We start from the raw sequence: 72,089 nt of genomic DNA, 5'->3' as shown, positions 1-72,089 counted from the left end.
AGTAATGACGGAGCCAGCATGCTGATAGACGGTGTAGTAAAACTTGCAGCAGCGGCAGTAAAGTTCAGAAATAGTTGTTGGATCGTGTTCTTGCCATCCACTGAGCATCCGTGCAGTTTTGCTAACGATTGGTTATTTGTCTTTTTGCATGTTGTTTGGTTTGTTTCTTGGTGGTGGTGTCCGAAGTGCTTATTATTTCAGACACAAAAGAGATTATAGGAAGGCAGTCAGATCGCATTTACCATTTGCCTATCCAGGGGCATAATTAAATCTAACTTCGCATCAACTTAACATTAAGAGCTGAGAGACAATCTTACCAGTGTAGTATATCTAAGAACAGTGTACAATTTGTTTAATTTGTTTTCATTCATGATTTGTTCAATATAATCTAATTTCTATCGTGAGATAATTTACAATAAATACAAGTTATTTACAATATCGCTTTTGATTCAGTAATCAGTGGTAGTTAGCCGTCACTGTCACATTAATAAATTTTATTCATGTTTAATAACGGCCACTACCCCAACGGGAAGCCCTACAGGCTCAATGAACTGCATTTGATGCAGCAAAGATCATTGTACTGGTTTCGGAGACCTAGTTAACCAATTACAAAATTTTTGAGTGTTTTTTTATATTATATTTGTTTTTATATTATTTTCTGTATATTTAAACATTTACACAAGGATGTAAAATGACATGTAAACTATGCAATTAATAGTACAATGCTAATAATCGAATTCCACCCCATCCGAGTCCTACCAGAATGTAAAACTTGTTCTATATTATCGCTGTCTGTAATGTTGGTTCTCTGCTAAACTGTCCGTACAAGAAGTTTCTGGATTCCTGAGTGAACTGTGGAAGGTTCAAATGGCTCTAAGCACTATGGAACGTAACATCTGAGGTCATCAGTCCCCTAGACTTAGAATTATTTAAACCTAACTAACCTAAGGACATCACACACATCCATGCCCGAGGCAGGATTAGAACCTGCGACCGCAGCAGCGGCGCGGTTCCGGACTGAAGCGCCTAGAACCGCTCGGCCACAGCGGCCGGCTACTGTGGAAGAGACAAGTCTTTACCATACTATGATGAGTTTACTCCCTGCAGGTCCAGAGCCACAATAAAATGCTTTCACGAAAAATTATGGGGCTGGACCTTTCATAAAAGACAGATTCAACTGGATATCCTAGAATTCTGTCCTCGTATGCAACTCAGCGATGTGGCTTATTGCCTAGAACAATACCAACAACAACCTACAAAAAGTTAATCGCCCCAAGACGACATCACGCTAATTCCGTGTAACGCGCCCTCTAGCATTGCTAATGGTCACAAATAGGATAGGAGATTCCTTGAAGTTTGACGTATCCATTGATTATAGAGCTAGCTGGGATGTTGACTGCTACGTTTTACATACTGTGCCAAACTGTTTTATGTGGGTTAAGATCGGGTGGTTCAGTGGACTGGTCGGGTGCGATAGTGTGTCTCGAGCGTTCGGCAAATCAGGTACAATGGCCTTGCGGATCTGTGAACGCAGCTGTTGTCAGCTTGGAAGAATGAAGATGAAGAAAGGACAACAGTTGTTCACCGATAATGTTGGTATAAACATCTCGGTCCCTGTTGACAACAGCCTGAAAGAGGGGCCCCAACACATGGTTATTAAAGGATTGGCAATAAAAAATGGTGCAAATGGCTCTGAGCACTATGGGACTTAACATCTGTGGTCATCAGTCCCCTAGAACTTAGAACTACTTAAACCTAACTAACCTAAGGATATCACACACATCCATGCCCGAGGCAGAATTCGAACCTGCGACCGCAGCGGTCACGCGGTTCCAGACTGAAGCGCCTAGAACCGCACGGCCACACCGGCCGGCAGGATTGGCAATAAAACCGCAGAATCACTTGCGGCCTGAACTAAATCCTACACGCACTGAGGGTTAAACGTCTCACATCGCGGGAAAAGAAACACATTCACGACTCTTCCGACCATACTACCGTCTCTATCCGCACACTGTCTAGCTCGCGTGTTGTGTGCCCTCTGAAGGCATTCGGTTTAGTGTGCCGCTCTCTGTGACCAATGGTCTTTTGCTATGCACCAGACTCCAAATGTGGGTTGAATGCAGGCAGCTCCCTTCGCAGCGTTAGCTCGGTAGCTGGTTGACACGGATCCGCCTTCACTGGCAGCAACAATTCTTGTAGAGCTTGAATCCGATCGTCAATGGAAAGCCCTGACGTACCTCTCCGATACATGTGCGTTAGGAGGAGGAGGATATTGGTGTTTAACGTCCCGTCGACAACGAAGTCATTAGAGACGGAGCACAAGCTCGGATTAGGAAAGGATGGGGAAGGAAATCGGCCGTGGCCTTTCACAGGAACCATACCGGCATTTAGGCAAATCACGGAAAACCTAAATCAGGATGGCCGGCTCCGGGTTTGAACCGTCGCCCTGCCGGATGCGAGTCCAGTGTGCTAGCCACTGTGCCATCTCGCTCGGTGTGCGTTAGGATGATTTTACTTCTACCGCCATTCCCCCGAGCTCCACAGCAGCGATTGGTATTCCACGGTGCGGTATTCCATTGGTTGTAGACTCCTTTAACCATCCGAATCGATACATCAAACAATGGTGTAAGTTCATTCACAGCGTGATCACAGAGACCTCCGAACAAGTTTTGACTATAAAATATAGATATATCGATATTTTTCCAATGACTATCGATATGCGTAGGCGATATCTTTTCACCAATGTATGTACATTGAAATGTTAATGTGGAGTACCGATATTTTTATTTTGTATTATATTTTTTTCGCAGTTTTCGAGAAATATTTGACGTTGGTCTTTTGAAATTGTAGTAGAACATAATTTTACTTGTAGTGTGTGCTACTGCACTCGCCTGCCCAGAGATTAACCGAGCTTGATCCTACTCTGCGTAGTACCACAACTCCACAACTGGAGGTCTGATTGCACATTCAGTGCATCCAGCGTGCTGAAGATGCACTGAAAATTTCTCTGTGGACTATCCTTTTTTTTATTTTATTTTACAGAAATAATGCGAATATTATGCGCTGCACTTCTGGTGGCCGAGGACTGCTCTGTGTGTGTGTGTGCGCGTGTGGGCAGCTGCGGCTCCACCCACGCGATGCGCAGCTAATTAGATTTATTTGGCGATTGCACCGCGCGGTGGGCTGGGGCCGCGCCAATTCCCCCGCCAGCGATTCGGCTGCGTTTGCGCGGACACCGACACCGACACCGCCATCGACAGCGGCCCCGCAAATAAACGCGCCGGGCCGTCCTGGCCGCGCCACTGAATCGTGCGCGGCGCGGACACGCTGCACTCGAAATTACACGAGCGCGCTGGCGCCAGAGGTCGCGGCAGGTGGGGCGCGGAAAGAGCGCGACATTATCATAGCTGCGGGCTCGGCCTACCCCCAGCCCCACCCCGCACACACGTACAGCTAATAACCGCCGGCGCGACAAATGAGCTGCGGCCGCGGTCGCTGGCATTTGCAGCCGCCGTGTCGCCGGCAAACACGGCGCCGCCGCCGCCGCCGCACTGCACCGGCAAAACAGCGCACGCCGACCTCTCGTCCGGCTTTCGCATGCACCGCTAGTATTACGTGCGTGCAGGCCGCCGCGTTCAATTCCGGTAGAAACTGTGACTCGGCGATGAGTCTCTGCACGTTGCATGGTACCGACCGACGACATCTTTCTCGCTATCAAAATAACTGTTACCGAATCGTACCTGTTTACCACATCCAAAAAATTAGACCCCCCCCCCCCCCGGAAAAATCTACATCTACATAGATCACATTTAAGGGCCTGGCAGAGGGTTCATCGAACCACCTTCACAATCCTCTGTTATTCTAATCTCGTATAGCGAGTTCTATGTACTGACTTGGCAGAAAATCCTAAGAAATTTTGGTCTTACGTCAAAGCGGTAGGTAGATCAAAACAAAATGTCCAGACACTCTGTGACCAAAATGGTACTGAAACAGAAGATGACAGACTATAGGCCGAAATACTAAATGTCTTTTTCCAAAGTTGTTTCACAGAGGAAGATTGCACTGTAGTTCCTTCTCTAGACTGTCGCACAGATGACAAAATGGTAGATATCGAAATAGACGACAGAAGGATAGAGAAACAATTGAAATCGCTCAAAAGAGGAAAGGCCTCTGGACCTGATGGGATACCAGTTCAATTTTACACAGAGTACGCGAAGGAACTTGCCCCCCTTCTTGCAGCGGTGTACCGTAGGTCTCTAGAAGAGCGTAGCGTTCCAAAGGATTGGAAAAGGGCACAGGTCATCCCCGTTTTCAAGAAGGGACGTCGAACAGATGTGCAGAACTATAGACCTATATCTCTAACGTCGATCAGTTGTAGAATTTTGGAACACGTATTGTGTTCGAGTATAATGACTTTTCTGGAGACTAGAAATCTACTCTGTAGGAATCAGCATGGATTTCGAAAAAGACGGTCATGTGAAACCCAGCTCGCGCTATTCGTCCACGAGACTCAGAGGGCCATAGACACGGGTTCACAGGTAGATGCCGTGTTTCTTGACTTCCGCAAGGCGTTCGATACAGTTCCCCACAGTCGTTTATTGAACAAAGTAAGAGCATATGGACTATCAGACCAATTGTGTGATTGGATTGAGGAGTTCCTAGATAACAGGACGCAGCATGTTATTCTCAATGGAGAGAAGTCTTCCGAAGTAAGAGTAATTTCAGGTATGCCGCAGGGGAGTGTCATAGGACCGTTGCTATTCACAATATACATAAATGATCTGGTGGATGACATCGGAAGTTCATTGAGGCTTTTTGCAGATGATGCTGTGGTGTATCGAGAGGTTGTAACAATGGAAAATTGTACTGAAATGCAGGAGGATCGGCAGCGAATTGACGCATGGTGCAGGGAATGGCAACTGAATCTCAATGTAGACAAGTGTAATGTGCTGCGAATACACAGAAAGATAGATCCTTTATCATTTAGGTACAAAATAGCAGGTCAGCAACTGGAAGCAGTTAATACCATAAATTATCTGGGAGTACGCATTAGGAGTGATTTAAAATGGAATGATCATATAATGTTGATTGTCGGTAAAGCAGATGCCAGACTGAGATTCATTGGAAGAATCCTAAGGAAATGCAATCCGAAAACAAAGGAAGTAGGTTACAGTACGCTTGTTCGCCCACTGCTTGAATACTGCTCAGCAGTGTGGGATCCGTACCAGATAGGGTTGATACAAGACATAGAGAAGATCCAACGGAGAGCAGCGCGCTTCGTTACAGGATCATTTGGTAATCGCGAAAGCGTTACGGAGATGATAGATAAACTCCAGTGGAAGACTCTGCAGGAGAGACGCTCAGTAGCCCGGTACGGGCTTTTGTCAAAGTTTCGAGAACATACCTTCACCGAAGAGTCAAGCAGTATATTGCTCCCTCCTACGTATATCTCGCGAAGAGACCATGAGGATAAAATCAGAGAGATTAGAGCCCACACAGAGGCATACCGACAATCTTTCTTTCCACGAACAATACGAGACTGGAATAGAAGGGAGAACCGATAGAGGTACTGAAGGTACCCTCCGCCACACACCGTCAGGTGGCTTGCGGAGTATGGATGTAGATGTAGATGTAGATGTAGCGCGCAGAAAAAATGAACACCTGTATCTTTCCGTACGAGCTCTTATTTCCCTTATTTTATAGTGGTGATCGTTCCTCCCTATGTAGGTCGGTGTCAACAAAATATTTTCGCATTCGGAGGAGAAAGTTGGTGATTGGAATTTCGTGATAAGATTCCGTCGCAACGAAAAACGCCTTTCTTTTAATGATTTCCGCCCAAATTCTGTATCATTTCTGTTACACTCTCTCCCGTATTTCACGATAATACCAAACGTGCTGCCTTTCTCTGAACTTTTTCGATGGACTCCGTCAGTCCAATCTGGTAAGGATCCCACACCGCACTGCAGTATGCTAAAAGAGGACGGACAAGCGTAGTGTAGGCAGTCTCCTTAATAGGTCTGTTACATTTTCTAAGTGTCCTCCCAATAAAACACAGTCTTTGGTTCACTTTCACCACAACATTTTCTTTGTGTTTCTTTCAATTTAGGTTGTTAGCAATTGTAATACCTAGGTATTTAGTTGAATTTAAGGCTTTTAGATTAGACTGATTTGTCGTGTAACCGAAGTTTGAGTTCCTTTTAGCACTCATGTGGATGACCTCACACTTCTCGTTATTCAGGGTCAACTGCCACTTTTCGCACCATTCAGATATCTTTTCTACATTGTTTTGCAGTTTGTTTTGATCTTCTGATGAATTTATTAGTCGATAAACCACAGCGTCAACTGCTAACAACCGAAGACGGCAGCTCAGATTGTCTCCAAAATCGTTTATATAGATAAGGAACAGCAAAGGGCCTATAACACTACCTTGGGGAACGCCAGAAATCACTTCTGTTTTAGTCGATGACTTTCCGTCAGTTACTACGAACTGTGACCTCTCTGACAGGAAATCACAAATCCAGTCACATAACTAGATGATATTCCACAAGCACGCAATTTCACTACGAGCTGTTTGTGTGGTACAGTGTCAAAAGCCTTCCGCAGATCCAGAAATACGGAATTGACCTGAAATCCATGGCCAAAAGCACTCAACACTTCATGCGAATAAAGAGCTAGTTGTGTTTCTCAGGAACGATATTTCTATATCCATGTTGACTGTGTGTCAATAGACCGTTTTCTTCGAGATAATTCATAATGTTCGAACACAATATATGTTCTAAAATCCTGCTGCGTATTAACGTTAACGATATGGGCCTGTAATTTGGTGAATTACTCCTACTAGCTTGCTTGAATATTGGTGTGAACTGTGTAACTTTCCAGTCTTTGGGTACGGGTCTTTCATCGAGTTGTATATGATTGTTAAGTATGGATCTAATGCATCAGTATACTCCGAAAGGAACCTAATCGGTAGACAATCTGGACCAGAAGACTTGCTTTTATTAAGTGATTTAAGTTGCTTCACTACTCCGACGATATGTACTTCTACGTTATTCATGTTGGTAGCTGTTCTCTAAAAAAATGGTTCAAATGGCTCTGAGCACTATGGGACTTAACTTCTGAGGTCATCAGTCCCCTAGAACTTAGAACTACTTAAATCTAACTAACCTAAGGACATCACACACATCCATGCCCGAGGCAGGATTCGAACCTGCGACCGTAGCGGTCGCGCGGTTCCAGACTGTAGCGCCTAGAGCTGTTCTCTATTCGAATTCTGGAATATTTACTTCGTCTTCTTTTGTGAAGGCATTTCGGAAGGCTGTGTGTAGTAACTCTGCTTTGGCAGCACTGATACTGTGTAACACCGCCACTTTCTGAATAATGCAGAGGAATTCAATAAAGACATAGTTTCTATATGGAATCATACATTGAAACGCCAAATAAACTGATACAGGCATGCGTATTCAAATACAGAGATATGTAAACAGGCAGAACATGGCGCCGCGGTCGGCAAAGCGTATATAAGACAACAAGTATCTCGCGCAGTTGTTAGATCGGTAACTGCTGCTACAGTGGCACGTTATCAAAATTTAAGTGGGTTTGAACGTCGTGTTATTGTCGACGTGCGAGCATTGGGACACAGCAACTCCGAGGTGGCGAATAAGTAGGGATTTTCCTGTACGACCATTTCACGAGTGTACCGTGAATATCAGCAATCTATCTTTTAGGAAACACTCGGCCGAATGTGGTTCAAGTTTTATAGTTCTGCGCGAGGTCAAATGTTTTGACCAAGATTTTAGGGAGAGGGTCTTAATTTGTTCACTGTGTGACAAGCTCGCCCATATTTTATGCAAGTGGCCAGCCAATGACAACTTCCTGTGGCATTCTTGCTGGTACGTTTCCCCTTTCCTTAGGTTTTACTCTCTTATGTAGCATTTTCCTTCTTTTCCTGCTTTCTTTGCGTGTGTGCTTCAGTTTTATTAGGTCTGTCCACATTCGTTCCTTTTAATGTGTGTCAGGGCGCTGATGACCTCGACACTGAGTGCCCATAAGCCCCAACACACACACACATCAGGAATCTGGTAAAACATCAAATATCCGACATCGCTGCGGCCAGAGAAAGAGCTTGCAAGAACGGGACCAACGACGAATGAAGAAAATCGTTCACCGGCACAGAAGTGCAACCGTTCCGCAAATTGCTACATATTTCAATGCTGGACCATCAACGAGTGTCTGCGTGTGAACTATTCAAAGAAACATAGTTGATACGGGCTTTCGGAGTCGAAGGTCCACTCGTGTACCCTTGATGATTGCACGACACAAAGCTTTACGCCTCGCCTGGGCCCGTCAACACAAACATTCGACCGTTCAAGATTGGAAAAACGTTGCCTGGTCGGACGAGTCTCGTTTCCAATTGCATCGAGCGGATGGACGTGTACGGATACAGAGACAACCTCATGGACTGCTGTGGCCAGTTGTGGGGTTGTGAACCACTGAGGGCTACGGCGGGACCTCTCCGTAGGTCCCCCGTTCAATACGCAATACACAATACGTTATGATGACGAAAGGGTCGTCGCCAATGTTGACTGCTGGCCAATGCTAAATAGGAACATATAAATCACAGCAGGTTTGTCAGTAACGTCGAAAAGGTGCTGGCTGCATGGTCTGGATCTGCACCGACTGAAATAATGAGAAGTCGTTGGTAAAAAATAATATATATTGTACTTAACTGGTTGTACAGGATTTTTCTTGGCTGCATACATATAATTATAAACAGATAGCTATTGAGGCCTCACTTAGGCCATACGTTACTAAGCGCCTTGTTAGAGGTTGCTTCCTATCGGCTGAAGGCTCTGCTACTTTACTACTTGACGTCTCGAGCAAGAGTGGACGAGAGCTCGCTAGAAACTTGATACAAGCCGCGGAGCGGCGCTGGTCGCGACTCGCGGGTCCAACGATACTAACACGGACCGCGGTCGGTAACTGCAACCCCTAACATGTGTGGTATCGGACGTTGATACCACACAATACACAATGTAAGCGAAGAAAACTGTAGAAAAGTTTGAAGTTCTAGTCAAAGTTTGGTGGACGTCGTAAGTGCTCTCATTATGAAACACTGGATGAATATAGTGTGGGTAATTTGCGCTTCATTTTAAATAAAATAAGTGTTTCATGCATCTGAACTTTTATAATGCCATAATTCCTGTGCTACGAGCGTACAATGGTTTGGGTTTTTAGGTATATATAGTGATATTTGCAGATACTGTCTGTAAAGTGTGTTGCGAATAGAGTTAGTGGTAAAGAAGTAATAAATTAAAATTTCTTGCCTGATGCTTAAGTCTTACCAGGCGTCATTTTAAGCTGAAACTACTCTTTTACGCATCTAAATGTTTATGACGCGAAATACCCTGAACCGTGTGTCGTACAATGGTGTGTATTTGCAGGTAAATCCAAAGGTATATGTGGATACTGTGCGCAAACTGTGTTGCGAACAGAGTCGGGAGTAGAGAAGGTAATAAATTAAAATGCCTATGTGATGTTGAAGTTCTTCTACATGAACAACGAAGATATAGCAAATGACAGATTTGGCCGGCCTCTGTGGCCGAGCGGTTCTATGACGCCTCAGTCTGGAACCGCGTGACTGCTACAGTCGTAGGTTCGAATCCTGCCTTGGACATGGATGTGTGTGATGTCCTTAGGTTAGTTAGGTTTAAGTTGTTCCAACTCTAGGGGACTCATGATCTCAGATGTTAAGTCCCATAGTGCTCAGAGCCATTTTCCTTTCACCATCTTGTGGGGGCATCACCAAGAAAAAGCTACGCAGTAGTTTCAAATTATGTGTAAAGTTTGCTAAAAATCTCTAAGTGCTTTCATACTGTGATAATGGATGAATAAATTCCAGGTATTTGCACACGATCAATTACGCTGCTTAGAGACAAGTAGACGGTTTTGTGTTTAGGGTTTTAACATCTTAATGAGCGGGTCATGACAGTATTTTAAATTTTTGAATTTGGTCTATAATTACAGGAAATATTAAACATCAAATAGTTTTGTCCCTAGAAGCCATGAGATAGGAAACCTGAACAATTTGAGGTAGGGAACCTGGGCTAGCCGGCCCCTTTGGCCGAGCGGTTCTAGGCGCTTCAGTCTGGAACCACGCTGCTGCTACGGTCGCAGGGTCAAATCCTGCATGGATGTGTGTCATGTCCTTAGGTTAGTTGGGTTTAAGTAGTTCTAAGTCTAAGGGACTGATGACCTCAGATGTTAAGTTCCATAGTGCTTAGAGCACTATCTAGGTCTAGGATAAGTCAGCTTAAGGAGATATGGAAGTAAACTTCCCTACCGTTTTCTCTACCGTAACTCTTTTCCAGTTCATGTACATCTAAAATTTGTACAAGTTTACACGTATTGTGTTGTTTATTTGCATATACATTGTTTATTTCCTGCAAGGAAACAAGGAGCACAAGCCTGAGTACTAGGAAGTCATCATGCAGTTTTCTTTACTTTACTTGGCTCTACTGTATTGTCCCATAGAGAACGCGCTATGAATCAACGACAGACCTATTCATTACTCAGTGCTATTCAGAGACGTGCAGTACAATACGATGGAGCAGTACCGGTACAGTCTGGTCGCTGTATTGGAAGGGGAGATCCTATTCCATAGCCTGCAAAGTCACGTGACCTGTATGTATCCCTACGATTATTTCCTATGGGACAATCCGAAGTCGGTACGGAGATGGAATTAGTTGACAGAATTGTAGCTGTCTGTGATGTGATTCGAAACACAGAAGGGATATTTGTCAGGGTGCAGTCAGAAATTTGTTCGGCGACATCCTGTTTGCGTTGAGGTTGATGTCCATCAGTTTCAGCACATTTTGTAAGATACAGTACAAATGGTACATTCATTGCGTCAACGACGGTATTTGCCGTTAACTAACGTAAATAAAAAAGTACACAGTAACATAATTTCATTCCTGTTATCTCCTTAACGTATCTTCTCCTACGCCAGTGGAAGATCATCTAAGTGTTGTTAAATTTTTGCACGCTCGTACGTAAACACCTTTAGGAACAGGAAACAAAAAATAGCAAGAATGAAGTTCCTATAAAAAAACTAAGATAACAGCGTGCCGTGGTAGGGGGTACAGAAGAGGAAAACCGATAATTCGCCATAATTCATTAGAACAAATAAACATTTCTTTAAATACCTGGTATGCAAGATTTAACATTACAGGGTGTCCCAGAAAAGTTGCAAAAAGCTTCGAGGGGCTGTAGTGGGTGTCTTGAGGAACAAATTGAGGGTAGAAACCCGTGTCCAGAAATGTCATCCAACGATACCACAGAGCGTCAAGTTACAGCTGCCGGCGCGTGCCACTAGGCCAACCCTTCGGCAGCAAACACGTGGCTTCCATGCTGATGGACCGTAGGCGGAACGTCTTGATACGTTGCTCGTTATTCAGTGATCGTGACTTGTTGGCGCAACGGCCAGTTCAGAAGATGGAGTTCGCTGTTGTGTAGAAAGGCTTTGTTTCCAGTGAATGCCGGCCGAAGTGGCCGTGCGGTTAAAGGCGCTGCAGTCTGGAACCGCAAGACCGCTACGGTCGCAGGTTCGAATCCTGCCTCGGGCATGGATGTTTGTGATGTCCTTAGGTTAGTTAGGTTTACTTAGTTCTAAGTTCTAGGGGACTAATGACCTCAGCAGTTGAGTCCCATAGTGCTCAGAGCCATTTGAACCATTTTTTTCCAGTGAATGCAATGCCCTCTCGCCCTGCTGGATTACGGTTTTGAGCACGGACTTACGTCTGGAGTCTATTTCTCTCCTATATCCCGGAAAGACATTGCAGTTAGCGGGGATTTTCAGGAGAAAAATAAACTGCGGATGGAAACTCGTGTCCGAAACCGACATCCACAGAGGCAACAGAGGCATTCACGGCAGAAATGACCGTTCTTCGTAGCCGCTGAGTCCACCTATCAGGCTGTTCTCTTTGTTGATGCTAATATTTCAGGACTATACAGGGTGTAACAAAAAGGCACGGCCAAACTTTCACGAAACATTCCTCACACACAAAGAAAGAAAATATATTATTTTGTACATGTGTCCGGAAACGCTTACTTTCCAGTGTGCAGTATACTGCTGCATCCATTTTCAATGAACTACCACAAGAATTCAAAAATCTTAGCAGTAATCCACGCCCTTTCGAATCGAAACTGAAGATTTTCGTCATGAGTCATTCCTGCTATTCTGTCGAGGAGTTCCTTGAAAAATTAAGCTTATTCCTGTTATATTATTGATTGGGTTTACATAAGCTTATGGCTTATCTCTTTTTGGTTTCATAGACATTTTATTTTATCTGTTGTTAATTTTATGCTGTAATTTCATTTAGTGACACGTTCCATGACCTTGGAGATTTCTTCCTCAATTTGGTCCCACAGAACTTGACTTTCAAATAAAAAATAAAAATGCTAACCAGGCATCCTTCAGAAATTTATCATCGGCAAAATATTCACCATGCCGGGCAATGAAATTTTCGGCCGAGAAACATGCGGCACTGGTACAACAATCCTCGTTAATGTATTTAATCATAGATGTCGATAGCCTGTTCCTATCTTCAGTAGCACATGCAATGAATTCCTTTTGCTCTGGTATTTTTTTCTCCAAATATATTGTGATTTGTTCCACAGCGTCATTTTAGAGACGTTCTACATCCACTGTTTCACTCTGTTCCAGAATGTAAGGCACAAACCGCTTTATTGGCTGTATTAACTGTGGTGTCACCGCCAGACACCACACCTGCTAGGTGGTAGCCTTTAAATCGGCCGCGGTCCGTTAGTATACGTCGGATCCGCGTGTCGCCACTAAAAGTGGTTGAGGATCGACCGCCGCCACACGGCAGGTCTAGTCTAGAGAGACTCCCTAGCACTTCCCCCAGTTGGACGGCCGACTTTGCTAGCGATGGTTCACTGTCTACGTACGCTCACATTTGCAGAGAGGACAGTGTAGCATAGCCTTCAGCTACGTCATTTGCTACGACCTAGCAAGGCGCCATATTAAGTTACTATGAATGTATTCTGAACAGATAATATTGTGAATCATGTACCGTCAAGAGCGACGTTCATCATTAATGGATTGAAGTTAAGTATCAAACTAATTACGTCCGCTTTCTGAATTCTAATTCCTTGTCATGTTCCAGACCTCACGTCAGTATAGTCCTTCCCTCCTCACGCCAGCCTGCGTGAGCTAAAACGCGTGCATTTCGGCCTCCACTAGTAATACGGTATTGGCTCTTCTGCCAACACAACATTAACAATGCCCTGTTTCTCAGTCCACGAAGTTAGAAATACTTTGCTACATTTCTCTTGCACCTCTTGTGTCTTTGCCAAACTAGCCAAGTTGAATAATACTCACAAGTTTAAAAATGGTACTATGTGTAACTGGAACACACGCTGTAAGTGCACAAAAACCAAAAGCAAACAGGTGTACACTGCTTAGCCGCAACAATTTGGCAGTACGGTACTTGTGGGCAGAGGTCGGACGTCATCACTGTTGGAGCAGCTGCCAACCTATGCGATCTAATGGTAGATGATGGTGCTTTATTACTTGCATTTGAGTGCATCACGACTCAAAGTGAGTGAACATGAGCGAAGATCTGTGATCTACAGCTTCTATGACGCGTCAACGCCGATAGCTCGTTCACTATGAACTTCGGAACTATGACCTCAAACGCAGATTAACAAATAAATTATTTCGACTATGTAGGCTTATCTAAATTCCTCATTTAATCCCATGTCCAATTTATTTTGGTGGATGCCACTAGTGGTATGCATGCCATAGGTTTGCCATCCCTTGTCAAGTATATCGAAGACATCACATAGTAATTGGTAAGCAAATCACTTACATCACTCTGAGATCGATGAAATTCAACATTCACGAATATCATGTACTCAACGGTAATGTTGCTCTGTTACCACGAAATTTAGTAGTGCATAGTTTCCATACAACAAATGTCACCTTGAAACGTCCCCTTAGAAAAATTTAATGAATTACTGTGCTGATAAACCTCTTACATTAATTGGTTTTCAAACAGCTGAGCAGAACTGAACGTACTCAGACATTTCTCTCTTATTCTGATCATCACTAAACTGACACACAATATTTTTAGCGCAACCAATCTGACTTTCAATAATCCCTACAAAAGAATGGCCCTGACTAACATTAACCTATACCTTTCACAAATCACTTACCTCACAAAAATCTTCGTTACTCGAACTACTGCAATACAGCGAGCGCCACTACTGCCAGTTAAGTGAAAGATTCAAACTACTGAAGGCACTAACTACTGATAGGCATAGTTAGCAAATGAAAGATTTTGATAGAGAACAAACAATGTATTTACCTTAATAGTGTTCAAAAGTCATAATATATATAGCAGTTCATGACATCCAGTCTTACAAATGTACTGTCTCTGATGGACACACGTCCAGATCAACCGCTCTCAAAACTCCGCCATTTCCCTCCCCACATCCACCACTGCTCGCGGCTCACCTCCAACTGCGCAACGCTACGCACTGTTAACAGCCAACAGCCCAACACATAAAAACGTAAACAGCCTACTTACAACCTCTTACTTGAATATCATTTCAGTAGAACAAATGTCGCCTCTTGTTTGAATATCATTTACACTCACATTCAGCAAAGTCATTCTATTAAATCGTAAATCATTTGTTCAGAATGCTATGCATCTAACCATTAACATAAAATATGTTAATTTATGGCTCTATACATCCTTACACTAACACTTTTATAATTACTACAGTAAACACACTTCAACTTTCTAATCTCTACATAATTCCCTGTGTGCGGTTCCCATGACAGTAGTTTATGTATCTCTTAAATATCATAGGGTGTTTATGTTGAAATAAGACTACTTATAGAACTTCTTTACATATTGATAACAATTCAGTCTTTTCCATTTATTCTGAATTCAGGTAGCACAACGGATACTCACCTGTATTTGGTATTCTCATGGTAATATAGGAGCCTGTGTACAAATACTCCCATTTCTTCACTTTTTTATTCAGCAATGATGATCTTAGATGAATATATAATAAGACCTTGTCTCTAGTTTGAAAATGACTTGATTGGGTGACGTGCTCGTCTTAAAACCTTTCCCATTGGCAGCCTAGCCAGTGACGTTAATTAATTCTTGTCTAATTTCTTTCTTGTATGATAGTTCTGTTCTATTTCGCTTTAGTGTGTGTCCTTACCACTCACTGTGTATGGTTTATCCCAACATAACTTTCTTTCAGCTGGTTCATAATTTCTTAAAAAATGTGTATATAATCTAGTCATAGACGCCGATGCATTTACATAAACTGGTTCAGGTCTCTGAAAACACATTAGTAGAATTTGCTTTAGGTTAAAGTTTTGAAATGAGTGTTCGTAAAACATCATTCGATTCCAGGAAAGTGTTCCTTATCTTACTGCTGAATTGTGTCCCATTATCTGACAGAAAAGCGTGAAGTTTGCCTAGACTGGTTAAATAGTCACGCATATGTCTAATAACTTATGTGGTGACAGTTTGTTCAATGCATACGCCTTCCATATTTTGCGAAAACATTGAATGTGGCAAACACATATTCATACCGCCTCTTACTGTAGTTAAGGGTCCACATACGTCAACTCATACAATTTCCAGCCCTTTTATCGGTATAATCGGAGGTCATTCACCTCTTTTATATTTATTGAGTGCTTTACTTTTCTGGTAAATAACACACATTCTCAATGTTTTGCATCTTTCTTCACACATTGCTGAAACAGCTGTCCTCAGCTGACTGCTTTGCACTCTTAACCACACCAAAGTTCCCACAACTATAATGAGTACACCAAGCTAATTCCTTCTCTAATTCATGCAAAATGAGTACCATCCAATGAAAGCTGTTGACATGCCCTAATAGAACAAGATGTCACAGTCGCTGACGTAGCGTTGACACGCTTTGTTGTCACTCCTTTGTCGAAACTTCTCTCATACTTCTTGCCACTGCAGATCCTGTTCTTGCAACTCAGCTGCATTGTGACACATACCCATGTAATGTCACTTATAGCAAATATGCATGAACAGTAAAACCTTGATGTCCAGGTTAGGGTCAGTAATTACAGGCACACAATACATACCTTGAGGTAACAATGATAATGCACCCACAATTACTTTTTTCACTGTTGATGTTAACTATTTCTAGGTTATATTCCTGTAGAAAAGTGTCCATCTAACGAGTCATATGTGAAACAACTTGCAGGAAACGTCAAGCCTTGTGATCCATAAAGAACTTTGTGCAGTGTACATACACATCGTAATGGAAGCAGTGGAGTGCCCACACACTTGAAAGTGCTTCTAATTCAATCGCTGAATAGGCCCATTTACCACTGTTAACATGCTGCTACCAAACCCTATAACAAAAGATGCCAGTTTTCCACTAATTTCTTGAATTAGGATTAGACAACACACCAAGCCAATTCCGGAAGTAGCTATAAAGATCCCGAGTTATATATTCATATCAGGATAGCGTAACACTCCAGCAGCACTCGTATGTATGTATATATATATATATATATATATCTGTAAAAGCTCGTTGGCATTTGTCAGTACATTCCCAAACAGTATGTTTCTTGGTTACTCTTTTAAGTGCTTCACTTTTTAGTAAATGTGTTCAAGTACCATTGATATAAATCGTAGAGTTCGACGAATGATTTCAGTTGCTTCTTGTTGTACAGTCTCGAAAAAAAATTTAGTGGCGCTGACCTTATCTAGATCAGGCACAATTCCTTCCACGGTTAACGCAGCTCATAAATATTTCTCTCTATTCCATCCGAATTTAAATTTGGTGAAGTTTCCTGCTACTCCTCTATAGTGAAATGCTTGGAGTTTTCTGTTAATTAGTTCTACATGTTCTTCCAAACATTGGCACTTAATAGATCACCCATGAAAACCTTAACTTTATCCAATAAGTCGTTTCCTGAAACTCGTGCTAATGCAGCTATGAATATCCCTCCAGACAAATTCAATCAAATGGTAGAGCTCGAAAGTGACAGTTCTGACCTGCAACACATTATACTTCCTTGAATCTTTCTATAAAGGAGTCAGCTTGTAAAGTACTTCATTTCATAATGATTTTATTTATTCTTCTAAGTTCTCTAGCCTAGATAATACTGGGATCCAACCCTTGTTAAATGCTCTTGCACCTAACAGAAGTCTGACAACGTTTGAAGATTTATTCACAACTAGCAACAGATTGTTGTATAGGCTTCTAATCTATTCTGTTAATTACATTTCAACATCTGGTGTACATCCTTGGTTACAGCAGTTCACCTGGCGTACAGAATTGGATAAGTTGGCATGTCAAAAGTTCCATGGGATTTAACTTGCAGTTTATGTCCACACCATTGGATGGCACCTGGTTTGTCCTGAAACAATCCTGAATATTGCAAGGCAACGTTTTTGATCTCTCCTTGGTTTATTTCATCTTACAAATCAGATTCTCACAACTTGCCAACAACTGGTGTCTGCATTCCTCATAAATTGACATGGCAGTCTATCATTAGTACCTGTCACATTAACATTAACTGATTCATAGTCTCCTTGATAATTTCCCATATCAATCAAATTCATTTCCACTTCTTCTACATTTATTCACATCTACAATCTTCCTTTGGCAAAATCAATTCTTGCTCTAAAAATCTGCAAAATGTCGATCCTTAATAAACAATCACTAGGTTCTCTAATACTAAAAATGCTTGTACCATAACTTTGCCATTAATTACAGTTTCAGCCTGTGCTTGCAACTTCACTGGAGGTATTCGATTACCAATTGCCCACAAAATCTCGATGTTGCTTACTGGTAGCGTCAGGATTTCTTTGTTGTTCTTCCATGCATCATCGTTTTCATAGGAAATTAAATTCATCTCTGATCTCCTACCTACTAATCCTAAATTTTCTCCACTACACTTAATCTCAATGCAGGTTGGCTCAAACAGTGTTCATTATTTGTAGCTGAGCCCTGATTTAAAGCCTATCTTATTAATTTCCCTTCCTGTTACCTAATGAAATGGATATTTCTATTGTCTTCAAGGTTCCCTATAACAAGGCCAGTGACACTTAAATTTCAGGGCGTTATGGATCTTTGCCGCAATTCCGTCGATTTTCTGTGTGCAGGCGCTAGACAGAAGAGTGTGGTTTAAATCTCTGTTTTCCTGGTATCCATCTATCCAATGTCGTCTCTCAAACTTTGTTCTAGTTATGTCTTCTCGTGTACCTTTCCAGTCATTTTCAGTTAAATTCAGTGAAACACATTCCTGTCGTTTCTGTTTTGATATAGCGTGTCACACACTGCTGCGTGTTGCGCCTCTCACGTCATTCCTTTCTTGTGCTCGGTGGTTGTCAAATCTTACAGCGTCATCACTCCTTTCTCTGGAATAATCTGTCCTTTAGAAATGCGCCTGCTGTCAGTTCCCATAAAAGGAACATAGATCGTCTTCTAACACGTCCAAAGTCTCTACAAGTAAGAGGAGAGTTTCGGTATCTTTGGCTGGTACTGTTAAAATCTTCTCTCTGATCTCTATTGGGAGCTGGACCTTTACTGTTTTCAAGATATTAATATGCGGAATATCCTCTTCCCAATAATTAGCCTTATTCAAATATTTTCCAATATACTCTCGGAAAGTGCCTTTATACACGTTAAATGGTGCTGGACTCAGTATCTTCCTCAATCTCCTCAATTACCGTCGACCAGTACATCTGCAGAAAAACTTCGTCGTACATTTTGTACGAGTATCTGTTGTAACTATCTGCAGTTTCAGTAGTCCACAATGCATCTCCGTGCATAAATCCTCCATCTAATTTTATTTTGTGGCTGTTACTCCAGGTCTAGGGAAGTATTCCATGACAGGGTTTTATGAACGAAATTGGATGTACATCTTTCCTTTCCAGTGTGAATATCACAAACTGCCGATACATTAGCATACCATCTTCCATTAAGTGGTTATATTTGTTTCTGTAACCCTTGTATCGGTGACTGAAACAATGTCTGGTCCAGTTTTGTATGCGGAGTATTGAATTAGAATATGTTCTGTTGTGACGTGACACCTGGACGTGCATCCACTGAAAACACATTCTGCGTAACTAAGTTGCTTTGTACTGAAACACATACTTTACAGTGTTGTTGGTCTAATTCACTTCGCATGGACTACATATCAGTCTTCATTTCCCCAGTGGAATTTGCTACAGAACTCAACTTACAATCTACATCTGAACCCATGTTTTGTAATTTAGTTTCCGTCAGTTGTGCGGTGTCATTTATTTCAGTTTCAATTTTATTGACATTGTTGTTGGGATTTCTTTCGTGTTCTTCATCCTCCGGATATACAAAAAGAGACATATGTCTCTGTTTTGTTCTAATAAAAAGCCTTCTCTATAGTCTTTTCCGACTCTACATTTTGCGTTACCTTCCATTCATTAAATTTTACATTCAATATTTCTTGCACTTGTTTATCCTTTCCTTCCACCCACTTCTCAGAACCTACTTACAACCTCTGAAGACATATTTTCCACTTTCTCCGAAATATGGTTGATTTTACAAACATCTTTTGCTGATTTCTTCCAAAACTTCATTTATTTTGCCGCTTCAATAGACATAAGCAACATTTTTACGAAAAGATTATTAGGCCTTGCAATTATATCAATTTCTTTAGCAGTCATTCTTGAAATTATTTTAATAAAGCACTGAAAAACAAAAAAATTCTTATTCTAAACATTCAAATTACCTTTCAGCAACTCTGAAGTTGAAATTTTCGTGTTACTTTTTGTATTCGCGTTTTTCTTCTACCATTCACTCTCAGCAATGCCCAATGCTCGTGAGGCAGCTATAGTCAAACATTACACCCAGATCTTCTATTTATATTTTTGCGGAAAAGTCTACTGAAAACACACTTTTGGCAGGCACTACTTGGTAATTTTAAATTTTTTAACTTGCGTCTTGAATGTCTTCGGTCCTTTTAAGTAGAAATCTGTTCAAATTTAATGTACATATTTTTCCGATGCTGTGTAGTCGCTAGTGTTTGTGATATTATTTCGTGAATTTCATGAACTAAAAAGTCAATGCATTAGTTTTAAGTTACAGATAATATTTCCTCTATGCCTTCCTCACAAGAATGTAGTCTTCTCCCTGGGATTCGAAGGTTGCAGTGAAGTCACTATGTCTTGGATAATATTGGCCAAATCTCATATTCTTGGGTATTGGGGCCTAATCGTTGCCGTTCTGTATGATGGCTATCTGACTTCTGGAAATTAATTAGTTTTACCTCTTATCTCATTTTTATGGGACTCTTCTTAGCAGGGAACACTTTCTTATCTTTGCTACTAATGTTTCACCGTTACAGAATTTCGTTTCGTCTGCAATTCATAAACAAGTAATTAAATAACAAAAGTATAATGCAGTAACCTGATGTGGCCGTTCTTCATAAAAATATTTCCCGTAGCAGATGTATACAAAAATGTCTGTCTGCTAACAAAAGTAGAATACAAGAGCGGGAGTAATTTGCACGATACTATTTGTAATGGCTGAGTGGGGTTAATCGGGCAACTTTCCATTTCTGAATTTACTACTTACTTTGGTTTTTGAAAATTTAAACAACATTCCAAAACATTTTTCACTTTGCATCTCTTATTGTGGAAGTATTCGTTTAACTTACCACCTGTTTTATGACATCAAAGAGTTTCTGCACACAATACGCGCGGTAGATCAGTTTTTCAGACTCCAGACGAATTAAAACTTACCGGTGAAGGAGATACTAAGAGGCAAGCTTGCCGTTTGGCTCAGGTTTACTATTGAAGAGGTAGAATATGTGTGTTGCATTTGACTCATATTTTTACAAGAGCTCAGAAAATACTTGTGATATGTTCTTCCTTCATCAATAACACTTTCATATCCCCAGTCTTTTCCCTATACAAAGATGATTCTTCTGAACGTTATGATAAATGTGCCAATGCAAGGAGTTGTTCTGTTCCCCTTCAATTTAAATTATTTCTAAACTGTATTCCTGTAAGAAGCAATATACATTAGTCTACAAGTGAGTAGGGAACTTAACGCTTTATAGTCATTGCATGCACAGATCAGTCAGAACATTACGACCACTGACCTACTCTATATACACTCCTGGAAATGGAAAAAAGAACACATTGACACCGGTGTGTCAGACCCACCATACTTGCTCCGGACACTGCGAGAGGGCTGTACAAGCAATGATCACACGCACGGCACAGCGGACACACCAGGAACCGCGGTGTTGGCCGTCGAATGGCGCTAGCTGCGCAGCATTTGTGCACCGCCGCCGTCAGTGTCAGCCAGTTTGCCGTGGCATACGGAGCTCCATCGCAGTCTTTAGCACTGGTAGCATGCCGCGACAGCGTGGACGTGAACCGTATGTGCAGTTGACGGACTTTGAGCGAGGGCGTATAGTGGGCATGCGGGAGGCCGGGTGGACGTACCGCCGAATTGCTCAACACGTGGGGCGTGAGGTTTCCACAGTACATCGATGTTGTCGCCAGTGGTCGGCGGAAGGTGCACGTGCCCGTCGACCTGGGACCGGACCGCAGCGACGCACGGATGCACGCCAAGACCGTAGGATCCTACGCAGTGCCGTAGGGGGCCGCACCGCCACTTCCCAGCAAATTAGGGACACTGTTGCTCCTGGGGTATCGGCGAGGACCATTCGCAACCGTCTCCATGAAGCTGGGCTACGGTCCCGAACACCGTTAGGCCGTCTTCCGCTCACGCCCCAACATCGTGCAGCCCGCCTCCAGTGGTGTCGCGACAGGCGTGAATGGAGGGACGAATGGGGACGTGTCGTCTTCAGCGATGAGAGTCGCTTCTGCCTTGGTGCCAATGATGGTCGTATGCGTGTTTGGCGCCGTACAGGTGAGCGCCACAATCAGGACTGCATACGACCGAGGCACACAGGGCCAACACCCGGCATCATGGTGTGGGGAGCGATCTCCTACACTGGCCGTACACCACTGGTGATCGTCGAGGGGAAACTGAATAGTGCACGGTACATCCAAACCGTCATCGAACCCATCGTTCTACCATTCCTAGACCGGCAAGGGAACTTGCTGTTCCAACAGGACAATGCACGTCCGCATGTATCCCGTGCCACCCAACGTGCTCTAAAAGGTGTAAGTCAACTACCCTGGCCAGCAAGATCTCCGGATCTGTCCCCCATTGAGCATGTTTGGGACTGGATGAAGCGTCGTCTCACGCGGTCTGCACGTCCAGCACGAACGCTGGTCCAACTGAAGCGCCAGGTGGAAATGGCATGGCAAGCCGTTCCACAGGACTACATCCAGCATCTCTACGATCGTCTCCATGGGAGAATAGCAGCCTGCATTGCTGCGAAAGGTGGATATACACTGTACTAGTGCCGACATTGTGCATGCTCTGTTGCCTGTGTCTATGTGCCTGTGGTTGTGTCAGTGTGATCATGTGATGTATCTGACCCCAGGAATGTGTCAATAAAGTTTCCCCTTCCTGGGACTATGAATTCACGGTGTTCTTATTTCAATTTCCAGGAGTGTATATACCCATCCACGCGGTAGCAGCGTCACCTGGTGAGGAATCACGGTGCAGGTACTATCAGTGAGTGTGTTATCCGTGTTTAGAATAGACAAGGCATGTGACTGATCTGAGTTTGACCAAGGGCAGGTTGTGATGGCCCAGAGGCTCGGCACGTGCATTTCGGAAACTGCAAGATTTATCGGGTGTTCTAAGAGTGCTGTGGTGAGTGTCACCAACATTTGGCGAAACCAAGGTGAAACCATGTCCAGACGTAGTGGGGTTGGGCGGCACCCCTTCTAACAGTTATCGGACGTCGTAGGCTGGGCAGACTGGAAAAACACGGCAGGCGACGAACTGTGATGGAACTAACATCAGACTTAAATGCTCGGAAGTGTACAAATGTGTCTGAACACACAGTGCATTGAACAATCCCAACGATGGACCTCCGAATCCGACGTCCCATGCACTTACCAATGCTAACACCACGACATTGGCGACTACAACCGATATGGACACGTGATCATCGGCACTGGGCGTTGGTGTAGTGCAGAGCGTTGCATGGTCCGATGAATCCCGACACATTTATCATGCCGATGGGACGCCACGAATCGGTCGTCTTCCAGGGCGGCAGCTCCTTGGCGCTAGTACTGCAGGACGGAGACAAGCTTGTGGGGGCTCGATTATGCACTGGGAAACATTCACGTGGGCGACCATGGATTCCAGTGAAGCTCGTGCAACGTTCATGACGACCATATCTTCCGATGGCAGTGGCATTTTTCAGCAAGATAATGCGCCATGCCGGCCGGCGTGGCCGAGCGGTGGTAGGTGCTTCAGTCTGGAACCGCGCGACCGCTACGGTCGCAGGTTCGAATCCTGCCTCGGGCATGGATGTGTCTGATGTCCTTAGGTTAGTTAGGTTTACGTAGTTCTAAGTTCTCGGGGACTGATGACCTCAGATGTTAAGTCCGATAGTGCCCAGAGCCATTTTTAATGCGCCATGCCACAAAGACCAGATTTTTTTTTGTGGTTTTAGGGCGCAAAACTTCAGTGGTCATTAGCACCCAGACTACGTTAGGAATGCACCGCCAGGCACAAGTTTAAAACAGCAACTAAAAGGGAAAACACGATAAAAGACAGACTGACAGGCATAGGATTAAAAAAAAAACAGCATAATCAAAGGTCCTTAGAGAGGTTGGTCAAGTTGCTAAAATGAAGAACGCGAGCAGCTGCTCGTGGGTCATCCGCTAAAATGGCATCTAGACTACAGGGCAGGCCAAGATCAAGACGCAGTGTGTTAAAATCCGGGCAGGACGTTAAAATGTGGCGGACCGTCAGCAATTGCCCACATGGGCAGAACGGCGGCGGCGCAGCCGTCAGCAGATGGCGGTGGCTGAACCGGCAGTGTCCAATTCGTAACCGGGCCAAAACGACCTCCTCCCGCCAAGAATGGCGGGAGGAGGACGTCCAAGCCACGGGAAGAGGTTTCAAGGCCCGAAGCTTGTTGTCTGTAAGTCCAGATTGTGATGATGACGTTTGAGGAACACAATGGCGAGGTAATTTATGCGCTGGCCCCCTAACTCGCCAGATCTGAACCCGAACGAACACACCTGAGATGTGACTGAATGTGGCGTCAGAGTTCATCGCCCCCCCCCCCCCACTCCCCCTCCCCGGAATTTACATGAATTGGGTGACTGCTTTGTGTAAATGTGGTGCCAGGTGCCTCCATCGACCGACCGAGGCCTCATTGCTTCCTTGTCATGATGCGTCGCTGCTGTTATCCGTGCCAATATTCGACATACCGGCTATCTGGTAGGTTGTTACAATGTTCTGGCTGATCAGTGTTTTCTGGTACCGTAAATTACTACATAAAAATGAAATCTCTTGAATGCCCATGCTTTGACTAAAGCTTCAAGTTCAATGATGAAATATGACTTCTCACAATCTGTTAACATCATGCTTGCAAATTCTGTGGTGCAAAATTTCGGTTCTCTGTTACTAGTTTGTATGTGAAGTAAGCAAGCTCCCAGGACAACACATGAAGCATGAGTTGTTAAACCAAAATAGAGGCTTCAACCAGGATGGTGTAACACCTTGGCTTGACTAAGTAGGGCTTTCTGATGTCCATTCTCACATCCTCTGTAACTTAAACAGTCCGTTTAAAGCTTCACTATCGAATGCCCACTTTGGAACAAACCTTCGGTAAGATACACACAATCCCATTGATGATTTTAACTATTTTTTGTTACATCGTGTAGCAAAGTTTAACAATTAAAAACTTGCTTCGATATGTTATTATTCCTTCCAATGAAATATTACCAAGAAATTTACTCTCCTTTCGCAAATTTGACGCGCTAAAATTTGCTGTAGCTTCAGATCTTTGAAATGTTTATAGTCCTTCATCAGTTCCAGATGTTGTTGCCATGTTGAAGGATCTATTAATAAATCGTCACCATAAACATGCACTCAATCTGATGATTGTGGTCTTTAATACTACACGTACAGCTACAGTGAATACAACTGCACTTGCATTAAACCCAAGTAGTTCGGCTTTGAATTGATAACTTTTCCAGCGAATCTGTATGCTGTATGCGTCTGTTATTCTTTCATCAAAGGGATTAGCTGTAAGACGATGATGAATCTGTACTTTACAGATATTGTACTCCATAAAATCTCTGTAAATCCTCTTCCAAATATTCTGGATGTGTCGTTACTGAGTCCTACACTTTTCCATCGAAATTAATCACATTCCTCCTCTTGGTTTTGACAACTTTAAGTGGATTGCAATATGGACTGTTTAATTTTTCTCAGTAGTTTGCTAGTCGAACACCTGTTTAATTTCCCACAGTTCAGCTGATCATTTGGCCCAAGGAGTAAGAAATGAGGGAGGACAAAAGGGTCCATGTGGTTTTTTTTTATCAAGATTACGTTCATATTCTTCAATTTTTCTGGATCATTCCTCAAATTTCTGAATAATTACACAGTACGTCCTTCAGTTCTTGCTTGTATGTGCAATGTAAGTAGTCTGTTTCATTTAATTTATCTTTTATTGCTTTACATACATCCATTTCAGCCTTTCCTAATGTATATGATTCGTGTAGTGGTCTATTCACAGTACTTAGTTGTGCTTTTAATTGATTACAGAACCTTCCGTTTGTGGTGCAGGATATTATCAAACCCTCCTTCAATACACACCATTAAACTGCTGGCAGAGAAATCGGTATTTGTGTCCTTCTCCACACTGTCTTACAGAGCAAACTTTTCTCGTTTCCATTCGGCCTGAAAGTCTGCAGAAACGAAACCCAGCTCTTCACCTACGTCCACAAGTTATACGAGCAGTCTTCTACAGTATTTACAGCCACATTGATTGCTGACTGCTTGGTTTCTTGAGTGCTACCTCTTGTTTCATTTCTTGCCACTTCTTCAGTCTGTTACCCATTGCTACAGCATAATATCGTTATTTATTTTTCATTACACCTTTCCATACCTTCAGCCAGCAGTTTTATAGTATTATTGATCATCCTTAGTTTTCCGATCAAGATGTCTCCGTCCGCATTCGTTCCGCCTAGAATCTCCATTAGGCTGCTTGAATCCGTCATTCTGATCATTGTTATTCCAACGTCATTGTCGTCTGTGAGTCCAGTTAGTGTTAATGTGGTAGCCACATTGGTATACCTTCCGCTGCTGTTTACCTCATGTGTGTGACCAGTGGTTTCCCTTCTGTCTCCTTCAACGTTTTCGTTTTGTACACCCCTCCCCTCTGGACCTTACAGACCTCATAAATCCGTTGTTCTCAGTATTCCTTGCAAGTCTGTGTTTCCACAAAATTGTAAGATTATGGTTCTTCAATCCTCTTCTAAAGCGCCAATGCTCTCAAATACTATCAAAAATTGCTCTAAGTTGTTATCTGGTAACGTTAATAATTTTTCTGTAATGTGCAGTGCAAGGGTTCTCTTTAAAACTCTTTAAACGTATACTTGTGGCATGTCCTTTTCCTAGTCCTTTGCGTATGTGTTCTTTGCGTTACATTGTATGGCTCTGGATTGTAAACCTAATTTATATTGAACTCTGAATTACCAGTATTTGGAAAAAAAAATCTTTCTCAAACTTCTGCTATGTTTGACATGTCAGTGACTTCCGTTGCCCACAGTTCAGCTTCAACTTCCATATATCCTCCGACAAATCCGGTCTTCTGATTTTCCGTCCAAGTTTGTGGCAACACACCCTGGAAAGACTTTATAAATACAGTTGACTGCATGTCGTGTTTAGCAAGTGTAAATGTAGAAAATCGTCTGTGGTGGATCCTACTATCCTTCATGATGTATGTAGCCGTTATCGCTCTTGAACACTAACTGCTTTTTCATTTTTAATGTATTTTACCTCTTGCTTAAATTTTTCCATGACATTTATTTCTGACTGACTTGTTTTTAATTCCTGATGAATGGTTTCAGAGGCTTATCTGTTCTGTTTATTGTTGTAGAAAACTTCTTGAATTTCGTTACACAGCTCTTTCTCATTTCGTGGCGCTCCTTAAATTTGTCTTCAAACATGTTTATGGGGTGCTTATCTTGTTTTGTTAACCCATGCACCGAAATCCTTGTCCAACTAGTTTGAATATTTTAGTTCTATATCTTAAACGAGAGGAGGATCGCTGCAGCCCCATGTCTCATGTTTCGAATTCTTCATGGTACAGTATGGTGCAAAATGCAACCATTGCGCTTTGTGTATTTATCCACATATGATATAATCACAGAGCCATAGACTTGTCGAAAACAGCTTCAGTAACTTCAGCTTCAATAACTTGTGTAACAGCGACGCAGTGCTTGAGAATAACGTTCTATACAACACCCAAGGGTTGTCAAAACTGGAAAAGTGGTGTACTGGGAATGTAGGCAGAATAAAATGTTGTTCCACGTGCTGAACTGCGTTAAGCATTGCAGCTAAGCCGCTGAAGTGGATCAGCTTCAATATATCATGCCCTGAAACATTTATGTCATTAGTACCATGATGTCACAGATGCTGAAGTGCACGCATTATTTTTATTTTATTTTACAAAGAAAATTTTAAAAAAAAGTAGGGGGGGATGGCAAGGAGTACATACTGGATACCTTTCGTGCGACTGAAGGTAGCAAGGCTGAAACTAATAGAGAAATTTTTAACATAAAATGCTTCTAAGCAATCTAAATGTAGCTTTGGAGTGGGTCAATGATCAGTTGGACAGGAATAAAATCCAAAGATCATCTGAAATAGATAAATGAGCAAAGAAATCTCATTTCGGCTATTGAAAGCAAGACAGTTATCTTCTTGGACGTATATTTAGACACAATAAACTATGAACAAGTGTGTTGCAAAGAAAAATTTTGGGATATTAACGAAGGACACGCTGATAGATTAACTAGTAGAAATTCTGTTGGAGGCAACAAAGAGTCAGAATTATAGCGAAGTAAAGAGGACAGCTCAAAACAGACGAGAGGGGTTCACTGATAAGGCATAGCTTTTAGAGGACGGTTGATTGACTAATCAGTCAAGCAACTGAAATACGTGCCCATACTGTGTTCATATACACAGATATAAAAATAAATAAGAGCGTTTGAACTGGACACTCGCACAATATACCGTTGCATTCAAACTTGACATGGCATATTGTGGGAAGACTTTTCAAATAGGACTCCTCTATAGTTGTAGCAATACAGGAAATGCAGGCCTTTCGTGAAATATCACATGTAATTAGGAGTAGGAGGCAATAAAGTTTATTTTAAGAGAGCTTTAATTTTGCACTCTCTGTGCCATGACAGAAATGATTGATGACTAATTACGATCGTATATAATGACCATTTCCAGATCTGAGTAGTGTCAATTGGTGAGCAGTAAAATGTCATTTTAGATAGCCAAGAGTAATTGAGTAATGAAATTGTAAAATACCAGCATCAAACCATTGACAGCAAATACATTGTAACACATTGTATATCAATAAATATGATAGGCTCTATAGGTACACAAAAACTGTTATGACGGATAATGTGAGTAGCCATCTGCTGAAGTGGTAGTGTACAGCAAGGAACGTCGTTGAGCGATTATACACTACTGGCCATTAAAATTGCTACACAAAGAAGAAATGCAGATGATAAATATATTATACTAGAACTGACATGTGACTACACATTCACGCAATTTAGCTTCATAGATCCTGAGAAATCAGTACCCAGAACAACCACCTCTGACCGTAATAACAGCCTTGATACACCTGGGCGTTGAGTCAAACACAGCTTGGATGGCGTGTACAGGTACAGCTGCCCATGCAGCTTCAACACGATATCACAGTTCATCAAAAATAGTGACGCGTATTGTGACGAGCTAGTTGCTCGGCTACCATTTACCAGACGTTTTCAGTTGGTGAGAGATCTGGAGAATGTGCTGGCCAGGACAGCAGTCGAGCGTTTTCTGCCTCCAGAAAGGCCCGTACAGGATCTGCAACATGCGGTCGTGCATTATCCTGCTGAAATGTAGGGTTTCGCACGGATCGGATCTAGTGTAGAGCCACGGTTTATAACACATCTGAAATGTAACGTCCACTGTTCAAAGTGCCGTCAATGCGAACAAGAGGTGACCGAGACGTGTAAAACCAAGGGCACCCCATACCATCACGCCGGGTGATACGCCAATATGGCGATGACGAATAAACGCTTCCAATGTGCGTTCACCGCGATGTCGCCAAACACGGATACGACCATCATGATCCTGTAAACAGAACCTATATTCATCCGAAAAAATGACGTTTTGACATTCGTGCACTCAGGTTCGTCGTTGAGTACACCATCGCACGTGCTCCTGTCTGTGATGCAGCGTCAAGGGTAACCGCAGCCATGTTCTCCGTGCTGATAGTCCATGCTGCTGCAAACGTTGATTAACTGTTCGTGCATATGGTTGTTGTCTTGGAAACGTCCCCATCTGTTGACTCAGGGTTCGAGACGTTGCTGCACGATCCGTTACAGCCATGCGGATAAGATGCCTGTCATCTCGACTGCTAGTGATACGAGGCCGTTGGGATCTAGCACGGCGTTCAGTATTACCCTCCTGAACCCCCCGATTCCATATTCTGCTAACAGTTGTAGGATCTCGACCAACGCGACCAGCAATGTCGCGATACGATAAACCGAAATCGCGATAGGCTACAATCCGACCTTTATCAAAGTCGGAAACGTGATGGTACGCATTTCTCCTTCTTACACGAGGCATCACATCAACGTTTCACCAGGCAACGCCGGTCAACTGCTGTTTGTGTATGAGAAATCGGTTGGAAAATTTCCTCATGTCAGCACGTTGTAGGTGCCGCCACCGGCGCCAACCTTGTGTGAATGCTCTGAAAAGCTAATCATTTGCATATCACGGCATCTTCTTCCTGTCGGTTAAATGTCGCGTCTGTAGCACGTCAACTTCGTGGTGTAGCAATTTTAAAGGCCAGTACTGTAGAACGATACAAGATGATAAAGGTAAAATTTCTATTTGGTGTGGTCAATGGCAGCTTTCTCTAAATGTAGCATATTCTAGGTTAGTGTGGATGAGTAATTAAAACAATCCCATAATGTTTGAATGCAGTGTTAGTGGTCTGTTGTTTGATACATCGCATAAATATCTAGCCGTAACGGTGCAAAGCTATATGAAATGAGACGAGCATGTAAGCACGATGGTATGGAAGGCGAATGATCGAATTCTATGCAGCCAAGCCCTCCAAAAATCGCCGAGATTTTTCAGTTCAAAAACAATAATTACTTCAGCCATATTGCCATAAATTTTACATAATCTTCAATTTGGTCATAATTCACATGAGAAAAGAGAGAACCTCTTATGCCTAAGCAAGTTATGGCAGCATCTCCATTGGAGCCACGAAAATTATTTGTATCTCACAAATTTCTAAGTACAAGATATTAAATTAAAAGTTCATCAACATTTACATTTATTCCCGAAAACGGTTAATACACGCACATATGCGGATGGAGGCTGCTGACAGGTCGGCGGGGCTGCGAACTGTCTGAAATAGAAGACAGCTCACACAAAGCGCTTCAAATGGGGCTGATATTGGATGACCGAACTACCCCGCAACTAATCGCACGGCTAATGGTAGTAAGAGCAAAGAAATGGTTCATAAGTTTATGATAAAAATGTTTTACTGTCAACATATACGACTTGCGCACGCATTTGGTAATAAAAACAAATAAATCAATGAGATGGATGAGCTTACATACTTTTGCAAAGATTGTAAGATGACAAGAACTTTGCCCGTTACATGAAGTCATTAAAGATCACCGAACTCACATTGAGCGAACAGTAGGGCTGAACAAAAATGACTGACAAGGCACAATGCATCTTGTAGAGGGTATAGTATGGGTGTATTGGAATAATTAATGTCGGGTGATGGTTTTAAAGACATTCACACGACATGGAAACTTTGTGGAAACGCGTTGATTTACTGGTGGCTAGTTTATCCCAGGGAAGTATTCAGAGGTGACTGTGGCCATCTGGGGAGCGGCAAAGGGAAGCGACGATAGGCAGCTTAGGGTGGCTCAAGCTCTGAGGAAGCGGCCTTCAGCTGCCTTAAGATGAGTGACAGTGAGTGGGTGGTTGACCCTATGCTGGTGTACCGGGAAGCAAACGGAGAACTTGTATGCCTGTTGATAAATGTCCGTCGTTCCATTTTCAGTGAAACATGCGAGAAAGCCACGCAAAGCTACGGTGGAGCGGTCAACGGAGGCCAAAATATGCGTTTTCGTGACTGCAGCAACTTCACGCTGAATTCACGGTCTGCAGAGTCTGAAGTAAATCAGGTGAAGAGCGACAGAATGAAATACGACGGCCTCCGATGGGAACGTAGGACCAAGGAATTTGAAATACTCCCCTGGGAGTCAGAATTCCGGAAAAAATGGTGTTTTGTGCAGACGCTAACCTTGATGGGTGGCCTGGGAGGAGCTAAATGGCAGAAGTTGAGAGGAAGGGAAATTTTGTGGGAATTTGTTTACTTCCCAGAGCAGGCATTGCTCAGCGATGGGAAGCGATGCATAATTAATGCGACTAGCGCTGCAATTGGCGTAAGTGATTTTGCTGGAGGGGAAACCGAGGCGAAGAGCGGACTGGGAGAAGTCTCTGTGGCAGTCTTCCATTCCCAGCTTGCCTAGAGTGCGGACGTGGCGTTCTTTACTCAGCTTGCCTGAGAAAGAATGAGCATCTCTGCAGTTTAGGACTTAGCAAATGGAACGATTGAGCTTGGAGATAGAAAGTTTTGGTTCAGTTATGTACTGAGCAAGATAGCTAGGAGTGAATAGACGAGTGCAGCCTTGCAGCACCACGAGGCCGGCCGACGTCCTCACAACGACGCCACCCTGCCACGCTGAATTCGGTGATATTGCACCCGCTCTGGCTGGAATTAGGCCACTGATTAATTTGTTGGATCACCTCGGCAAAGTTTCCACAAGGGTTTCATGGACCGTGTATTGGGGAATTCTTCTCGCACTTCGCATTACGCCTGGGTCAGTCGATAGGAATTAATTTTGATTTATCGCGCTATACTCCACATAAACGCAATTTATTACCGCTGCCTTATAGGAGAGTCATGTAATGTGATGATTGAAGGTCGGGAGTTAAAATAAATATGTGCTAATCGACTGCATGTGTTTTCAATCAAGTAGTTGAAATCCCAAGTCACTTTCTTAATTAATTTTATGTTCAAGATTTGCATCTGGTGTTCAATAGCTGAATATAACATCAATGTGCACCCCTTTTTAATTAAAAGTGATCAATTCTCAATCAGTTAATGTCAACACTGCCACCACAGTTCAATCAGGGGTCACAGGGCCTTATTACTTTCTTTGCATTATCCGATATTGTGGCAGTTTTGCACTCTCTGTTGATCTGTTAGTCAATTAGCTGGGGTGAACACATCCGAAAACCATATAAGTGACGGGTATGGTGTTACAAGATTTTCAGTTTTTAGTTGAATAGAAGAAAACGCACAACGTAAATCATTAGCAGTACTGAGTCTGCTCTCGTATTTCGTTTTCACTGCTACAGTTGATGAAAAAGCCTTTTCGCATAAATAAGTGATTGAAAATAAGTACAGTTGGACTAGCTGGGATAAGCTTTCAGATATTTTATCCAAAATAATGACATACCCATCTTCTCAAAGTCATATTTGGCTGCAGAATCGTTTTTAATTTCCAAAGTCTGTGCTTTCAGTGTTTCCAGCAGCATATCTACGTTAACGTGAAATGTATCTGTTACCAAGCTGTAAATGTTGTTATGATACGAGCTAGGGAAGTAGCGTTTGAATTCGTCAGACGCTGCTAATGATTTGATATTTTATTCATGGTACCAATTTGCTCAAAGACCTCAATAAAGAATGCTTCTTCCAGGATTGCAAATAATTTTGGAAAACAGGAATAATTGCGGGCTCCAATTTTACGTTTCCAAAGTTGCAACTTACCAGTATATGCTGTGATGCTATCCTGATGATAAATTATGTTCGAATCTCCGTCTTGCAATTTGAAGTTTAGTGAGTTCAATAAATCGCAAATATCTAACAGATAACCCAAGACAACCTGAACACTTGGCTTTCTGAGTTCCATCAGAATTCGCTCTAGCCGCGCTGTCCAGGGCGCATTGTCACGGTCCGCGCGGCTACCCCCGTCGGAGGTTCGAGTCCTCCCTCGGGCATGTGTGTGTGTTTTGACCTTAGCGTAAGTTTAAGTTAGATTAAGTAGTGGGTAAGCTTAGGGACCAATGAGCTTAGCAGTTTGGTCCCATAAGACCCTACCACCACAGAATCCAGTTTGGTTTTTAATTTGCAAAAACTGAATCACTTCATGTCTAAGTTCAAGTAATCTAGGTAACATTTCCTTTTGAGAGTCAGTATACGTCCGTGTGAAATAGCAATTTTTTATGTTCTGTTCCCAAATCTTCATTAAGGGCCGTAAAAAGACGAATATTTAACGCACAATGTTTCACAATTTTGATGCATTATTTCAACACGTCATTGAGTTCGTTCGCAACTGTCTTAGTTGCCAAGGCCTACCGGGTCTAACACAGTGTATTAAAATAATGATGGTACTCTTTTCTCTGACCATCTGCGTGAATCCTGAGCGAGATCTAAGTATTGACGGGGCGCCGTCTGTTCATACGCCGATCAGCTTTTGCCACGACAGTTGATATTTTCAAAAGAATTCAGATATCGCTGTCCTTACATTAATTGCTTTTGAAGTAGGCGTTAGCCCTGTAGAAAATAGTATCTCGTTTCTAATTGTTTCGTTTTGTGTGTGTCGAACGAAAAATAACAGTTTGTAATGCTATTGTAAATATAATATTGCCATTAATCTGTATATTTTAAAATTTTTTGGTTCCATAATAATGCTGAAAAATTAAGAAAATGCTATAATGATAGTAAGATTTTGTTAAGTGTAGTTTATTTATTTAAAATAACCTCTTTGACGTAGGTGGAATAAATGTATTAAAACATATGTTGTAAATAATTATGTAATATTTCAAGTACAACTGTAATTAATTATGTCAATTTTGTATGTATATGCTGTCATGCAATTGTAGATGGTTCATACTTAGGGTTTTTGTAAGCAGAAGTGTAAATTGAAAAGGTGTAGGGATTACAGATAGAACGGAACTCCGTTCTGTGGTGGAATGGAAAAGCTGGTGGGGCACGCGAGTGAGATTTTGGCGCGCAAGCGGCTGATACAGTCGGTAGCTGCCCTGCAAATGTTGAAAACGCATTACGTTGGTCAAGGACTAGAGGCCCCGAATTTACCTGCAAGACTGGGTTTTGGCCTCGGACGTGTTTTACACGATTGGCGCAGTACGGCAGTAAATTAATACTGAAATAATCAGAAATTTGCAATTTTATCGTCGCCACTAAGAGGAAGACAGAGCTATGTACATCAATAGCCGTACCAGCGCAATGTTAGTACGCAGCACCGCCTCACGCCATCTTCGACATCAGTAACAGGCAAAGTACTTTATTTAGAAGTGTATCACAGTATGAACCATCTATTTTCAATCAGTGGAATGTAAGTGTTAAATGTACCTCTGTGTTTAACCGTGATTTTCCTATGTCATTTACCTTAGTAGGGTCCTTACCTAAACGAATTTATTCCGAGTATCCTGACGTTTATTCAAGCTCGAATAATAGTAAATTACTGGCAAGAGTACTGTTTTGGTAGTAAATTCTGAAAATCATTATTTAATACTAAAGTTTGCACGTATCAGTTCAAGGGCCACCGCTTTGCGTGGCCATGAGGATAAGTTTTCGACAGTATTTATGAAAGTAAAGTAACATAATTGTTTAACTGCAACAATCTTAACAGTAATTGTTCGTGTTACTTCTCCATGTCAAAGAAAGCCAGACAAATATTGGTGTTAGTAAAACGTTAAAAAATAACAGTCCTAAAGAAATGAAAGTTGGTCGTGCTAAATAATAGTTTTGGTCATATGAATGATAGCTATAAGTTTAATTTTTTTTTTTGTATCCTTGTTGAAACATATGTGTGTCTTCTTTAAATAATTACTAAAGTATAGTGATAAATTCCATAAGTAACAGAAAGTGGGATTAATAGTACTTACTGCCAAGTGACCGTAGTAAGTGAAAGTAGTTATCTATTCAGGGTCTAAAATTTTCATCTTTTTGTGTAGACACTCGATTTGGACTGGCGGCCGTTTTATTAAGCGAAACAGTTTATTGTTATAACAGGCTTTGTCTGATAAAAGGTTTCCAAAAGTAATTATTCTCACTGCTTTTTCCCCAAACTGTATGATTCGGAGAAAAATATGAAACTTCCTGGCAGATTAAAACTGTGTGCCGGACCGAGACTCGGACTCGGGACCTATGCCTTTTGCGGGCAAGTGCTCTACCACTGAGCTACCCAAGCACGACTCACGCCCCGTCCTCACAGCTTTACTTCTGCCAGTACCTCGTCTCCTACCTTCCAAACTTTACAGAAGCTCTCTTGCGAACCTTGCAGAACTAGCACTCCTGAAAGAAAGGATATTGCGGAGACATGGCTTAGCCACAGCCTGGGGGATGTTTCTAGAATGAAATTTTCACTCTACAGCGGAGTGTGCGCTGATATGAAACTTCCTGGCAGATTAAAACTGTGTGCCGGACCGAGACTCGAACTCGGGACCTCCGCTGTAGAGTGAAAATTTCATTCCGGAGAAAAATAGTTCGATACTTTACCATTGGGTTGAATACGGTTAAAATCTCTCTCCGAGCGTCGATGGTTTGGAATGTTAGTGCTGCGTGGTTTTGTGGTGGTGTTCCTGCCGCTACTTACTGCAATCCGAATCGCGGATCTTCCGTCTTTACAGTGGTAGAACTTAAACCCTCTGGTATCGTATTGACGAGAACGCGAAAGTGCCGTTGCAAGATGACAACAATTTTGAACAGCTGCACTCTCGTCTAACTGTATTGTGAAAAATTCTGATTCTATCACCACCTGCAGTACTTGATTTGATATGTCTTCGGTCATATCATCAATCTGACGTTTCACAGTGTTGTCAGAACGGTATTTGTGAGAGTTTTTGTTTATTTTCTGGTCCAACAAACACGGTTTGACAAATATTCATCAGACAATATGACTTTTCACATCCTTTTCGATGAGTAGCGATAACTCGTAGGAAGCTAGGATCGCTTTTTCCGAAGCCTGAGGAATGGATTCAGTACTATCCAACATCATACGTTTCACACTCGCACAATTTTGCCGCAAAAAATTCGACCGGCTTACCTTTTAAAGCATGTTATGTCGACAAATGCTGGCCGAAACGACATGGCATCATTGCTCAATACTTCATAACAAATAGCACATTGCGGCTGCTCGTCACTAATTTGTGTACAGCACCAAAACCGTATTTAACGCAGTCGACAAACTGATGACGAAGTAAAGAGAAAACAGCTTTACAAGTTCGATAGTTCACTTTCACCTCAGAAGTACACAGGACTAAACTTCTTGTACGAGGTGCATTCAAGTTCTAAGGCCTCCGATTTTTTTTCTGCGGACTGGAAAGAGATAGAAACATGCGCATTGTTTTAAAATGAGGCCGCGTTCATTGTCAATACGTCCCAGAGATGGCAGCACCGTACGGCAGATGGAATTTTACCGCCAGCGGCAAGAATGAGAACTGTTTTAAATACTTAAAATGGCGACGTTTTCCTTACTTGAACAGCGTGCAATCATTCGTTTTCTGAATTTGCGTGGTGTGAAACCAATTGAAATTCATCGACAGTTGAAGGAGACATGTGGTGATGGAGTTATGGATGTGTCGAAAGTGCGTTCGTGGGTGCGACAGTTTAATGAAGGCAGAACATCGTGTGACAACAAACCGAAACAACCTCGGGCTTGCACAAGCCTGTCTGACGACATGATCGAGAAAATGGAGAGAATTGTTTTGGGGGATCGCCGAATGACTGTTGAACAGATCGCCTCCAGAGTTGGCATTTCTGTGGGTTCTGTGCACACAATCCTGCATGACGACCTGAAAATGCGAAAAGTGTCATCCAGGTGGGTGCCACGAATGCTGACGGACGACCACACGGCTGCCCGTGTGGCATGTTGCCAAGCAATGTTGACGCGCAACGACAGCACGAATGGGACTTTCTTTTCGTCGGTTGTGACAATGGATGAGACGTGGATGCCATTTTTTCAATCCAGAAACAAAGCGCCAGTCAGCTCAATGGAAGAACACAGATTCACCGTCACCAAAAAAATTTCGGGTAACCGCCAGTGCTGAAAAAATGATGGTGTCCATGCTGGGACAGCGAGGGCGTAATCCTTACCCATTGCGTTCCAAAGGGCACTACGGTAAGAGGTGCATCCTACGAAAATGTTTTGAAGAACAAATTCCTTCCTGCACTGCAACAGAAACGTCCGCGAAGGGCTGCGCGTGTGCTCTTTCACCAAGACAACGCACCCGCACATCGAGCTAACGTTACGCAACAGTTTCTTCGTGATAACAACTTTGAAGTGATTCCTCATGCTCTCTACTCACCTGACCTGGCTCCTAGTGACTTTTGGCTTTTTCCAACAATGAAAGACACTCTCCGTGGCCGCACATTCACCAGCCGTGCTGCTACTGCCTCAGCGATTTTCCAGTGGTCAAAATAGACTCCTAAAGAAGCCTTCGCCGCTGTCATGGAATCATGGCGTCAGCGTTGTGAAAAATGTGTACGTCTGCAGGGCCATCGATTTCGGGTGAGTAGTTAATTAGAAAAAAAAATCGGAGGCCTTAGAACTTGAATGCACCTCGTATGATCGATACTGACTGAACAATTCAGTGTAGCTAAGACTCGAGCGCCAACGCTGCTTAGAAACAAAAGCCATTACTGGCAACAACTACTATATCGTTGAAGCCGTCAGAAAACCTCTACAGAGGACAGTTGGCACGAAGTGTTCCGAATCGGGCCGACGTGCGATCGTCGCACGTCTACCGTGAACTCGTACGCTACGAATTCCAGCGGTCGGATTGGCAACGGTCAGTTACTGCACTTGCATTCAGGCAGATGACCTAAGAAGGAAATGAATCTCAGAGTACACAGGAAATACTGGACAGCCAGTAGACAGTTTGTCGTAAGTGCTGAAACATTAGTCTTGATTAAATAGCAATTTTTTATTATTTTAATGCATTGGTACCGCATGCCTTGACAGTTTGAAAACCAATACTCTAGAACAGTGGTACCCTACCTGGGGGTAATTACACTCTGAGAGGCAAATGAAAATTTCTGAGGTGTAAAAATTAAACGATTGGATTCTGTTTCGGTCACGAACCTAAATTATTTTCAAAAGACCATTACTATTATCAGAATTTTGTAAGGCTCTAATATTGATAACATAAGTTATCAATAATTACTTTTTTCTGAATTAGTAGCATTAATGCGGTGGAGGTTACAGGTTCCTCACATAGTCCACATGTTACACACATATGTTGTGCTTCGTCACAGTGATACAAATGTGTAGCAAATGCCAAATATCTCAAGAATATGCCTTCAAGTTGTAGACAGTACCTGCGGTAGTCCAGAAAGTGCTTCATTACTCGCTGCGAGACAGATAAAAGAATAAATTGACAGCACGACACAGCAGTAACTATATAATGACTATTATGGTGCTGCACATAGCAATAGTAGCTCGACCTTTTAAAATTAAATCTAATAGTAGCTGTGGCCAGGGACAAAGCATTAACAGCCTAAAGTCGTCCAATTTCTGCCAGTTCAGGAGTAAGGTGTGCAGCAATCAAGTGATTTACGAACATTAAGTATAGTACACATGTTTTCATTTGGTTGACTTTAAATGGAGTTGCAGTGTGCAGGTCAAGCAAGCGCCACAATGGAGATGAGTGATGCAGGGGAAGTGTGTTTTGTAACAAGTGTGTGCTCTCACTGTGGACAGTTAGGTTTCTTATTTGAGAGGGAGTTGTGAGTAGTACGTGCGATGCACCACAGATTTCTTTGTAATTCACTTTAATACACACTCACACACATAAACTAAATACACCGGAGTCCAAAATTAAGGCAACAAACAGAAATTTCGCAAGGTTATGTAATCTCCCCACGGAAAATTACCCTCTACCACGGAACAATTAATCATTGTCAATCAAATCATCCACATTTATTCACTATGGAAAAGTATCTCATCTGATTTTCTAGTAACATATGCGGCGACAGCTCGTCGACGCCAAAGTATTTTCTAGTACGTTTATTCTTTGGAATAACAGAGATGCATGTATGTATTCTCCATGGTTGTTAGACTGGTAACTAGGAGAGCTTCGGAAGTATCTGTTAAAGGATTGAGGTGTTTTCCGGGAAATAAATATTTGCTTTTCTTCTCGCTAAAGCGAGCTATTAACATTTGTGCCACTAGCGGGATATTTGAAGCGAGAAATAAACTGTAACGGAAAATAATTAAGACTTGGAACCAACAGAGATCTGGACATGTAATGGAGATGGATTGAATATACAATTTCCTTCATAAATAAGGTTTGTGACCCCTTTTATTCTGGAGTGAATGAACGAATGAGTTCTTTGTCTGAATCATTGATGATCGCGTTGGCCCTGTAATTAGTGGGGAAGTTTCAGCTGTGTCGAAGAGAGCCTGCAATCACCGAGTCTTTGTTAAATCGTCCAAAAAGGCTTCGTACACATCTGGAATTCGAAATCTTTCGTAAAAGGAACGAATTTTTCAAACGATTGATTTTCCCAACTGAATGCAGCGCTTAACAATAATAATAAATGTAAAGATCTCTTACAGCAAGCCAGCCGCTGAATGCTAAGACGAAGGGCTCCACCAGAGATTCTATTTGGCTGATTTCACGTAATGAAATATTATATCAAAAACTGTACACTGATAAAGGAGAGAGAGAGCTAATGAAAATTAGAGAAAATACTAATAATCCTCCATTAGTCTAATTTTTCGCCTGTCTTATCACGGATCAGCCTAAAGACAAAACGGGAGGCCCTTACTTTACTGTGTAGATTTATGTGTGAAAGTGAAGGGATCTTAAAGGCAACAGATACACGTCTATACACACAAGACATTACACAAAGTTAGCGGCAAGCTGCATGCATTCATCATTCAGCATCTATTCTCCTTACATTAATACATTATAGTTACTTTCATTTTGCCTCAAAACCGTATAAACAGGAGATAGTAAAGTAGAAACAATGTAAAGAACACGAAACGTAAACAACTGCAACGTGCATAACGGTAGACAAAAATGTTCTTCGTTTTCTTCAACTTGAAGGATTTGCCAAAGTCTGAGAATGGGGGTGACCACCTCTGGCATTAATAAAGGCCTGACCACTACGGGGCACGCTGTGCATTACGTCAGTCTCCTGTCGAGGAAATAACGCCCCTTCTCCCTGCAGAGCTGCTCGTAGTCTTGGAGAGAGGTTGGTGGATGCTGACGTGATGCAACCCGTCTCCCTAGTGCACCCCAGACACACTCTAAGGGCTCAAATAGGGGGAGCAAACAGGCAACGTCATGCTTGCAGTATCTTCCGTTTCCGAGAAAACATCAACCACTCGCGCTCTGAGGTCAAGTATTATCGCCCATCAATATGAAGTATTTATTTATTTATTTTTATTTATTTACGCATTTATTTTACCTGGCAAGATTAGGGCCATCAGGCCCTCTCTTACACCTAACCAGGCATACTCAGATACAACAAATTTCAGTTTCTACAGAACATTAAGGACATATAACATGTTATACAGTATTAATGTTACAGAAAAAAAATAGAGATTATAAAAGTAGTACAATGATAATTATAACAATCAAAAAATAATTATAACAATCAAGAATAATAATAATAGTAATGACTATGTAAATGAAAGTAAACATATTTTTTCTTTTATGAATGTCAGTCCTATTGCTAGTTGGAAATTTTCTCGTTGTATTCTTGCAGCTTGTGAGTTATTCTCATCAAGCAGAGACATAAGACGATAGAATGGGGTGAAAGAGATATAGAAGAGGTAGATAGGTTAGAGGAAGAGAAATAGAATGGTAAAATTCGAAGCTATGATGGAGAGGAGAAAGAAAAAGATGAGAGGGTCACAACAATGGTGGCTATACCGTCCCTAATATGTAAGTCTTGAGTTCCCTCTTGAATGTTAAGTGGTTCTGGATAAGACGCAGATCACAGGGGAGCGCGTTCCATAGTCGTATGGCTGAGATGGAGAATGACACGGAGAAAGATTTTGTGTTATGTAAAGGTACAGCCAAGATGCTAGGACGTTTCCGATCTGGTATTGCGGTTGTGGAATGATGATAGGTGTTTAATGTGAGAAGATAAGTATTGGGGGCACCAGTGGCTAAGAAATCGATGAAGTAAGCACATCGTGTGGAGATCGCGCGCCTTATGTGGGCGTATCCAACCTAGCTGGGAGTATGAAGGACTGATATGATCATACAACCGTATATTGCATACGTATCTGACGCAAGCATTCATCACTAGCTCGAGGCATCTCGAATTTTCACTATTTGTGCCGTGTTGAACTACATCACAGTAGTAAAGATTAGGCAAGACTAGTGTTTGGACTAATTTTTGTTTAACATGGGTTGGAAATATTTTTCTAAATTTTTGAATTGCATGTAGGGAGGAGAGCGATTTCCGGCAAGCTGTGACTGTTTGTTCTTCCCAGTTTAGGTGTTCATCCAAGATTATTCCAAGGTCTTTTACTGTTTTTTGGTATGGTAGTTGGGTACCATTGAGGCGTATTTGAGGGACTGTTTCGCGAAAGTACCGACTGATTAACTTTGGATGAGATATAAGTATGACCTGGGATTTCTTGGGGTTTAGTTTCAGACTTAGGTTCTGTGCCCATCGAGAAACAGAGCAAAGATCTGCGTTCATACTCGCTACTGCGTCAGCAATGTTCTTGGGGCTTGCACATATGTACAGTTGGATGTCGTCGGCATATAGATGGTAGTTGCAGGAGTGAATCACTGAAGAAATATCATTAATATGGGTCGACAGCACTTCGCAACAACCGCAAATGAGTCCCAAGATCTCCTCACGATAACTGACAGCAGTCAACCCTTGCTGATTCACCCCTACGATTTCATGAAGAAGGGCTCGAGTGGTCTACGTAATCCCTGCCCATGCCATCAGGAATTCTCCTCGACATCGGTCATTTTAAGCAATGTTTAAGTCCTGAAATCGTGTTACAGGTTCCTTCTAGATGTGAATCCGTCGGGGATCGCTCTCCAGGCCAAATTGGGACTCATCTGTGAAAACACGGGCCCACTGTCGGACTGTGCAGCTGGCCTGCCGACGGCTACATTCTAGACGTTCCCTTCTGTGAAGACGCGTCAGGGGTAGACATACTGCGGGTCTCTAACAATAAACGGCACTCTGCCGAAGCCTTCTGTACACCGTTTGCCTCGCTACAACACGTCCAGTGGATGCTGCGAGGCAGACGCCAGTTTTCGTGTAGTACTAAGGTGGTACCGTCGTACCCTTACAGCCAAGTAACGGTCCTCTCTTTCTGATGTCATACGTTGTCGGCCCTGTCCTGATCTTTGGGATACAGTGTCGGCCTCTATAAACTGTCACCACATCCGGGAAACAACAGGACGATTCACGTTAAGCTGTCGGGCCAAATCAGTTAGCTACTGTCCTGCTTCCTTTCTTTCTAGGTCCCTCCACCGCAGAGAGTGTGGTAGGCTTCTTCTATGAACCATACTGCATCATCTGTGACTGTGCACCCCCGGCAAACACTACATGGTTTCATACGGGGATGGTTGCTTGTTGACCGGAATGCTACCTTCCGTGCAGAATACGATCGTACGGACATCTCGTTGACAGTCTGTATGATTTTATCGTGAATTAGGACGGGGAAATAGCCATTTGTTGCTTTACTTTTGGACACCAATGTATCGGTCACCTTTCATCATTTTAAAAATAAGTGTTCCAAGAGAAGTCTTTCATTCTGAACCGTGGATTTACTTTCAAAATCTTTTCTTAAAGAACTTTATTTACTAGCGATTCATCGAGAACATTAACACATTTAATCACACTATGTGAGCGTGGAAGTAGTTGCCAGTGGGTAAGTGATGAAAATAAATTTCTTTCGACAAATGGAAATTTTATTCCTAAAAACCATTTCTGTTTTGTTTAAAAAAACAGATTTAAAAATTATAATCAGAAAGTACCCTCTAAATATCAAGTTACAATTTATTCAGAGGCAGAAATAACTCTTCTTCTTCTTCTTTTTTTTTTTTTTATACAGTATGAGCTTTCGGGCAGAGAAGCTTGTGAGAAGCTTGTCGCTCCGTTTTTAACAACTCACACAAACACATTAACTATGCAGCGCGTAGGAGGGATGGAAATGGTACAAAACCCTCACATTAAAAAAATTACTTGCCACCGAAAGTGCAACTTGTTTTGAAAAGAAAACTCTTACAGTGGAAGGGTGGCAACTTTATACACTAAAATGACAATTTAAATAAAAACCCATGAAATGCAGTCTTACATAAAATGTACAAACATGCTCTACATTATACATATATCGCCTCTCAAGATGATAGGCAAGATAAAACATATTTCAGGAATTCGGCCGTTACACTTCAAGCAATAAATTCGTTAACACCGAATCCGACAAACCTGACAGAGGCAGCTATTAACGTACGGCAGACCGACAGACAGACAGACAGACAGACAGACACTAACTGCCTAACAAATGCGGACGAGAGACAGACGAGCAAGCTGGGGACGAGAGACTGACCAAGAAAACAAGTAGAATGTAACAAGTAAATGAAACAACATATCATGAATCACTTAACTTCTAATAAACTGCGATGTCTGGCGAAGACCTGGTGCAGCACCCTCAAAACGCTCTCCCGAACCGTCCGCTGCCAGCCGCTTCAACGCACGCAGGCAGGCGCGCCGATCTCCCGTCTCACGGCGTCATAGCTCGCACCGGCCAGACCGACGTCGTGGGTTGACTCCTGTTGCTCTCGTATCGGCCGCGAAGCCGCTACCCCTCGCTATACGGCGCGGCCCACTGGACTCACGTGGCGACCTCACATGCGGCGACGCTCAAGACGGACTAGTCATCTTGCGTCTCAGTGCGCGACCGACCAACTGATCGATCCAGCCGCCAATAACCATCACCTGAACAAACTCGAGTAGACTGGCGGCCTAACACAGACTAGCACTCCGGGCGACAGACAGACACTAACTACCTCACCAATGCGGACGAGAGGCAGACGCTGACAGACTTAGCTGACCAACTGACCAGACTCCACCTAGTGAGCTCATAGCGCCCCTTAAATGCACGTGAACAGGCTACCTTTTCCCCTTTCACAGAAGAGGGAGACACCAAAGCTGCGATTGCCACAGCGGCGCCACCGCCAGAAACGGAGGGCGACTGCTTTACACTATGCGCTGCGGCGCGCTCTTCAAAACAGCAAATTTTACCACGGCTCACATTCTATATTTTAGTACGGTGGTAAAATTGGTGATAATGTGGAGGAGACGACGCAACAAATGATGGGGAGGGTGGGGGGCGGGCGATCGGAGGGCGGGGGTACTAACTGCACTCAGGAGTAATAGTGTAAGAAAGATTGGGAGCCGCAGGTCTGGAAGATATTACCTTCAGTGAGAACGGGTACACAAGCGTACAGACTTCGAAATCTTCCGTCAGCCAGTCGAGTTTCCTGTCTGTAGCACAGCAGTTCAGCCTTGCCGCGCAAAGTGCGATTGTCGCATTGGCGAGGGAGGACAGGGAGAGAGAGGGATAGGAGGGAGGGAGAGGGAGCCATGTGTCGGGCGCGCGTGGAGAATCGCTTTCCGATAGCTGGAGCTGCCGCCGGCTTGGCTGGGCTGGGCCGTGCTCGGTGCGGCGCGGCGGAGCTTTTAACGGCCACTGCTGCGCCTGCGCCCTGAGCCTCTGCCTAGCGAGGAGGCCATCTCGGCGGAGCGGCGCGCCAAATTGACTTTCTAAATATTTTAACGCGCGCGCTAACGGCACGTCCGCAGCGCCGTAATCGGCTTAGCGAGTGGGCGGCGTGGGCGGCGCGGGCCGTACTGATTGGCCGGCGTCGGCTTTTAGCGTGGGCGGCGGGGGGCCGCAGGTGGCCGGCGTTGCGCAGCGTCTGATGGCGGGCGCAGATTCTGGGCGGCGGTGATTCACGCGCGCTCTGCATGCTGCGAGCAGCACACCGCCGCCTCACACGAGAGAAGCACACGCCGCGCACACGAGGCGTATCCGGAAATTAAGGAGTACTCAACTGCTTAAAAATCGAAAAAGCAGTATCTACACCTACGTAGATACTCCGCAAGCCACCGTACGGCGCGTGGCGGAGGGCACCCTGTACCATTACTTGTCATTTCCTTTCCTGTTCCACTCGCAAATAGAGCGAGGCAAAAACGACTTCTCTGTCCTCCGTCTCAACCCTAATTTCTCGTATCTTCGTGGCGCTTACCCGCACTGTATGTTAGTGGCAGTAGAATCGTTCGACAGACAGCTTCAAATGCCAGATGTCTAAATTTTCTCAATAGTCTTCCTTAAAAATAACGACACCTTCCTTCCAGGAATTCCCATTTGAGTTCCCGAAGCATATCTGTAACAGGTGTTGTTCGAACCTACCAGCAACAAATCTAGCAGCCTGGCACTGAATTGCTTCAATTTATCGCTTGCGCCTTTGGTTCGCACTTAGCGCGGGGTTGGCATGGTTAAATCGGATTTTGCATGTTAATTGGAAGGGGTGGCCGGAAGCTCTTCCTGCCACCACCCCGTACCGCCCCCCTCTTCCCCCCCGAGACGGAATCAGAGTACCCCATCTGTCTGCATCTAGTGTAAATCGTGGAAAAGTGCGGATGTGTTTCAAATGTCTGTGAGTCGTCTAACTGAGGTGGGACGTGGGGACCAGCCCGGTATTCACCTAGAGGGATGTGGAAAACCGCCTAAACACCACATTCAGGCTGGCCAGCACACCGGCGGATTCGATCCGGGGCGGGCGCGCCTACCCGAGTCCAGGAAGCAGCGCATTAGCGTTCTTTTTTTTTTAATCTCTCGTATTGGTAACGCTTTTTTTTGTCATTGTTGATCGTTGTGTTCAGTCGTTGTGGACGTCGCACAAGACATCCTGTTCAAGTTCTGTGGTTGATCCTTCCACTCAGTTTTTTTTTTTTTTATTACAGAGGCCAACCGGCTCTCTGGCCGAACACGCTGAGCTACCGTGCCGGCAATCTCGGATAACCTGGCGGCTTACTGAATTGCTTCGATGTCCTCCTTCAATTCCCCGAACACTCGAGCAGTACTCAAGAAAATGTCGCACCATCGCCCTATATGCTGTCTCGTTAACAGGTGGACCACTCTTTAAAAAATTGTCCCAATAAACCGACGTCGACAATTCGCCTTCCACACCACAGTTCTGACATGCTCGCTCCCTCTCATATCACCTTGCAACGTTACACTTAGGTATTTAAACGACCCGACTGTGTCAAACAGGACACTAGCAATACTTACATCCGAAAACGACAGGTTTGTTCTTCCTATTCATGCGCGTTAATTTACATGTTTCCACAATTAGTGCCAGATGTAATCAAAAAGTAAAGGCAGTTTTTGTTTTTCTTAAACAATTTTTATTCATTCATTAATATCAATTTTGCCCCTTCCAATGTAATACACCTCAGATATAGTACGCTTGTGCATGCACTCTTTCCGATATTGGAAGAACTTCTCCAACTGACTTTTCGTTGCCGTGTTCACTTCCTTCAGCGATTCTGTTTTTATCTCATAAATTGTGGCAAAACGACGTCTTTTCACGACTCTCTTCAGCCTCCGGAAAAGTAGTCGCAGGGGGCTACGACCGGCGAATACAGTGGTGACATAATGGCTTTTTTTTTTTTTTTTTTTTTTTTTTTTGCCAAAACATCACGAGCAGGTTTTGAGATGTGAGCGGGAGCGTTATCGTGATGCAATTTCCTAGACTGAATTTGCCAAAATTCTGGTCGTCCTTTTTTTCCGGATTGCTTCACAAAACGGTGCGTAACTTCTAGGCGGTATTCCTTATTGACCGTTCTACAATAACACAGGAAGTCATGATGCTCTATACCATTGTAATCGAAGAAAACAGTAACAACAATCCTCACATTTGACCAGAGTTGTCGAATTTTTTATGGTTTCGTGTCGTCACAGTTCTATTGGGATGACTGGGCACTGGCCTCGACTTCATACCCGTATACCCTTGTGTCGTCACTTGTTGTAACCTTCTTTAGAATCTTTGGATCGTTGTGGACTTCATTCAGCAATTCCTGAGCGATGTCAGGTAGAAATTCAACAATTTCGGAACAAACTTTGTCGCTACACGTTTCGTGCCCCAAACACCCAAAAAATTAGTTGGCATGAGCCAAAGGATATGTCGCCATCATCAGCAACTTCTCCGATGGTGATCTGGAGCTTTTCCAGAACCGTTTTCTTTAGTTCCTCTACATTATCGTCAGTAATTGATATGCTAGGGCGCCCAGGGTAATCGTCATCTTCTCAACCTTCTTTGAAATGTTTATACCACTCGTAAACTCCTGTCTTACTCACAGCAGATTTCTATTGATGTGCTGCAGTTTATTCCATTTTTCAAGCAAACCTTAATGTAAATTCCACCAGCTGCGACATATTCGCGTATGTGAACAGTGATCCAACACTGTCAAATGTTTTTTATTCCAGTCTTTGATCACAATATCAATTCTTTCGACGATGACTGGTTGCAGTCAGTAATGACCATCCTCTGTAGAAAAGATCTGAGGATGGTCATTACTGCCTGAAACCGGTCATCGTCAAAAGGATTGATATTGTGATCAAAGACTGGAATAAAAAAACATTTAATGCAAATTCTTTGATCCATCTTCTTTCAAAGTAAAGAGTCACCGAGCACTAGAAAATACGTACAGTCTTCTCGACTATCAACAATAAACTATATATTCAAAACAGCTGGAAATGCATATATACATCAGGAACGTGCGTACTGACAAAAGAAATTGAAGATTCGATTTGTAAAACACGCTAAATTAAAAATTTGCCGTTACTTGTCTATCACATCTCGTACACAGTCCGTCCAAAAAGTTCCTACCCTGATTTTCCTCGTGGCGTATAAGCGACGTCAGCGCAGAAACAACGGCGGCAGCTTGAGCTGGCGACTGTAGACAACAGGTGTGCCTCCCACTTGCCAGTAAGCGTGACCGTGAAGTGTTCGGTACAGGACATGCGGCGGCAGCGTGTCAGCACTGTTGGGTCACAAATGGGAACGGAGCAACATCTCTAAATCAATTCTTCAACACATTCTCCAGAATGCTTTGAAGAAAAGAGCAGTATATGTATAGTTTCTCCCGCGCACCGCGACTCCCGAAGAAAAACAGACACGTGGACGTCCACCGTGACTTTACTGAAACGCAAAACACGGACTGTTCTTTTCTGAAAAAAATAGTCACCGGTGGAAAGACTTGGCGATATCAATACGAACCTATCACAAAACGGCAAGCGCAGAAATTCACACGATAGGTCAGCACTTTGAAAACATAACCGACATTGAGGCCAGTGTGACACGCTAGTTGTACAACATCCCAAACACGGACTTTTCTGAGTTTCACGCCGGTATATGAAAATTCTGTTCGTTGTGCTCCACATCATCATCTACATCAATACTCAGCAAACCACCGTGAGGTGCATGGCAGAAGGTACACCACATTGTTTCAGTTATTAGGGCTTTTTCCTGTTCCAGCCACGTGAATGTGAATGTCGTGTGACTAGGGCATCCCGTCGGGTAGACCGTTCGCCTGGTGCAAGTCTTTCGATTTGAAGCCACTTCGGCGACTTGCGCGTCGATGCGGATGGAATGATGATGATTAGAGCAACTCAACACCCAGCCCCTGAGAAGAGAAAACCTCAGACACAACCGGGAATCGAACCCGGGCCCTTAGGATTGCCATGCTGTTGCGCTGACCACTCAGCTACCGGGGGCGGACTCCAGCCACGTATGGAGCGCGGGGAGAATGATTGTTTAAATGCCTCTGTGCGTGCAGTAGTTATTCTGATCTTATCCTCACGATACCTGTGTGATCCCTAGAGTAACCATTTAAAGCAGATTCTTGAAACTTTGTTAATAGACTTTCTCGGAATAGTTTACATCTGCCTTAAAGAGTCAGCCATTTCAGTTCCTTCAGTATCTCTGTGACACTCTCCCATGGATTAAACAAACCTGTGACCTTTCGTGCTGCCCTTCTCTATGTACGTTCCTTATTCCCTGTTAGTCCTATCTGGTGCGGATCCCATACACAGAACAGTATTCTAGGATGGGTTGCTCGAGTGATTTGTAAGAATCTCTTTATTAGACTGATTGCACTTCTCCAGTATTCTACTAATAAACGGAAATCTATCTTTATCCACGACTGAACCTATGTGATCATTCAATTTCATATACCAACAAAGTGTTACACCCAGGTATTTGTATGAATTGGCCAATTCCAACAATGACTTACTGTACTATAGTCATAGAATACTACGATTTTTTCGTTTTGTGAACTACAGAATTTTACATTTCTGAACATTTAGAGCAACTTGTCAATATCTTCGCCATGTTAAAACCGTACAAGAGCTGACTGAATATTTATGCAACTTCTCTCATATAGTACTTCATTATAGATAACTGCATCATCTTCAAAAAGCTTGATTTTATTGTTAATATTGTCTGCAAGGTCATTAATACACATGAACAGCAAGAGTCCCAACAAACTTCCCTGAGGCACAGTCGAAGTTACTTCTACATCTGACGACGATTCTACGTCCAAATTAAAATGCTGCTCTAGTGAGGGAAGACTATATCTTAACATCTATCTATTTTTCATTAATCCTGTCTCTAAAGTTTATGGACTTCACGAACGTACATCAAACATTATTTTTCGACATAGTCGCTTTCGTTCTCAATGCAGTTTGTTGGTCGAGGTATGAGCCATCTGACACTATCGTCAAATAAATCTCCCCCACAGCTTTGCCCATTGTTACACAGCATTCTGGATCTCATGGTCGCTGCAGCCATAAACAATTCAGTGAGGCGAGAAGAATAAAATCTGAAGGCGTCAGATTAGGACCGTGACCAGAATGATTCGTGATGTCAGTACCGAATAAATGAAAGAGTTGCTGTGCGTCTTTGGCTGTGTGGAGATGTGAGCTGTCATGCAACGAGCGAACTCTTTTCATTACATTCCTCCCCTTATGTTCTATCTCGTCCTCCGAAGTTCTTTCAAGGTTTTCTTTGTACTGCTCAGCATTAACTGTCTGCCGCTGGGGCAAAAATTCACAGAGGATAAGCCTTAGGTGGTCCCAAAGGACGCAGGCTGTGATTTTTCGGGCCGAAACTACGGTTTTGAATTTTTTTTTCTGACGGTGAGAAGGGATGACACGACTGGATTAATTATCTTTTCATGTCACTAGTGTAGTCGGCCACAAGTGTTTCGTCGCAAATCACATTACAGGCAAGGAACTGTCCACCTTCCAGTTCGAAGCGCTCCATAACTTCACATGAGACTGCGGTTCGGTTGACCGCGTGTTGATCGGTGAGCTGTTTCGGTACTCACATCGCACAACAGGTTCGAGAACAAAGTGTTTCAGTAATGATTTCATGCAGACATGATCTGAAGTTCATCGCGTCCAAAGTCAATCCATGGTCTCCAAGAATCGCTTCTTCCACATTGTTTACCATCTCATAATTCATGATTGAGGGACGCCCGCTCCTCCGCTCTTCACTAAGATTCGTTCTGCTATCTTTAAACTCACGACAACAGTTGTACGTATTCACCACAAAGTTACAATAAACGGTTTTGGTTTCCTTAAAAAACGGAGTATTCCCCTTTGCGAGAAGAGACTGGATTACGCTCCTCACGTCGCAGCTGACGGGATTCAGTATGAGCACACTCACTGCAACACGGCACTGCATACAAAATTTTCAGCGGAGTGAGACAAAGCAGCGCACACTATACTGGTAAAATCTTGAACACAGTGTTTGCAACTTCGTTTGAGCATCAGAATAACAGTGCTCTTACTTTCTGGACAGACACTTGCCTTTAAAGACAGTACACGACCAAAAGGAAGGTTAATGTCATTGATTTCTCAAACAAGTCGTCAAATATGACAACTTAAAAGGGAAACTGCCCATAGTACCCCCTCAGTTTTAGTGGTAAGATGGCCCAGTGGATAGCCCGTGAAAAACTGAACACAGATCAAGCTTGACAGCAGGAAACAGGTATACTGAACTGTAAAAAAAAAAAAAGGCACTGAACAGAAGTGCAGTGAAGAGCCGCGTACAACAGCAATGGCGTCGTGGGTCAATAGCCACAGTATTGGACTGTCAGGCTGGCGAACTGTTATCGAAACTCCCTCGTGACACGTTTTTTCCCCCTCAGCTTCATGAATTGTCCGTCCGGTCATTGAAATATTTGTTCTCTTTCTGTACTCTTGGCAGATTCCTCTTTGGCTGCCTTGCGACAGACTCTTCAGTTACCGGATTCGTTGCCATTAATTTCAGCTGACAATGCCTTTTCGCCTAATTTAGTTTTACGTTTTATATGTGATGATGTGTTTTATCATTCTATATAAGTTTCGGCATATGTCGTTTGTCCCTTTGTGTTCCCCACTCTAATGCGTTTAGAGTGGATGTTTCAATGTGTCGCAGAGTGGCTGGCTTTTCCTTTTTATTCTCGTGGTCGGCCAGCCACAGTCATCGGCTCTCGTTTTTACCCCTTCTATTTGTTTCTTGCTTCTCTCTGTGGTTTTCTTTTCCTGTTTTGTCGATAGTAGTGTTGGTTCTCCTTTCGTCGTTCTTCTGGTTCTTCCTTTCTCCTGTTATTGCGCTGTACATCTCCTTTCTTTTCTTCTTCCCCTTGTGTAATTATTTTACCCGGAGCAAGGGACCGATGACGTCGCAGTTTGGTGTCCCCCCCCCCCCACGCCCTTTTAAACCAACCAACCATCTTGGCAGTTGTCATACTATGCACGAGTTGTAGAATATGTATCATGTGGTAGGAATACATTACCGTCGCAAGTAAATATGGTGAGTAGTGAGAGCAGGCGAGATACTACGTAGACGTCTCTCGGAAATGAAAACAACAAATAAACTGGTGTGAACTATGTTACAATACAGGGATCCAAGAGTCAAGATTTCCAAAATGGAACGCAACTTTAAAAACGTTAAAAAATATGTTTGACTGACTACAGAGAAACTGTGTGACAGTGAAACAGTGGCGTTTATTTGTTGCAGTTGTGACAAACCATTATCTTTTCATCACTGCCTTGGGAATGATCAGTCAGATTCATACGAAAACCTAAATCGGGCAAGGAGGGATATCTTACTCACTTACCAGGCGTACAAATTAGATGTGTCGATAAGAGATTCCTATCATACGACACACGTACTGTCACTAATGCCGTGAATGACATACCTGACTTTTTTCGGCTAGAGGATTCGGTTGACTTGTCACCTCGTTATCAAACGTTTGCGGTTCCCATTAGAAAGTCACTTTCTTTTGGATTCTACTAGAGTAGTTGTCCAGAATCAACTGTTGTTATAGGTCGCTACGTCCGCACCCGGTAGCTGAGTGGTCAGCGTGACGGATTGTCAATCCTCTGGGCCCGGGTTCGATTCGCGGCTGGGCCGGGGAATTTTCTCCACCCACGGACTGGATGTTGTGCTGTCGTCATCATCATCCTCATCGACTGCAGGTAGCCGAAGTGGCGTCAAATTGAAAGACCGGCACCCGGCGAACGGCCTATCCGACGGGCGGCCCTAGACATACGATAAAATAAAAAGTAAATAGGTCGCTACCTTACACTTCGCTTTTGCAAACGGACGTTACAACACGACACAGACAAAAATTTCAATAAAGCCAACGGGGGGGGGGGGGGGGGGGAGGTCACCACGGGGGAAGTTTAAACTCATCTCGCCTGCTTGGCAGCCCAACACCGTACCACTAAACCACGACGTTAGTTCTGTTATCCGTTGCTCTATATTGCACTTCTTGTTCTTCAGCCGTTGACTGTGCGAGGTGCCGGGGCTAGCAGTGTATTTAACACTCAATTCTTCCAGAATCCACATGTGTACATGATGCTCTAAGCCCCCCCTATTCTAACTCCAACTTTTGCTGTTGCACAAGGATAAAAAAAAATACGCGAACTGACTCTAATCAACCCTGCCAGTGGAGTAGAAGAGAGTTTGGCACCTGCAATAATTTAATTTGATAAATAAGTTAAATAAGCGAAGGTTTCATTAACATAGTGAGGAATGATGGGGTTGCTCTACCGATTAACAGAATGAAAGTTCTGTCCAAAATAACAATATGATTTATTAAGACCAAACACAAAATACTAAACAAAAACACATGAACATTTACAATACATCAAATTGGCTCAAATTGGATACTCAAACAAACGCTGTGAATGTGAAGTTGTCCCTAAACTAGATTGTGAGGATTATGACGAAGTGGTATGTGCAGCCAATTCCTTGCAACTCAAATCTTAGAGAAAACACATAGCCAACCCAACATTAATTGCTGCTACCCAAGACAGAACAAAGTTAGAAAAAAGACGAACAGGCGCGCTCTGCTGAGCTCTGATTATCACCTAGGAAAATCCCTATCTGCCGGTGCTGCAGACATACATTACCAAATTGTCTTCTTGACTGCCAGGACACGATCTAGCGTACCGGAGCCGTTGGCTGGTTGCTTCGACGTCCTCGACCGAAAAGCAAGAGCCGACTCTCCACAAGTGCACCCGTACAAAACCGAACACAGAACATTCCTGCCCCCACGACAGTGGCCGTGGTTAAACGTTCCAATCAGCAACTCGAAAACCGGCAGAAAATTCCACTCCATTGCCGGAACACTACCATTCCACGAATGAAGATTCTTGGCGCCAATTTCTGCGCCGATCTTGCTACGTCACGGAGCTATGTCCTGAGCAAGCCAATCACAGTTACTATTTTGCAGAAAGCGCGGGAATTTTCCCGCCACAGCTGCCTGGGTACACAAGTCATTCCCACGCCTCGCTGGTAGCCCACCAGAAAGTGTTTTCGCTAAGTTTTTGCAAAGTAACGGAACCTGTAGCCCAGCCGCTACTTCAGGCCCTGCGGGCGTGCCTCTTGACAATGTCAGCGTCTGGAAAGCATTCACTCGACTCCCTCACACCTGTCGGCTTATCCTTTCAAAGTCAAACAGAGCCCGCCTGTCACTGGACCACCCGGGTGACGAGAGACGCTGCGTGGGAAGTCCGCGTGTGAAGGAATAGCAATTTTCCACCGCATGCAATTAGAGAGGAGAATCGTAAGATAGAAATATGAGAGGGGGCTCATGCCACCTCTCAATTGTTTCTACTTTGCTTTTTTTTCACAGTCCAGTACATCTTCCTCCGTTTTCATGCTTGATCTATGTTTCAGTTTTTGACGGGTTGTCCGCTGGGACCACTTACCACTAAATCTGAGGAGGATGTGATGGGGAGTTTCCCTTGATAGTCTTACTGATTGTTAAATAAAACAAAAAAACGTGGCACTGAAGCTGTGAACAGCTACATATCATTTGTCATTGACAGCGACTCTGCTCCACTACGAGGCAGAAAGGAATCCACGCAATATTCCATGACAACCTTCGTGAAGTTTCCTCCCGTTGTAGCAATGCACAATTGTGTACTTGACGCAACACATTGATCCTGTCCTAGTGTGGTCTGTTGAGCATTTCTGTAAGGCACATGCGGATACTGCACTGTCCAGTCACATTAATGTAACCCCCTGTCAAAAGGCTGCAGAACCACCTTTTGTTGTGCGAACCGCTGCGAGACGTGCAAGGAGAGGGCCAGCGAGTTTCTGGAAGTTGCAGACAGCGATGTGAAGCCATCCCGACTGCAGTGCCGTCGCCAGCCGTGCTACGTTTCTCGGTTGAGGATCCGTGGCGCAACCAGCGTGATCGAGGTGGTCCCACAGATTCTCGATTGGTTTCAAACCTGGGGCGTTTGCTAGCCAGCGAAATATTGTAAGCTCAACCTTGTGCTCTTCGAACCACACGCGTTCACTGCGAGCTGCGTGACATGTTGCATTGTCCTGCTGGTAGATCCCTTCGGCCGAGAAAAACAAACTGCATGTAGGGGTTACATGGTTCCCAAGGGTAGATGCGTACTTGTGTTGATCCACGTGCCTGTCAGAATGAAGAGATTGTAAGTAGGCTGTTTATATTTTCTTATTGGCAAAGTTACGTAGCGCTCTATATGAAAATCACTGGCTGTGCTGTGTGCAGCCTGTGGCTAGTTTGCATTGTTGTCTGCCATTGTAGTGTTAGGCAGCTGGATGCGAACAGCGCGTAGCGTTGCGCAGTTGGAGGTGAGCCGCCAGCAGTGGTGGATGTGGGGAGAGAGATGGCGGAGTTTTGATAATTTGTAAGACTGGATGTCAATTATGAATATTAAGGTAAATACATTGTTTGTTCTCTATTAATATCTTTCATTTGCTAACTATCTCTATCAGTAGTTAGTGCCTTCTGTAGTTTGAATCTTTTATTTAGCTGGCAGTAGCGGCACTCGCTGTATTGCAGTAGTTCGAGTAACGAAGATTTTTGTGAGGTAAGTGATTTCTGAAAGGTATAGTTTAATGTTACTCAGGGCCATTCTTTTGCAGGGATTTTTGATAGTCAGATTGCGTTGCGCTAAAATTATTGTGTGCCAGGTTAAGCACAGTCTTGTATAAATTGTTCTAAGGGGACGTTTCAAGATCACCCAGAGAATGCCACGAAAACATTCCCCAGATCGTGACACATGGAGGGTATTTGGTTTCGGACGTTTTACGACTTACACGATATCGGCCATCTGTCCAACAGAGCATAAAACATGATTCATCTGAAAAGGGCTCCTGTCGCCCTCAGTGGTTGTCCTGTTGCGGTACTGGCGTGCAAATTCCAGTCTTCGTTGTCGATGAAAAACTTTCATGATGGGTACACGAACTAGGAGCCCACTACAGAGGCCCATACACAGCAACATTCGCTGATCGGTCGTTGAGGAGACAAAGTTGGTAGGCCCGTGGTTTACGTGGGCGGTGAGCTGCCCATCAGTTGCACGCCTATTCGCCCGTACTCACCCCTGCAGCCATCATTCACTATTGTCGTCTATGGCCCGCGGTGCACCACAGTCAGCTCGGCGTAGGATTCGGATATCGCCATTTTGGAGTGCACGGTATACTTCAATCGCGGCAGCACGCGTACAAACATAGAGTCCATCCTTGGCCAGATACCTAATGGTAATGCCCATTTGGACGTCAGACAAATCGCTCCCTTTGCGCATTACGACAACGGCTGCACCGGTTTCCAGGACCTCTCGATTCGCTTTGTATACCCTCCACTGCTAGTCCTGCCACCTATTGTCTGTGAGTGGTTATTGCACACTGATGTTGAACACAGACAGTGGTTACATTAATATGTATAATTGCACAGGTAAACCTCCTCAAAACTATGAGAAGGAAACCGTCCACTTTGTGAAAATTTCAAGACATTAAAACTCCCCTAAAAATATTTTAAACGTGGGATTCTAGGGAATAAATGAAGAGGAAACCAGGAAAGATCGCGGGAGATCTAGACTAAGGCACGGTGTAGAGAGATAAAGGAAGTGAATGGTTGCAGCGAACAGGGATACACTGTACCGGATAATGATGGTGACTTCGTCATTACCGTTGTCGAGACGCAAACCGAGGCTAGGAATTAAGAGTTGGCTGTGTAGTACTTAGTGAAATGACTTAACTAATTTGTATATCTAACAATGTACCTGTGTACAGGGCATTGCAAACATGCCACGTTTCCTTACGAGCACAGAATTAATTTTTAATGTATTTCAAAGTGAATAACAAGTAGCCATCACAGAACTCCTTCTTTATAGCTAGGAAAAGTGGTAACGAAAAGCATAAATCTTCCAAACATCCATTATTCTTCACGTCTAGCCCACTCCTCAAAGAACGACACCCTCGTGATAATTATCTGTTCTTTTTTATTATGTTATTGACTACGGATTGCCAGTTAGAGACGCAACAGACCTGAAGCGAGTATATTTAAGATGATACAACAATTTGTAGCAATATGTAAAGAGATATTTAGACTATATCTTAACAAATTCGTACAAAATTACGATAATATTCCACCGCACAACGCTTTGTTCGATGTTCCATGAATTTCTCTTAATTATTCTTTTTTTTTCGAATAAGAAAATATACAATATCAAGCATATTAAAATGTTATGCTAACAGCACAGGGACTGAAGTAGAAAAACTATTTTCGAGACGGCTGATGTTTCTCTGTAGGGCTGTTGACATGCACTTTCGTTTTATGTGATCAAAGAAAATGTGATAGGTGGCTTCCACCGTCGAAGAGGGCTCAAATAATGTTGATCCGATGCGAGTGTTATTTTAATCGAGCGGGATTAATAATGGTATGGGCTGTAATGTCTAAGACTTCCCGTCCACAGCGAACGAGCAGCACCAAGGTCTTTTTGATATTGTTGGTGATACCACGGTGTCTTCTCCTCGTCCCCTTCGAAGATGTCCACTCTTCGTCCCCACTTTTCTGGAGATGTAACAGATGAAGCGTGGATGTCATGTAATTGAAGTCTCCTTACAGTGTTAGTTCACGTTTTCCTTTGTCTTCGTAACTGGCGTCAGCTAATTCATAGCGTGGTCTGTTCATAAGTTCCTTTGTGCAACAACCTGCGATCTGTTGCACCTTTCTCGTCAGGCGACACATATTGGTCTCTATGAAGAGGCTGCTGGATTGTCTGAATGTTACTTATACCTATTTTTAAACAAAGCGATTGCAGATGTAGAGTGGGGACAGGGTGTTGATGAAGTGTGAATACCGCAGACGCCGTAATTACCCTCGATCTCTCACAGGATGGAGAACGGCAGGGAGGCAGTCTCGACTTGCACCTGCTGTGGTTCAGCAGAGGGGCGCCACACCCTCCGCCGCCCAACTCACGCTATCTCGCTGTGTGCTGTGCAGGCCACAGTGGCGATAACCCATAATTGTCGGTAGCCCCCCTGTTTATCGAGCACGCGGTCCCCCGTACCCATATATCTGTCACACACGCACTACAGGTGGCTTCGCCCTCATGCCGTGTGGCGGTGACACTAATCCTCGATAAGACGGCCACAACTCTCACATTCAGACCTCCAGCTACACTAGGTAGGGAGAGCAGGGCCCATATTCTGCTCTGGGGGCCACGGAAGCCCTCCCCAGCATGATTCAGGGTAGGGCGAGCGTCATAAATCTCTCCCGAATGCTTAATATCGCCACATGAGTTCCCGAGGCCATTTTTGATTTCATGTGGTCAGCTTCGAATTTTGTAGTTTCACAACAGCGAGCTGCGGAAATACTTACATTCTAATAATGATCAGTGTATCCTTGTCCTCCATGTATTCGCCATAAACTATCTGCGTCGAAGAACGAAATGCTCAGATGAAAAAGGAGTTTGAGAGAGGGATGCAATTTTCCGCCCCCACTGTTCAGGGTATCCATCGAAGAAGTAACGACGATAATAAAGAAAATTGATTAAAAGTCAGGATTAAAGTATGGCAATGATAAAATTTACTGATGACATTGCAACTCTCAGTGAAAACGAAGAACAATTAAAAGATATGTTGAATTGAATGAAAAACTTAATCAGTAAATAATTAACCTAAAAAGGCTAAAGTAATGATTCGTATGCGAAATGGGGTTATCGACAGCAATAACATCAAAATAAATGACGACGACGTTGTCGACGCTATGACTTCTGCAATTTTGGAAGCAAAATAAGATATGATGAATGAAGCAAGCAGGACATATGAAGAGGCTAGTGAAAGCAACGAGAACATTCCCCGTATCAACCATAGGTCTTAATTTGAGGAAGGAATTTCTGAGAATATACGTATATGCTATGGCATTACGTGGTACTGAAGCATAGACACTCGAAAAACAGAGAAAGAAGAGAATCAAAACACTGGAGACGTGGTGCTGTAGAAGAATGTTGAAAATTACGGGGAGTGATACAAATAAGGAACGAGGAGGGTCTCTATAGAATCGGCGAAGAAAGGAACATACGGGAAACACTAACAGAAAGGGACAAGACGATAGGACACGTGTTAAAACATAAGGAATAACTTCCCTGTACCGGAGGGAGTTATAGAGAAATAAAATTGCAGAGGAAGACAGAGATTGAAATACACCCAACAGATAATCGAGGACATAGGTTGCAAGAGCTACTCTGAGACGAAGAGCTAGGCACAAAAGAGGGATTCGTGGCGGAATTCGTCAGAAGACTGATGACCAAAAATAAAGTCTCCCTGGCAGATTAAAACTTTGTGTGTATACCCCACCGGAATACCAACCTATAACCTTTAACTTTCACAGGCAAATGCTCTATAGACTGAACTCTTCAACGCGGCTCACGACCTGCCTTCACAACTATACTTTCGCCAGTACCTCTTACGTACCTCCGCAGGTACCTTTCGTACCTACTTCGCGGAAGGTTGGTTCAAATGGCTCTGAGCACTATGGGACTTAACTTCTGAGCTCATCAATCCCCTAGAACTTAGAACTACTTAAACCTAACCAACCTAAGGACATCACACAAACCCATGCCCGAGGTAGGATTCGAACCTGCGACCATGGCGGTCGCGCGGTTCCAGACTGTAGCGCCTAGAGCCGCTCGGCCACTCCGGCCGGCTTGCAGAAGGTCTCCTGCATATCTTGAGACACAAGTACTCCTGGAAGAAATTGTATTGCGGAGAAATAGCTTAGTCACATCTTGCGGGTTGTTAACAGAATAAAATTTCACTCGATAGTTGACTGTGTGTAAATTTGAAACTACTTAGCAGATTCAAGCTGTATGTCGGACCATTCCAAAGTTTCGAGAGAGCGTAAAGTCCGCTACAGAGCAAACATTTATTATGCAAAAGAACCTAATGTCTATCGTAAAATCGCACAGGCTTCCACTTAAATGATTTATTTTTATTTTACTTGGCGTTTGACAGAGCACTTTACGGTTGCTCTGTACAAACACAGAGACAAACAATAATTTAAAAATAAACAATATATAAAAGCTCGTATTAAGAAAAAAAAGGACAGGAATGCCATATTGCTAGATGTTTTGTATGTATAGGAGCAGCCGAATCACTGGCCAGAGTAAGTCTACACAGGGCATTTTGCTGTAATCAGTAACATCGTTCTTTAAAGAATCGAATTCCCATACCTCATGGGCCTCATTGTTCATGACTTCATATATCCTGAGCTATGCATCACACAGTGATATAATTCAGCAGGTATGCATTGATACATTTGGATATCATCTGCAAAATGGGTTGGGAATAGAGTTAGTGCTAAAGAAGTAATAAATTAAAACGTCATTCCCGATGAAGATGCTGTAGTCTTCTATTGGTTTGATGCGGCCCGCCACGAATCCCTCTCTTGTGCAACCTCATCACCTCAGACTAAGACTGCACCCTATGCCCTCAATTTTTTTATATGTTCTAATCTCTGTCTTTCCGTCTCTGCCGGCCGGAGTGGCCGAGCGGTTAAAGGCGCTACAGTCTGGAACCGCACGACCGCTACGGTCGCAGGTTCGAATCCTGCCTCGGGCATGGATGTGTGTGATGTCCTTAGGTTAGTTAGGTTTAAGTAGTTCTAAGTTCTAGGGGACTTATGACCACAGCAGTTGAGTCCCATAGTGCTCAGAGCCATTTTCCGTATCTGGTTTATCTTCTGCAGCTCCGTCTAATGCCATGGAGGTTGTTCGCTGTGGGGGTAATTTTCGCACCATGGGTTACGCTGCCTCCAGACATATATACAGCTCCTAAATTTAGTACTTATGGTGTTTAACCTTTAACGTATGATTATAGCTCTCAATGAGAATATTATGACAACATTTTAAATTTTGTCGGTTATTCAAAATGGTTCAAATGGCTCTGAGCACTATGGGACTTAACTTCTGAGGTCATTAGTCCCCTAGAACTTAGAACTACTTAAACCTAACTAACCTAAGGACATTACACGCATCCATGCCTGAGGCAGGATTCGAACTTACGACCGTAGCGATCGCGCGGTTCCAGACTGTAGCGCCTAGAACCGCTCGGCCACCTCGGCTGGCGTCGGTTGTTATATGAAATACTGCAAATAAATTTGTATCGCCCCTGGAAGCAGTACAGAAGGCAAGCTGCAACTGGAGGTGTGATCATTTTAGCCCTTTAGTCATACAGGTGTGGCAGACCTTTTATCTACTGGCGCCTTATTAACATTCGCCAGGACGAGCCCAAACACATGACATGGTCTGTTCTTATTCAATTGAAGATGGTCCACATTTTCTTCTGCGCTTCAAAGCCCGTGGTTTCTCTGTAGTACAAGGAATATTATAGGCACTTACACGCAAAGATTGTTCCCACCATATTTCCCACGCACCTCTGAGGTTACATTTGTTTGCAAGTATTTTCCACATTGTTAAATGCGGTGTGGGCCTGAGGCGCAATCTGTCGATTTGGGCAGTAGTTTACCTTATTTACCTGTGCGTCTACGAATCGAGGAACTCTCCATCCAGGTTCTGCTAGATTTCTTCTTTCCGTGAGGAACTGCACTCGAAACCAGGATTCAGCAATTTCATAGGAACGCCAAACAATTCTTCAATATTTAGGCAATCTCGTGCTGTTTTTGACCAACTCTGGTGTTATTTTTTGACAATTTCTGTACTGTTTTGCCCAATATCGATGTTTTTTTTTCAGACAGCATATTTTTAAAGTTTCATATGATCTTTTTCTTCTTAGATTATTATTTTTCACATTTACACTGAAAATTATAATATACTTATCAATTGTTACATTTTTTGGCACTATACACCGAATTTATTTACAGTTTTGTTAAAACAAACATTTATGTCAAAGATGTATACAGTGTGTACCAGAAATGTTGAAGAAAACTTCGAGGGGTTGCAGAGGGTGTCTTGAGGAACAAATCACACTTAGTGACCCATGTCCAGAAATGTCATCCAACGCTGCTATGGAGCATCAAAGTTATAGGCGCCTGCACCTGACGTTATGCCACCCGTTCGGCAGAAAATATGAGTCTGAACGCTGGCAGCCTGTAGAAGCAACGTCTAGCAATGTTGTTTGTCATTCAGTGACTTCGACTGATAGCCATGATTGCCTATGGAAGAGATGGGGTTCGCTGCTGAGTAGAAAGGCATAAACTCTTGTGAATGTGATGCTCTGTTGCCTCAGTGGGTGTTAGTTTGAGATGCGTTTCCATCCGCAGTTTATTTTCCTCCTGGAACCCTCTAAAATCTGTAATACAGTTCGGTATCCAGGAGAAAAATAAACTGCAAATGGGAGCCCATCTCTGAAACCATCACTCACCAAGGCCATAGAGTATCACATTCATAAGAGTTAAGGTCTTTCTGCACAGGAGCTAACCCCATCTTCTCCATCGGCGGTCGTGGCAATGAGTTGCGATCACTGGATAATTTGTTATGGTGTATGGTCCGTCAGCGTGCAAAGTCATTTTTGTTGCCGACGGTGTGACCTAGTGGCAGAATGTCGGAACCTATAACGTCGACGCTCCATACCGTCGTTGGATGAAGTTTCCGCAGGCTGGTTCCTATCATAGGTTTGTTCCTCAAGGCTCCTTCTACAACTGCTCGAAGTTCGTTCAATATTTCTGGGATACCTTGCATAATAACTCTATAACGAAAGCCTGTTAAAAGCTCAACATCTTTTCTATCGAAAGTGCTGACAAAATTTCAAGGCTCTCCTCTGAGACAACATTCTGACAAGTACCCAAAGACCAGACTGAATGCACCTGGCGGCGTTGTGGTAAGGAAAATGTATAAGTGGAGCAGAGACGAGTGGAGAACCATTCTGAAACCATGAGGTGAAAATCGGAAAATTCACTAACATAAATGACTTTGAAAAATGACACAATGTTATTACGTGGCACCTGAGAACGATAATCTCGAAAACGACGAATCTCTTCAGCCATTCGCATGCTACACTCGTAAGCACTACGGCAAGTAGTTCAAGGAAGTGTGACTCCACGAGAAGACAAGGTGTACGACATGCTGGTCTCTTCACAGAACATAGGGGTCACAGCCTTGCGTGCTATCTAGAACAAGATAGGTGGTCATCCGTGGCGGAACTGATGACAAAGTACAATCAATGGTGGTGCAGGCACACGTGTTTTTGAGCACACCGTTCGGGGCACATCTGTCGCACGTCGAGCTGCACATGTTCCCGTACTGGCCCAATGGCATCGTCAGTTACGATTGCAATGGCCACAGTAACGTCGAGTTTTGTTAGTGGATGAGTGGTAACGATTCGCCTTGTCGGATGAATTGCATATCTTGTTACACATTGTCGATGGTCGTGTTTGTGTATTTCGTCATGTAAACCAATTGCTGCTCACAGCTGAACCGTGAATTTACTTTCAAAACCTTTTCTTAAGAATTTGTTTTATTTACTAGCGATTCATGAGAAACATTAACACATTTAATCGCACTATGTGAGTGTAGAAGAAGTTGCCAGTGGGTAACTGATGAAAACAAATCAAATTTCTTTCAACAAATGGAAACTTTATTCCTAAAAGCCCTTTTGCTTAGAAACAGATTTAAAATTATAATCAGAAAGCACCCTCTAAATATCAAGTTACAATTTATTCAGAGGCAGAAAGAACAAATTTTTTACTGTATGAGCTTTTGGGCTGAGAACCTTGCCGCTCCCTTTTGACACGGCCGTAGTCGCGACCGCTCACAACAACCTCTGAAAGACTACACTGGTGCAAATCTGCATCACACTAGATTACTTTAAAGTAAAAATTATAACAACTCACACAAGCACATTAACTACGCACCCCGTAGGAGGGATGAAAATGGTACAAAACACTCACATTAAAAGATTAACTTGCCACCGAAGGTGCAACTTGATTTTAAAAAATGTCTTACAGTGGAAGGGTGGCAACTTTATATACTAAAAGACCATTTAAATAAAAACCCATGAAATGCAGTCTTACATAAAATATATAAACATGCTCTACATTACACATATACCGCCTCTCAAGATGATAGGCAAGATAAAACATATTTCAGGAATTCGGCCGTTACACTTCAAGCAATAAATTCGTTAACACCGAATCCGACAAACCTGACAGAGGCAGCTATTAACGTACGGCAGACCGACAGACAGACAGACAGAAACTGCCTAACAAATGCGGACGAGAGACAGACGAGCAAGCTGGGGACGAGAGACTGACCAAGAAAACAAGTAGAATTTATCAAGTAAGTGAAACAACATATCACGAATCACTTAACTTCTAATAAACTGCGATGTCTGGCGAAGACCTGGTGCAGCACCCTCAAAACGCTCTCCCGAACCGTCCGCTGCCAGCTGCTTCAACGGACGCAGAAAGGCGCGCCGATCTCCCGTCTCACGGCGTCGCAGCTCGCCCCGGCCAGACCGACGTCGTGGGTTGACTTATGTTGCTCTCGTATCGGCCGCGAAGCCGCTACCTCTCGCTATACGGCGCGGCCCACTGGACTCACGTGGCGACCTCACATGCGCCGACGCTCAAGACGGACAAGTCCTCTTGTGTCTCAGTGCGCGACCGACCAACCGATCGATCCAACCGCCAATGACCATTGCCTGAACAAACTCAAGCAGTAATCGTCTTGTGGTGCAGTTCTTAATTTCTTAGATCTCACTATACACAAGAGAAACAACAAACATGAATTCACAATCTCCAGAAAACCCACACTCACCAGCACCATTATTCATAACCAATCCAATCACCCCATAACTCACAAAGAAGCCAGCTTCAGATATTTACTTCACAGGCTGAACAAAATACCCACGAACAAGCATGACTACACACAAGAACTGAACACGATAAAACAAATTACACAGGAGAATGGATATGATGCAAAGAGAGTAGACAAAATAAACCACAAAATACCAAAACAAACAGCACATAACCATCAAACACACACACATACAAACACAACTCATCACGCAACAAATCAGCAGACAGTAAGCAACAAATGGCACATAATGACTTACAACAACAAAGTCACACACAGGGTGGGTAATATACTGAAGAAACAAGGACTCAACATAGCATACAGAACCAACAACACAATACAGAGCAGACTCGGAAGAAATACCACTAACACTGACAAATACAGCCAGTCCGGCATCTACCAACTAACTTGCAACTGCTGTCAATCTGTATATGTGGGCCAAACATGTAGAACCTTCAGAAACAGATATAATGAACACCTCAGAGCACTGAAAAGCAATAGCACACAATCAACATTTGCAGACCACCTGGTAGCACACAACCACCACCAAACAAAGATTGAAATTGACCTTCACATCCTAAAAACTAGCAGCAGCCTATACCAAAAATTAACTATAGAAGAAAACTACCACATCCAAAAATCAATAGCCCAAGGAAAGAAAGAACTCAATGAATACACATCACTGAGCAACAAAACCCTCTTCGCCACAATAGAAGAACTATGCAAATAACACACACACACACACAAAATCCTCTGTATCTCTTTCCTTTCTCTCTTTCATCTTTCAGTCTCTCTCTCTCTCTCTCTCTCTCTCTCTCCCCCTCTCTCTCTCTCTCTCTCTCTCTCTCTGCCCCAGTACTCATCACACACACGCAAACCCACACAAGCCACACACCACTAACACCAAATACAATTCAAACTCGCGCGCCTCACCCAGCAGAACACGCTACGAAACAAATGAACGACACACAGCCACAACAACACGTAATGGCAGCAAAAACTCCGCCCATGTTTTGAGTAATCGGAAAAACTGCATTGCCACGCGAACACAGGCACAGAAGTAAGCCTATTGACTTCCAACAACACAGGAAAACGTACCACAACTTCAAAACTGTAAGTTACAGAAAGAAAACGTGATACAGTCTTATTTCCGTTCGTAAATGCATAACGAACAGAAAATAAATTACGTTTTGCTGTTTGCAGATGACAAGTTGTATATTGTGTAGCAGAGCAGCTACCAAAATAAGAGGACAAAACATCATGTAAGGTTACTTACGATTACGCCCACTTTTCGCCAATTAACTTATAAATGCAAATTTTACATAATGTTGTAAACGACACAAATGATAAAATGTTAACAACAAATTTACAGTTAAAAATAAAAATAGCACCCACTGACGATAGCACAAAAGTTCTGAAACATGTATGGGTGAAACAAAAGAAAAAAGGTGTCTTGCATAAGGCGGAACTTCTCATCCCAAACTCAAGCGGCCTGACACATACTAGCACTCCGGACGACAGACAAATACTGACTGCTCCACACTGACCCGTCTGACCAACAGACGCCTTGGCGAGCTCATAGCGCCTCTTAAATGCACGTGAACAGGCAACCTTTCCCCTTTCCCACCAGAGGGAGCCACGAAAGCTGCGATTGCCACAGCGGCGCCACCACAAGAAACGGAAGGCGACTGCTTCACACTACGAGCTGCGGCGCGCTCTTCAAAACAGCAATTTTTCCCACGGCTCAACAGCATACAACGCTCCACGAACGTAGGCCAGTGGGAGCAGTATTATTCTGTGGGGGACATTCATCTGTGCTCCTTAGGAGTACTGATAGTAATGAAAAGCATCAGACTACTGTGCACTATGAGAACATAATTGCTGACCACCTACATCCCCTCACGCTTGTCTTCGCCGGCAGCAGTGGCGTCTTCCAGCAGGATAACTCTCTGTTTTAAAAGGCCAGAATCGGTTTGAGGAGCACGGTAGGGAACTCACTTTGTCATCTTGCCCCTCCAATTCGCTTCATCTAAACCCGATGGAACACATCTGGGTCACCAGTTACTGGCCTGTAATTTGCGGGAACTGGGAGACCTGTGCGTAGAAATCTTGTGCCAGATACACTCTGTAAACCCACCACTGACTTGCCAAATCCATGCCACGCACAATCGCTGCTTTACTGTGTTCCAAAGATGGAGCGAAGCGCTATTAAGGGGCTCCGGAAAGGCTCAAAATCATGAAAAGTTCAATTTTTACTTTTTTGCGTTTTCTGAATCTGCAGACTATTACCTTTTAATAGATATATAATTTATTCAATTCCGAAGACTACAACTATTTTTAAATTTTTTTTTAATGTGTTCTACATGGGCGTGACCCACTGTGGCGCTCTTAAACTGCTGTCAAATGGTGTTATTATTAATGTCCGTGTTCATCAGGTACATTTTAGTGATGTGAGATAAAGTATGCGTTGTGGCTAACCTGTGATGATTCAATATATATCGCTGGTGTGATTGTCGATTGTTTCATGTTTATTTACTCTGTCGTTATCTCGAAAATATTCGTAATTAATTCTGTTTCTTGAGTCTCTGTTTTGTTGAAGTATAATAATGAGTAAAAGTAAAGTTATTAGAAATCCTTTCAATGATGGCAACATTGTAAGGTGCAAGGTATTTAGAAATATGGGAATGAAGATAGGTTCTAACATGGTACGAGCGATGCTTGCTTTAGACAAGGAACGCCTTCGGGCTGCAGACAGGGCTGTAAAGAGTCTAGAAATACAAGCAAGAGCAAACAGGAGGAGGAACAAGAGGAAGCTGGAGGAGGAGTTTGCAGAGGATGAAGATAATCCATCCTATGGACCTGGAATGCACTAAAAAGTTAATCCAATCTTTGTCAAAAAAATGGCTCTGAGCACTATGGGACTCAACATCTTAGGTCATAAGTCCCCTAGAACTTAGAACTACTTAAACCTAACTAACCTAAGGACATCACACACACCCATGCCCGAGGCAGGATTCGAACCTGCGACCGTAGCAGTCCCGCGGTTCCGGACTGCAGCGCCAGAACCGCTAGACCACCGCGGCCGGCTCCAATCTTTGTCGCTCGATTCCCAAAACTTTTATTTTCTCATACTAATTACATGTTTTCTAATGATCTTCCAAACATATTTGTTTCAAACTTTCAATAAATGTTACACAGTACCTTCTGCATAATTTAACACAGCCTTTTCCCAAAAAACTGTATATTTTTGAATATATAAATAAAAAATTGCAAAAAAATGTTGTGAATTTTCATTACAATTGAAAAAAAATCATCTTTAATAACTGAACTAAAATTTTGTAAAATCCCTGTGTTAAGTTGTAGCCCATATTCCAACAAATAATCTGTAAAAAGTTCAACTTCCTACCTCAAATACTTTGTGAGGAAAGATGCAATTTATAAGCGTTATTTTAACATTGCAAGTATAGGGCGTTCCGGAGCCCCTTAAGCGGACGGTCACAGTGTGTCGGCTCGTCAGTGAAGCGCTGCAGCGGCTGTGCTGAGGGGCGGCCTACCGCGGCGGCGCCGCCGTTGTCGCAGGCAGCAGCAGTAGCAGCAGCAGCAGCAGCAGAGGCGGCGGGTCGGCCGGTTCGCACGCCCCGCGCCGCTGACATCACGGCGGCCAGAGGCGAGGCTAGGCGCTCCATTTGCGGCAATTAGCCGCCTTAATAACGCCGGCAGCCGACTCACTTCGTTTCTAATTAGCGGCGGGCTGCAGCGGCCACCAGGCGGGCCATTCACGCCGCGCCACAACCACTTGCTGCTTGCGACTGCGCCGGCACCTGACACTGCCCTCACCTGTACTCATATTCCGTTCATTCCGCAGAGACGACCCTATGGGGTGCAGATTCATCTGCACAAAGTATAAGGATGTGGTCATAAATCACCTCCGAATTATATACACTACTGGCCATTAAAATTGCTACACCAAGAAGAAATGCAAATGATAAACGCGTATTCATTGGACAAATATATTATACTAGAACAGACATGTGATTACACTTTCACACGATTTGGGTGCATAAATTCTGATAAATCAGTACCCAGAACAACCACCTCTGGCCGTAATGACGGCCTTGATACGCATGGGCATTGAGTCAAACAGAGCTTGGATGGCGTGTACAGGTACAGCTGCCCATGCAGCTTCAACACGATACCACAGTTCATAAAGAGTAGTGACTGGCGTATTGTGACGAGCCAGTTTCTCGGCCACCATTGACCAGACGTTTTCAATTCGTGAGAGACCTGGAGAATGTGCTGGCCAGGGCAACAGTCGAACATTTTCTGTATCCAGAAAGGTCCGTACAGGACCTGCAACATGCGGTCGTGCATTATCCTGCTGAAATGTAGCGTTTCGCGGGGATCGAATGAAGGGTTGAGCCACGGGTCGTAACACATTTGAAATGTAACGTCCACTGTCCAAAGTGCCGTCAATGCGAACAAGAGGTGACCGAGACGTGTAACCAATGGCACTCCATACCGTCACGCAGGGTGATACGCCAGGATGGCGATGACGAATACACGTTTCCAATGTGCGTTCACCGCGATGTCGCCAGACACGGATGCGGCCATCATGATGCTGTAAACAGAACCTGGATTCATCCGAAAAAATGACGTTTTGCCATTCGTGCACCCAGGTTCGTCGTCGAGTACACCATCGCAGGCACTCCTGTCTGTGATGCAGCGTCACGGGAAACCGTAGCCATGTTCTCAGAGCTGATAGTCCATGCTGCTACAAGCATCGTCGAACTGTTCGTGCAGATGGTTGTTGTCTTGCAAACATCCCCATCTGTTGACTCAGGGATCGAGACGTGGCTGCACGATCCGTTACAGCCATGCGGATAAGATGCCTGTCATCTCGACTGCTAGTTATACGAGGCCGTTGCGATCCAGCACGGCGTTCCGTATTACCCTCCTGAACCCACTGATTCCATATTCTGCTAGCAGTCATTGGATGTCGACCAACGCGAGCAGCAATGTAGCGATAAGATAAACAGCAATCGCGATAGGCTACAATCCGACCTTTATCAAAGTCGGAAAAGTGGTGGTACGCATTTCTCCTCCTTACACGAGGCATCACAACAACGTTTCACCAGGCAACGCCGGTCAACAGCTGTTTGTGTATGAAAAATCGGTTGCAAACTTTCCTCGTGTCAGCACATTGTAGGTGTCGCCAATGGCGCCAACCTTGTGAGAATCCTCTCTGAAAAGCTAATCATTTGCATATCACAGCATCTTCTTCCTGTCGGTTAAATTTCGCGTCTGTAGCACGTCACCTTCATGGTGTAGCAATTTTAATGGCCAGTAGAGTATATATGAAGAGCCATTGAAACTGGTACACCTGCCTAGTATCGTGTAGGGCCCCCGCCAGTATGCAGAAGTGCGGCGACACGACGTGGCATGGACTCGACTACTGACTGAACTACCGCTCAAGGGAACTGACGGCATGAACCCTGCAGGCCTGTCCATAAATCCATAAGAGTACGAGGAGGTGGAGATCTCTTCTGAACAGCACGTTGCAAGGCATTACAGATATGCTCAAAAATGTTCATGTCTGGGGAGTTTGGTGGCCAGTAGAAATGTTTCAACTAAGAAGCCAATCTGTAGCAAATCTGGGTGTGTGGGGTGTCATTTTGTGCTGCTGGAATTGCGCAAGTCCGCCGCAATTCACAATGGACATGAATGGATGCAGGTGATCAGACAACATACTCACGTACGTGTCACCTGTCAGAGTCGTATCTAGATAATACAAGGGTCCCATATCACTTCAACAGCAAACGCCCCACACCATTACAGAGCCCCCACCAGCTTGAACAGTCCCCTGCTGACATGCAGGGTCCATGGATTCATGAGATTCTCTCTATATCGGTACACGTCCATCCGGTGGATACAATTGGAAACAAGACTCGTCCGACCAGACAATATTTTTCCAGTCATCAGCACTCCAACATCGGTGTAGACGAGCCCAGGCGGGGCGTAAAGCTTTGTGTCGCGCACTCATCTAAGGTTCAAATGGCTCTGAGCACTATGGGACTCAACATCTTAGGTCATAAGTCCCCTAGAACTTATAACTACATAAACCTAACGACATCACACACACCCATGCCCGAGGCAGGATTCGAACCTTCGACCGTAGCAGTCCTGCGGTTCCGGACTGCAGCGCCAGAACCGCTAGACCACCGCGGCCGGCGCAGTCATCTAAGGTACACGAGTGGGCCTTCTACTCCGAAAGCCTATATCGACGATGTTGCGATGAATGATTTGACCGATGACTCTTGTTGATTGCCCAGTATTGAAATCTGCAGCAATTTGCGGAAGGGCTGCACTTTTGTCACATTGAACGATGCGCTTCAGTTGTCCTTGGTCCATTTCTTGCAGGACCTCTTTCCGGCCGCAGCGATATTGGATCGCTACCTCGGAGATGCTGTGCCACATTGGTCATGCGCCGACTATAACATATACAGGGCTATTACAAATGATTGAAGCGATTTCATAAATTCACTGTAGCTCCATTCATTGACATATGGTCACGACACACTACAGATACGTAGAAAAACTCATAAAGTTTTGTTCGGCTGAAGCCGCACTTCTGGTTTCTGCCGTCAGAGTGCTCGAGAGCGCAGTGAAACAAAATGGCAGCAGGAACCGAGAAAGCGTATGTAGTGCTTGAAATGCACTCATATCAGTCAGTCATAACAGTGCAACGACACTTCAGGGCGAAGTTCAACAAAGATCCACCATCTGCTAACTCCATTCGGCGATGGTATGCGCAGTTTAAAGCTTCTGGATGCCCCTGTAAGGGGAAATCAACGGGTCGGCCTGCAGTGAGCGAAGAAACGGTTGAAGGCGTGCGGGCAAGTTTCACGCGTAGCCCGCGGAAAATTGGCTCATGCCACAACTGGAGACCGACAGCGCCGACTTCATCTTTCAACAGGATGGTGCTCCAACGCACTTCCATCATGATGTTCGGCATTTCTTAAACAGGAGATTGGAAAACCGATGGATCGGTCGTGGTGAAGATCATGATTAGCAATTCATGTCATGGGCTCCACGCTCTCCCGACTTAACCCCATGCGATTTCTTTCTGTGGGTTGTGTG

The sequence above is a fragment of the Schistocerca cancellata genome, chromosome 6 (genome assembly GCF_023864275.1).
Source record: "Schistocerca cancellata isolate TAMUIC-IGC-003103 chromosome 6, iqSchCanc2.1, whole genome shotgun sequence".
Lineage (NCBI taxonomy): Eukaryota > Metazoa > Arthropoda > Insecta > Orthoptera > Acrididae > Schistocerca > Schistocerca cancellata.
Note: the sequence above shows the minus strand (reverse complement) of the source record.